The sequence below is a fragment of the Paramormyrops kingsleyae genome, chromosome 5, assembly GCF_048594095.1.
Source record: "Paramormyrops kingsleyae isolate MSU_618 chromosome 5, PKINGS_0.4, whole genome shotgun sequence".
In the NCBI taxonomy this organism is placed as follows: Eukaryota; Metazoa; Chordata; class Actinopteri; order Osteoglossiformes; family Mormyridae; genus Paramormyrops; species Paramormyrops kingsleyae.
Genome location: NC_132801.1, coordinates 5,462,231 through 5,533,022, shown reverse-complemented (window position 1 = coordinate 5,533,022; position 70,792 = coordinate 5,462,231). Strand labels below are relative to the sequence as shown.

Genomic DNA, 70,792 nt, shown 5'->3' with positions numbered 1-70,792 from the left:
AGGCCGAGCTGCTAACCTCTTCACCTTCTCCTCGCTGACGGGGGGGCGGGGGGGGGGGGGGATGGAGCACTCAGCCAGCTACTCATTTAATTTTATTCTATCTTTTCCTCCATATATTTCTCTCTTCTTCCTGTTCTCTCCTTTCTCCTACAAACACGTACTGGAGTCTGGGTGAAATTAAAAGGAGTAAAAAAAAAAAGGGACCTAAAGTATTAAAAAAATGGGGGGGGGGATTCATTCCGGCTGTTTTTTTTCTTCTCTTCATTTCCTGTCCCGCCCACCAGCACACTTTCGCGGATAATTGGAAACAGCAGGCCCTCGTGCTACCCCTCTGCTCGAAATGAGAGGCCTGTGGCTAAGCTTACCATACATCACAGACGCGTTGCGGGGCACACGGCGGCCATGGACCCGCCCCCCCCTCCGTCTCTCCCTTAAATCCCCTAACATGAGGGCGGGATTCACTCCGCATGCGGTCACCCGCCGCCTTAGATGTATATGCCCTCTTCAGCTCAAACGCTTCTGCACTCACAGCCAAAGTCTCCACAGAAGCGGCCCCTATTTATTTACATAACACAGCCAAAATGGGCACATACTTTTATTAATGCCGCCTTTTCTCACAGGTCATACCTTTAACCATAAGGAATGTGGTTAACACATCTTTACACATTCACGTATTTGTACAGCTGGATGCTTCAATGGAGCATTTAGCGTTAACTAGTCCAACCAAGAGCCGTTTGGGGATGGTCGGCACGGAGCGTGCCCAGATCAGCTTCTTGTACTCTTTTGAGATCTAGCATTGACTTTCAAGGGCAGTTCCCTTTCCATTTCAAGTCAAGTCAATGGGCTCTACAGTTATACCATCAGTGGTGGGCACAGCTAATCGAAAAGTTAGCTTCAATAACTGCTAATCCGCTAGCTTCAAAGTTTAATTTGATTTGATAAACCACAATAAATAAATAAATAAATTAGCAGAAGCTAATGATACATTAACTGCTAACGGCTAACTTTAATTGCATGAATTTAGCTTTCATTTTGTTTTGGGCTCTGAAACACTGAAAAACATACCAAGAGAGCCGAAAATTATTATCTGGGGATATTTAGAATAGATTTTCTTTCAGTGACATTCTGTTTGCGAGATATGAAGGTTTTTGTGGGCGGAGTCCTATTCTGCAACTGGCTCGTCAGACATTTTTCCCTGAGTGAAGGGACTACAAACATGGCGCCGTTTACCCAGAACCAGGAAGAAGGGTCTCAGTTCTTTACTGGTCTATAACTCTGTCAATTAGAACCTGAAAAATAAAGGAAAATAATCAGGGGCCAAAGAAGGATTTCTTGCTTAGTCAGATAACGTGTATTTATGGTAGTCTGGGCTAAAGGTAACTGAACAAAGATAATGTCCATTTAAACTAAGTTACCTGAAATCTTTGTTATACCGGAAAGCAAGAAATCCAGCTTTGTGATACAGACCCCAGTTCTCTGCTTAGTTCAGTGTACCCCAGTTTAAATAGACCTTATCTTAGTTTACTTAAATTTAGCCCAGACTACCATAAATATGACGTTATCGACTAATCATGTCTTGTGTTTACACAGCTCACTAAATAGACTGTTGCAGATATGCTCGCAAAAATACAGAATAAATATGTGTGACGTTAGGATCTGCAAATGTTTTCGACGGTTAAATTTTATTTACTTTACCTGTGATAAAATGCTTGCGGATCTACAGTTAGTGGGAGTTACATTTAGCGGAAGCTAACTGGTCCACTAACGCTTTTCAAAGTTAGCTGAAACACTAATCTGCTAATGAAAAAGTTTGCTTCATTAATTAGCGGTTAGTGGATTAGCAGAACTCCGGCCACCACTGCATACAGGTACAGTGGCATGAAATGACATTCCTCCAAGAACATGGTGTAGCATACAAATAGCATGTGATGATGCAAAACTGTCCGGCCACAATTAACAGGAGGCTGGGTAATGTCTTTCCAGAAACTTCAGAGGGTCACGGATACTGATAGGCTATCCCAGTCATACATTTATTTAGGCGAGACCATTGTCTTCAGTAGTGTTTCCTAAAATAACCCACGGGACCCCCGGCCGGTCCCTGTTAGACAGTTCACATTTTTGCTCTGCATGGGAGCAAAAATGTGGACTGTTTGGGGCTTCCCGAGGACCGGATTGAGAAACACTGGTCTACAGCAACAGACAAATGAGGATCAGAGCAGGGTCAGCCAGGGAGCTGAGGTGACATCATTCTGCCAGCTACAGGATTGGAGCCAGTAACTTTCTCACTATAAACACAGGATCCTAACCTACAAAGACACACCCCACCAATCCAACCCATATTGACTAGTTTCTCATGCGTGTCTCTTGCTGGGCAGATTCTGAGTGTGCTTAAAGCCACTGATATACGAACACAGCCGGAAAGTTCTGGAAGGTTCACCACAGAGCACCCAATGATATCTTTACAGGGTACCAAATATAACCTGCCTTTATTTTGTTACTGTCTTGTTACTGTACGGCTGCTATTGCTGAAAACCTTTCAATCAGGCTCCGCTATCCTGGCGCCGCGGCCTGTCAGCATGTTGGTAATTGCATGACGAAAGGGCTTCACGCCGGTGCTGTTTCCATGGTGACGTAGCTGAGAGCGAGACGCCAGCTTTCCTTTCTGACAACTGACACAGGTACAGACAGAGCGGCAGTGTTCACACTGCGTGCTAATTACACATTAGCGCGGATTATTTATTTCACGCTAAGCTGTTACTATGTTGCAGCTCTGGGGAAGACCACGGGCACAGAGAGATAAATGCCGACTTTCCAGAAAGTGCCGGCCATAGCGTAGGGTGTGGTGTTGCCCATTTGAGGTTGTATGAAAAGTTTTAATACTTATGGATGAGCTAAGAACTGCGGCACCTTGTACCTTTTCTTGCATTATTTGATTTGATGATTCCGCAGCAAAGGGACGGGCACAGCTTCCTGGTTATGTCACTGACATCTCTTCATGTTGCTGTATGCCGGAGCGAGTCGAGTTAAGTACTTTGGCTCGAGGGTACAGCTTTGAGCAGTACAGTGAACCAAGCAACTCTTTGGTCACTAGTTGAGCTATTTGCCTGACCGTCGACAGTCTGGCTGCGACTCCATTTAGCCTCACGTAGCCGGAGAGACATGAACACTGAATCTGGGACCTTTTGGACCAAGCACACAGACACACGAATGTGTGCAGATACAGACTTAGACACAGGCATAAACACGCACGCAAAAAAAGACCAGCACGTGATTGCATAAAGTACAATGTTGTGTTTAAATAATGCAAGTTTCAGGTCTTATTGACACGTCTTCGGAGGAATAGTGAAATTCTTGCACCGCAGTTGCAGGGTAGGGGACAGATGTGTGTTGGGGGGGGGGGGGGTGCAGGACAAACAGCAGTGCAATGCAGGACAAGACAGGACAAGTAATAAACAGGAAACATGGGGATGTGCAAATAGCACAGAAGTACAATGATGATTAAGTGCAGAAAAGTATCACGTTAACAGTAGTGTGCAGCACAATGGTCGAACAATTCCTGTGTGTGTCATTGATGCTTATTGATGTTTACAAGAGTTCTTTATGTGAGATGAAAAGTACCTTATATATGTGTATGCAGAATGCCATGCGCACACACACAGATACACACACACTCGCACAAATGCAGTCCCACACCTAAATGGCAGCAGTTCTTGGGCTTTTAGTCGGCCCACTATTCCCAGTCCACATCAGTGCCTGTATGCTTTGGCCTTCTTCTGTTTGTTTTCTATACATCAGCTGCTCTGGCTGCCTCTTCCCCAAGCTACAGATAAAATAATTAAACCTCACAGCAAACCGAAGCACTGGGATCGTGATCTACACTCCGCTTTCATGTGGGAATAGAGGAATGGCTTCCCCCTCGCTTTTCGGAGGACAAATATAGAGTGCAGGAGGAATGGCTTATCCAGAAGGGTTTTATGTGCCGTCTTCTGTCTTTCATTCTGGATAATCTTCCCACGGCCTCTACGAGAAGAGGATACGGTGTGTGGCCCAGCGGGTGAGGCGGCTGTGCCTGTGATCAGGACGTTGCTGGTTTGAATCCCAGGGTCAGCAGAGTGATTTCACCATTGGGCCCTTGAACAAGGCCCTTAACCCCAGCTGCTCCAGGGACTGTCTGCCCCTGCTTTTACAAACATATATCACTTTGGATTAAAGTGTCTGCTAAAAAAATTACATTTCTAAGGCAGGAAAAGGAAGATGGGTATACCCCTAGACATCCACGTGCCGGTCCTCACCCCACAGAGCTGAGTTCTCGCTCTCTCTGTCACATCCAGAGTCTCATGAATGGATGCCGCCACCCAATGCTGCAAAATCATTGCTGATAGGTTGTGAGGCCAACCACTCCAAACTGGGAGTAGCTGGTGCAATCAACTGGACATGGTCCACCTGCTCTCACAAGCTATTATTCCACAGTAAGGTTCACCGATAGACAGGCGAAGAACCGCCTAATATGAAGCGGAGTGTGTTTACAGTATACAATGCTCAGCCTGGAGTGTGTTGACCCGCGGTTAGCACACATCTGGCTTATGCGTTTGTACTTGAAGACGTTATATTCATGTTTACGAAATAAAAACATGCTTATTAGTACAACTACCTCTGCCAACGATTAAATATTTCCGTTCAGTTTCCGTTCGTTTTAATTATTGCTGAGGATGTGGCAAAATAAGCCTTAAATCCACCATTTCCTGCAGTGAGTAGAAAGCTTTTTGTAATTGATTCCAGGAGGTAGGTCTGTTGACACAGTGCTTCTTAATAACATGCTAATAGGTTTGTCATTTATCCCCCCCGGGACTCCAGTGCCGCATATAACGGCCTGAGCGTCACACTCAGCAGACTGACCTCCTGTTCCCCTTGTTCCCATTCAGTGTGGGCTGTGGTGACACAGGTTCAGTTCTGAGGTCACACGGTCCCTCACACGGTCCCTCACACCACCACTGGATCACTCTAGAGGGGGAACACTGTTTGTGCACCCAGACGCCTTGGGGGCTGAGTCTGCATTTCTCCTGACACAGGAGCTCCCCTATAATTAGCCACCCAATTCTCAGGCACCAGGTGTCTAACCATCCAAGTAATTACTCCAATTAAACAATTAGAACAACAGATAAGCCCTCTTTCCCACTGCCCCTGGGGCCCGCATGATGGGCCCCTCTCCCCCCACTGCCCCTGGGGCCCGCAGGATGGGCCCCTCTCCCCCCACTGCCCCTGGGGCCCGCAGGATGGGCCCCTCTCCCCCCATTGCTCCCCATTTTATCCCAGTGGTTTCGGTTACGGTGAATTTCACCATCAACTGCCCAGCAAGGCGACGTTTGGCCACGGTCCCTGGAAAAATTTCCCGACCACTAAAAATCGGTTCATCACAGGAAGCTCAGTGGTTTTTAACAAGCATGGAAAAACTGGGCATCCAGCTTCGACCTTTAACCTCTGACCTTTAAGCCAACATTCTCATCCAGTGGAGAATGTAGTTGTCAGGCTAACGGTAGTATAACCTCAACAGGACCAGCAGCACGCAGTATTTTACGGGATTGTCCTGTATTGAAAAACGGTAAGTTGTCCAAAATAAGTGCAATATTTCTTATGTAGCATGTACAACTGACACGGCAAACATCAAACGAGCCAAACAAACATCAAAGTGAACATAACCTAAGAAGTAAAAGTAACTGAAGAGTTTAGTCGAATGCTTGAGGTAAGAGCGACAGGCCAGTTAGAGCTGAAGGTATTTTCAAGGAACGTGGATTGACTTGAATTTAGGGAGTCCAGCCTGTCTGCTTCAAAAGGGCTGGGAAAATCCCTTCAGGCTCGTGTTCAGAAGATACAACCGACACAACCACTTCCTGTCATTGAATACAGGTAGGATAAATGCACACAGGCAGCCATGAAGAATGTTCTAGGAATATGGAGGTAAGAGGGAAAGTGCCTTGTGCAGTGACCGCAGCAGACCTCACTAACCCCCAGCTCGCACCCCCACCCTCCCTGGCGCTGGGCCGTCTCCCCTGACTGGACTTTCTCACTGGTGTTTCCTTTCAGCTCCCCTCTTCGCTCCAAACCGCAGCCTTCCTCAGCCTCCCGCTTCTCGCCCGGTCTGCCCAGAAAGCCGCCTTCGCGAGCCGCTGCGCACCGGCTGCCTGATTAAGCCGGAGAAACGCAAACAAACAAGGGGAAGTACGCAGGTCCTTCGGAATTGTTTGCGGCTGCTAATACCTGCGGCCGCCAGATCCCCGGCATGGGCATGGAACCAGGATCCCACCCACAGCAATGCGATGAGCACACAGGAAGCGGTTACAGAAGATGGATGGATGGATGGATGGATGGATACCCCTCATAGCCTTTGCCCTCAAAAAGCCCAGAATTTATTATTAACATTAGCTGGTTCACATGCTCAGTCAGACAGCATCTCCATGGGTTCCATCTGCAGTATTTAACATCATTCGAACCATGCATTTGTGTGGCACCCCTGAGGATTGGGAGCCCCCCCATTAGCCACAAACAGCCACTGCACTGTGGGGAAAGGGGCCCCAAAGTGGGGGCCCCGAAATGACAACCCGCCTCAAGAGTAGATAAATAACAGCAGCGGAGAGATAGACTTGTAAGATACATCTGCAGTGCTGATTTATAGACTGAATACAAGAATTATTAGGCAAGTACTATTTCCGGAGATAATTTTTGCAAAAGTTGGGCAGAAAATTCAGAAGTGATTTTTTTAAGAGATAAAATGTTACATTAGTCTGTTACAAATGCACATAAAAGAAAAACACTTGATTATCAGTGTGCAAAATTAAGTAAATCAGAAACTAACTGGATTTTAATCTCTTCGCCATCAACAGAAATAAATAAAAAAACAGCCTTAGTTATTCAGTCCATATAAGGAATAACAAACTACTGGGTGTTCTATACAGTCAGCCCACTTCACCAAGCTGAATGTCCTGTATAGGACACCTTTCTAACCAGTGACCTCCATCAGCCTGTCGTCCAATGAACCAGTCAGCCTTTTGATTTGGTGACGTCCCACATCGGCTGAGGCCTCCAGGAGACGTGCACTGGGCCACACTGGTAAATGTCACACCTCAGAAAGGCCCAGTAGTTCTCAATGGGAGCAGCTCATGATTCAATCACCTTCCAAGCCGTTCTTAGCCAATCTGTGGAATCCTTTGACGCATGGGAAGGAACATCGTGCTGCATGAACATCACAACCTTTTAGAAAGCTACTGACTTATTCCTGTACCAGTGTTTGAAGAAGGTATCATAAAGATATTGGCAGTAGATCTTGTAGTTTATTTTAACACCATAAGCAAGTTGGAAACATCTGACAAGTTCATCACTGATACCTGCAGCCCACATCATCATTCTACTGGCCCGTCCATCTTCTCCATCAAGAGTCACTCTAATCTCATCTGTCCACAAAACCTTCATAAAATAACAGGGTGTAAATTGCAGCCTTTGCCATGATACAATGTGATTTTGCAAGGCAGTGATTCGACATCTGGTGATATTTGAAATGTTACTGTGAATTCGATTTAGTGATACATGATCAATATTTTCAATACAGTGAAACATAAGTTGATATTAGCAAAATGTATTTGAATCAACGACGATTTAACAATAACAGTTTAATTTTTCATTTTAACGTCATGTTTTGAAAGCTTGGTATTTCCAGTTGTCTTGCATCCCTTTGACTGGCACTTAATTTTTTTTCTTCTGCTCTCTTTAAGGTCCATTGCGAGGCCCATCTTAATGGTAATAACAATTTGCATAGTAATTACACAGAAAAATAATGGTCTCCTGTTTTACTCCAAAAAGGAAGTACCAAACACTGATCATGCTGTATGGTTAAACGGTCCATTCTTAGTTGGAGATTAATCTGGGCTGAAACTGTTGGCTGGAAAATATAGATACGAGCAAAATCCACACTTGCCTAATAAATCTGCATGCAGAACACGCCCAATGAACCTCTGAATGTAACACAGCCCCCCCGTGCAGCTTCCAGCTCATTCACAATCGGTTTCCCAGCCACGTTGGACTGTGTTTTGCTGCAAGCCATTTCCAAACAACAGCGATGAACTTCACTGCACTCGCCTTTGCTGTAACACGTGTCACACTCGTTACAAATGGCTGGTTTAAGCAAACATTCATCTGGGTCCATAAAGCAAACTTGGTCCAAGAAATACATGCATTCAATGCAAACAATTTAAAAAAATGAAACAGTCAAATAGTGTGACCCCGCGATAGTACCCTCAACACGCTAAACTCTACCACAACTGGGCTGTGCCTTTGTCTCAGGTGGTGGGCGCTTAGGATTAAGTCGGCATGCGGTAAGCAGCTGTCTCACACGTTACGTTTCATCTCCAGGTGTCATGCAGATGTGTGTCGAATGTTAAAGCCATAACGTTAATTAGCTTTACAACCACCTCCAAACCAAACACACACACACCTCTACCCTATTTAATTTTTTCACCTCCTATTTTAACCCTAGGGACACATAACCATAGAAACACAAGAACCACAGAACATCATGTTACAAATCATATGCGGCCATTTGTACCAAAACATGCAGGATTGTCCTTAGCGGCTAAGTTCTGGTGATGAATAAAATTCTCAGACCTCGATCTGCTTTCCTGACAACCTCACCATTGTTTTTAACTCGATTGATTCGCCCTTGACCTCCTTCAACTTGTTGGCCTTTGTAAGGCATAGTCCTTAATGCAAAGTTGGTGATTTACAGCTTCAGGTTCAACATGAGTCCATGAGACTTCAAGTCTGCGCGCTTATCGATGTATCCGAGCAGCTTGTCTAATCAGGACACGGAAAATGTATTCCTCAGCCAGGCTGCTATTATATAGTTGGATTATGTGGCACTTGTTAAAATTCAAGGGTCTGCATCACAACCTAAAGGAACGACGACGATGTAGCGACATAAAAGAGGATGTAAAGAAAGTTAACACGTAAGTAAGGTTAACTGTTCTTGGAAAAAAACTGGAAAGTAAATGCAAAAAGTGTGTGTTTCTCTCTCTCTCTGTTTGTGTGTGTGTGTGTGTGTGTGTTTGGGGGGGGGGTAATTACAAAGCAAATTTGCGTTGTTCTCATAAACCTACAAGCAAAGGATCTGACCCTTTCCGTCGTTTTTCTCACGAAAATAAATGGAGGGGTAAAAGCTTAAGGTAAACAGCCCCAGTTCGTGTATGTGCAAGAAAACCAGCAGCGGTCCGGTCGGGGAAGGCGGGAGCGAGCCTTATCATTATCATCATTACAATATTCATTTAATATCAGAACGCACTCTCACCCCGATCACATAACAAGTGCAAGTCAAACAGAAGTCGGGAACTGTTTTAATTAAATATCATCAGTATTTTAGAACTGTGGGAAGCACAATAATTGAGACAATTTTGTGTTTTCTGCTTCGAGTATGAGTTTCGACATGGGCTATTGTTTTAGTTTCAAATGTCGGGGTTAAACGATGCGCGATAAACCTCACACGCCTTAAGACAGAAAAATACCCCCGGAAGAGGACGACCTGCCGGGTCTCCGAGGGTACGGCTTAAATTTATAACCCACTTTTGCGGGACCGCGTGTGGGGGAGGCTCTTGCTTAATGGCGCTTTGCATGAGGCGCCCTGGATGAACTCAGTAACAGCTTCGCTCCAAGATCCATAAATCTGTGTAACCGAGGCACAATGATAGCCTGTGTGTGTCTTTCATCAACACATCGGCGCTCTTTAATATAAGCGCGGGCATCTTTCATGGTGAAAACCACGGCCAAGTTCATCCCGTGGGGACCGACAGAGACATAAAAACACACGTGTGAATTCGACTGCATTTTTAAATTCGTCTCCTTGTCTACTTTGCTAAAAAAAAATCCCCTTGCGATTTTGCTGCATCTTCGTTGTTCACTTTGATGGAGCTATATTTGGAAGGGATTTGATTGACACACCCTGTTGGATATGACAGTAGATCCTGAGAGGACCGCAGCAGAAAGAATAAGCAGCGAATAGCAGGTTTATAGGGGAAAGTGTCCTTATATGAGTTTTTAAGAGGGAGCAGAAAGAGATGACAAAAAGTAAAGGTAAAAAAACATGCAAGGTTTGGTTTCGGTGGGAATGAAAAAAAAATAACTTTGGAGCTTGTCAAGTGGGATCAAAGAAAAAAAAATCAAACGGACTTGGTGGCTTGATTTTGGTTTGGGGAGGGGGGTGTTTAAAAAATTTTAATAATAAAAATTGTATTTAGAAACATAAGTTGTGAGTCCTCCATAGAATATTGTGAATAATGTTGATAATTGTGACTATCTCACCATACTTTTAGGACTTAAATGCTCAAATGCACAGCATGAAGTTGACTCAGTCAAGGGCAGCAGTTCAACTTGTGTTTTTTGGAAGTCTGTTTAAATGAAGGGAACTTTCATCATGCTACTGTTGCTTAAGCTCATGTTAGTTAGCAGACATGTATATTGAGATGGTTTTGCTTTTTGACATGAAGAAAAACAGACCAATACCCCTCCAGATGGACCCTAGAGAAGCTCGTTCCGTTTCCAGAGCAACAGCCTTTGAACTCGAACGTGCGCCAGCCTTTGCTCTCCATCTCCGGAAGGGCAACACTCCAGCTTACAGCATCGTCATGTGTTAAGCGGCATTGTCGACTTCCCCAGCCCGATTTGCAGTGCAGTGTTCAGCTGAAAGCCTCACTGCAGCTGCTGCGTTCCAACCTCTCACAGCTGTTTATTGCCCATGAGCCTTCCCAGATGAGGCCACTGTCATTTTCGCAAGCTATCTCTGACCGACAAACACCATCCTAGAGAACTAGTTTTGGCTGTGTTTATTATGGGGATAAAGATAGACCACGATGTTTAATTAGGGGAGGAGGGAGGTCAGGTCCATGACTGCATCCAAACACTCATGGGACATTTTTCCTACCTGGACATTCTCCAGGAAACTGTTGTCTACATCAGAGACTTGTGAAGTGGTTGTGTCAGAGCCCATGGGGTTTATAACATGAGAGTCCTCGAACCCTCAGTACCCACGAGGTAGCGGGATCACATGCGACCGGCCGTTCGCATATGTGTTTGCAACCATGACTGTGTGAGCCACCGCGGGGAGACAGAACGGACAAGCTGCTCTCATTACAAATGCGAAGATTCACATCTGGTAGCCATCTCGCACTGGCAGAGGACTCTATGTGCTCGCCGCAACGGAACCCGGAATGGGACCAAATAACCGAGCGTTCTAGAGCTGCCATGCTATTACGGAAACCATATTGTGTTTGATTTTTAACACACTGTGTAAATCTGTAAAGTCTATTGAAATAACTGAGCGAAACAAGCTCTTTTATTCGAATGATCTTCCTGGCAAGGGGAGAGGTGATTCTGGGTAAGATTCTCCACACCGCGCGATGGTAACATCACATGGACACAGATGCTATTGGCTCTTCTCCAGTTGTTAGAATTAGGAGGTAGAGGAGGAGGGCGAAGGCCTGGATCCATGTGTCATAGTCCCTGGCATTTGAAGACTCATGGAAACCCTATCGAAAAATCTTCTGTCTTTACCACCTTCCCACCCTATTTTCTCCCTACATTTCGACTACAACAAGTCCATTCATGCACAGCCTTTCGTGGGGTAATAAATAGTAGAAATGTCACCACATTCTGTCTATGACATCATCCGGCAGCCTTGCACACAATCATTCAGTCAGACACCCACTCGCACGTTAAAATGTAGCCGTCGGTTCGACCTACGTTATTTCATCACCAACGCCTCGACCTCACCTCGGCGCCCCGTCCAGGCTCCTGCCCCCCTCCCCTTTCCGTCGACCCGTCAGAAGTCTCCCTTCTTCGCTTCACACCCGTTCCCCTTGCCTGTCTGCTGGCCCCCTGACCCCTGACCATAAAGGCCGAGGCGTGCACCATCGCTCATGTTCACCAGGCCTTTTAATACACAATCCCATCATCCCTTTCTGCCAACCTGGGCTGGAAGCAAAGCTACCCCCCTCAGTGCTGCCCCTTTAGCATGTCCCTCCCCCCTCTGAATCTCTAATTCAAACCACAAACATAAATGTGCCAGATTCCTGGTTGTAGCCACTATGCTCCAATGCCACAATGGAAACCGTTTATTAGTACAGATATAGCATTTCTCATTAAAGGAATCAAACTCTGCATATTTACTGCCCTTATACTGAATTCACAGTTCAATGTACTTCTATATGTAGGTATTTACTAATCCACTTTACCTGAACGTAGTCATATTGGAAATGATTATCAGGAATTTGAATTAGCATATGTCTCACAAAATTGTATCCACCAACCTTGGAACACTGCACCATGTGTTAGGGTTCTGAGGTTCTACTGTGGTCAGCAGAGAACCCAGAGCTCAGTGCCACTGTTTCTGAGGTCTCATTTTTGGTGTATCGGGCATCTCCGTCGCTCACTGCGGAACCCGCGTTGAGTGTGGTTCTCGGAAGCGAAGGTCAGAAATGGCAGAGCAGTTCGGGGACACCTGAGGAACGTTTTCTAGATCCTCTGAATGGCAGAACATGAAACCAGAGTTTATCACAAAAGATAAAATAATCCGGATCCCAAAAGCGTTATGTGTTACTTTTTAATTAACTTTATGATGCTTTTTTGGCTAAACTCAAAATCAAAACTGCCTAGCAAGTAGGAACCACAAGATCAGTAAATTTTAATTGCTTCCCTGCCTTATATGCGCACTGGTTACACAGTAGGACATTATACTGTATATATCCGGCTACATTTTGCTAACAGATGACCTAGACAAACGGACAGCAGAGCGGCGAGAGTCCGGGAATAGGGAGTCACATGAGAGCGGAGGCCATGCCAATGCAGAGAGACTCGAGTGGAAAGGACCAGGCACTATGCTGGAATTTACAGAGGGAGCAGGAATATAACGTACAGGGTAATACAGGCACCCAGGTATACTCTGGGTAATACAGGCACCCAGGCATACTCTGGGTAATACAGGCACCCAGGCATACTCTGGGTAATACAGGCACCCAGGCATACTCTGGGTAATACAGGCACCCAGGCATATTCTGGGTAATACAGGCACCCAGGCATACTCTGGGTAATACAGGCACCCAGGCATACTCTGGGTAATACAGGCACCCAGGCATACTCTGAATGACTGCGTCCTGGAGCAGGTCCATCAGAGAGTCTCCAAGGGACCCAGCCCACAGAATCATGTCTCACTGCAACAGGGGACCCTTTGTTATGTTTAAATTGGTCACTTGCAATTAAAAAGCCAGCAAAGGTCTGGGTAGTTTTCTAAACCCCCCCCCCCCTCCACCGCCCCCAGTTGGATCTCTCTCAGCAGGCCCAAAGTCTAGCCAGCCCGTGGATGCCGGCTGATTAACGAGCAGGGATTCTGGGCCCCGAATCATCCCTGGTGCCGAACCGGAGAGCAGGGGAGGAGCGACCAAAATAGCTGACAGATGTAACACTTTCACAGACTTACCAGCGGAACATTTTTCCTTGGCGGAGCCAAATCCCTCCTTGGGGCCAGAACTCCACCACACCCCCACCCCAAGCAAAGCACAAACCTGGGGTCCACCTTGTGGCTTTCCTCCAATTACTTATTACCAGCCAGGCTCATAGACAGCTATTAAAATCATGGTTTGGACTCCCCCACCTCCCCGTCCCCCGTCCCCCGATCTCAAAATTCGTTTGAAACGCTGAACCCTCAGTTGACAAAATCAACCAAGGGAGGCCTATCAGGTTACCGGACACCCAGGAGAGTTTGTCTAGTCACTGGCCGGTTCATACTCATCTGCTTATACATCCATTCATTAGTTTGCTCTAAATAGCTACACAGTTTGATCTTTCTGCTTAATTATTTTTAAGCACCCTGCTTAAGAGCATGGCAGTAGTTACCATGGTGACCTCACTCATTTGATTTAGGTGGATAACCTTTTGGCCATAATCACAACACCCTAATGCAATTTCTTTCATTCAGAGTATTTATACACTGACACCAATCACCTGGGATCAAGGAAAATTGCATTTTAAATCAACCCAAACTATGCTCTGCTCTATCCTGAAACATTAGGGATACGGGATGTTTTCTTTACGTATCTGAACCACATGAAACAGATAATATTGGATAACAGATAATAACGTGAACTTGGTCACATGACTAATTGGATTTTAATAAAAATCTAGAGGCCTGCTATCCCATAACCAGAACCTGCAAATATTTAAAGGTTAATTTTAGCAGTGGACCCCAGCTCAGTGACCCCTGCTCGACCCCCGCTCCCCCGCTCACACCCCCGCTCAGACCTCTTGCATGTGGCAGTGATCAGGAGGCCCAATCAGTAGGGGCGGGCCGTGATAGGGGGAAATGTGGGGGGTGTAATAGAAAGCAGGCCATGGTCAGCGACGCCTGGTCCTTCATCATAAACATATGGATCTTGTTGGCCGCGGGCTGGGAGCCGCACTCGTACACGCTGCGCTAAAGCGGCTCACGGACACTCCGACTCTCGGAAACTCGGTTCTCCATCACGTTAACCAGCAAGCTGTTTACATAAGAGACTGTATCCACCCTGGCCTACAGAGTCCCAGTTTACCTACAGGCCTCTACGAATACTCCTACCTTTGTTTTGGACTTTCAGTAGTTTTGGGCAAAGCTGATTTACAGGTACATACACACCCCCCATCATGCAACATTTCCACCCTGACTAGTCACTTTATGTATAATTTACTGCCACTCTTTAGCGCCTAACGCTGACTGGTCCTGGGTGTCGGTGTGGTAGCCGCTCACCTCCAGGGCCACAGGTTCAGGGCCGCAGGTTCAGTTCCCGCCCTTGTCCTTTTATGTGTGGAGTTTACATGTCCAATCTGCTTACCAGGTTATTCCAGTTTCCTGGCACAATCCAAACACATGGGGTTAGGCTTCTCAGAATTGCCCAGAGCGTCTGTGCGTGTGTACACATTCCATAATGATCTGGTACAAGTGGTGTCAGTTTTCCTCCAGATTGTGCTGCTTTATTAAACGACGACCCGATGGATCCATAAAACAGTCCACTGCATTACTCTCCCTCTGACAAATTTAAAACAAGACAGAAACCGACTCTCCTCAGCTCCTCATGCGGCGACAGGGAAACGAGACTTAGACTGTTTAACGTTCAATGATTTTTTTATTGAACGAAATAAACCACACATTAATTCAGAACTTCTGTGCGAAACAGTTTGCGTTAGCGTCTTAGCCGGCAGCCAGCGAAGAACAAAACATTTTGAGTAAAAGTAAAAGCTTTAAAAATCAAAACTAGTAATTAAATCGGATGCATCTGATAAAACTAACATGACAAAGACTGGCTGTGAACTCCTTCTGACAACTACAAGGGTGAGAAAATAAAGAACATTTTGGAAATGAAAAGGGAAGATACTACTAAAATATAATGAAATATACTTTGCATTATATATTTAGACATTATAGTAGTACAAATTTTAATAGATGCCCGATTATCCATCCAATAATTTTTTTCCTGCCTCACTCATGCTGTACCAGTGCTTATGGAAAGCGAGTGAATGACTGAACCCTATCGTTACCGTACTTGGAGACCGTATCCACCACTCCATGTAAGGACCTGCACATTAATCCGTCCATCATGGTCATGGTCACAGAGGGGCCTAGAGTCTGTCCCAGGCAGCAAGTTCCGGTCCAGAAATCACAAATCCAGACTAAGGCTTTGTTTCAACCAACCAAACAACCAACCAACCACAGTGCTCTGTGACTCATTACACTAAACTGGGTGGTTGATACAAAGTCCAGACCAAGGTTTTTGTTTGTTCTGGACCTGAACTTTCCACCTCTGCCAGGCAGCACAGGGTGCAACGCAGGGGTGCCCCCCAGATGGGATGCCAGTCCATGACAGAGCACATTCACACACACACGGTAATACTATAGGGGGGGGGGGGGGCTTAGAAGCAAATTAGACTGGGGACTGGGTGGGAGTATGGGGAAGAAACCTGGGCAAGACAGGGAGAACATACAGACCCCACACAGACCCAGAAAGGGGGTGATGTTGCCATCCTCAGTGCCCCCCCAGCCAAGGGCGTACCGAAATCACACACATGCCATTATACTCCTTCAAAAATAAAAAACAAGCCCCAATCCCAAGTTAACGTGATGATTTCATCCCTGCAGGCTCTCTCCCTCACACACAATCAGGAGTTTCCATGGCTGCGGCTCGACACGAGGCCTGCCTTCCTCTCACATAAAACCGAGCGCCGGCCTCAGGCCGGGCGGGACGACAAACGAGGCGGTTTGACGTGACCGCAGAGGGGCTACATGTCAAACCAGGGCTCCTGGGACAGGAAGCTCCTTAAGTGGGACTTCAGGAATGGAGACGTGAGCCCAATACCATCAAGAGCTTCCCCTGTAGGACACGGGCTTGTCAACACAGAGCAGGACTTAGGACAAGTCAAGGAAAAACATTTTGAACACAAAGAACAAAACCACGCACAGGCATAGCTTGCAAATGTCCATGAAAACAGAGATGCAAGAAAATCCACAGGAGCCATTTAAGAGCAAAACCTAGACGTGGAGCATGTTCTTGTTGTTCTCCAGTCCCTCTGGGTCTGGCCTGCAGTCCAAAAACGTGCAGTTAGGAGAACTGGTATCTCTTCCCCCTAGCATGGCAGTATGCGCGCCCAGTGAGACCGGTATCTTGTCCAGGGTTCCCTCCTGCCGCACGCTTACTGAATCAGGCTCCCCCCATGTTAGCAGGAAGATCTCACATGTCGCCATCTCCTTTGAAAGGAACTGAGCTCTTTTCAAGCACAGAACAACAAACTTAAGGCTTATGTTTATTTTTGAGCACATTTGTTGGTCTGGAACAGGTTATATGACTTTCCTATAAGGTAATGGGTGGTGTGCCCATGATCAGAAGCTTGCCAGTTCAGATCCCGTTGTCAGCAGAGTGGTGTCACTGTCGGGCCCTTGAGTAAAGGGCCTTAGGCCCAGTCGCTCAGCCACCCTCCATCCCTGCTCTCTCAAATGCACATCGCGTTGCATAAAAGCATCTGATAAATAAATGCAAAGTGTTTCCGATCTGCTCTGACCTAAATTAGTAAATTGAGGGAGAGGTAATGATCCACATCTAACACAATTTATAGCACCAACTAGCATTTCACCCTAAGCCCCAGTTTAACGAGGATGGAGCTGGGAGGTCATCCATATTCAGCCAATTTACCAGAGAACTGGTTTCAGACCCTTGAGTCTGGCACCCTCTAGTGGCTGCAATACAGATTTGTCAAGGAGGACCAAACAATTGCTCCACAACTCTGAAATCTCCCAGGAGTCCATAACTACTGGACCACCGGATACCCTAAAATGAGGACTCAGGGATGGTTTCTGAGACATAGCAGACAAACCCTGCAGCTACTTAGACAAAATTCTCTCCCTGAGGTCTTTGGAGGCGGCCTCCCTGAGGTCTTTGGAGGCGGTCTCCCTGAGGTCTTTGGAGGTGGTCTCCAACAGGGAACTCAAACAAAGGGTGTTTGGTGCTGAGCAGTTTGTGCAACCTTAGCGATATAACAAAAGTACAGACCAGGTGACACGATTTAGGAGAAATTAATCTCACGTTTAATGGAGCGCTGATCTGCCCGGAAACACCGACACAGAACCATCAACACGCGGGCCGGGAAGCGGCACGACGACGACAGGGAAGTCCAGCGATAGCTTTGGTCCGGTATGGTTCAGTTCGTTTCGGGTCAAATGGCAGATGAACACAAAGACGAATGACGATTCCCAGCCAGTCCGAGCCCAGACGAGTGACTCCATGTGCAAAGATCCATTGTAAACCACCCCCACCCCATCATCTCTGTGCCCATGGAGCTGGGGGGGGGGGCAGGACAAGCTCTTCCTCTCGACTTTTGTCCTCATCAACTTAATTACCCGCAGATCTCTTTCCTGGAACAAAGCAAACGTCATCTTAGTCAGTTTGTATTTGCTGGGTGTGTTAAACTTCTTCTTTAGAATCTTAATATTAAAACATTTAGACACACCACAAGAAACTGGTTTCGAGAAAGGTTTCTCACACTTGGAGGTCAAAAATGAGACTGAGGGCAAAAAAGATGGAGTTTGGGGCTGATTTTTATCTGCAAGACTCTCAGCCAAAGGTGTTCAGGTATAACGTCACTCGCGGACAGCCACACAGCTAAACGGGCTGAGCACAACCAGTGCTGGAGACCAATCGGCTCATCCCGGGTCGTCTGGCCTGGCGTCCGAACACAGACAGCACCATTAAGGTCATAAAGGGGGCCTACCTTAGCCGGGGCTGTCAGCTAAACATTTTCTTTAACTTGGTGAGGAAGTCTTCTTCCTGTGTGTCCTGCCCTGCCTCAGAACGATGTGGCCTACTGCCCCCACCTGGACATAAATGGGTAATGCGTCAGCTGAGATCTGTGAAGCTCTGGGTGCATGCCAATTCGTTTTAATTAACCAATGGCAGGGGTAATTAAGAGCTAATAAACTTCTGAAAGCTTTTCCTTGTGGTGGGTCACATAAATGGCTGTGTACTGGGGTGTACATCCATTCACCCCGGCCCCTGCTTTACCTGCGGTCGTGGTGGTGACCCCATTTACCGTCCCGTCTATGTCCACCTCTTCCTCAGCGTAGCTCAAGAGCAGCGCCCTCTGCCTGTCGGTCAGCGTCCTGGAAGGGGTCAAGGGTGCAAGGGTTAAACAAACACGACTGCTATGGCCCATACAACAACAACAACAACAAACAGCTCTGCGTAGCATTTTTCAAAATCCAAAGACGCTAACAATATTCAATAAGGCAAAACAGAGAGGTAGAGAGGTAGGTACAGAGGGTTACAAGAAGCACACAAAAATGAACACGATGATGTGGAATACAGCCAGTAGAAGATGGGAAAAGCAAGCTGGGGAGGGGGGGGGGGAGGACATGGAGGGATCGAGGTGAAGAGGGCAGAGGGAGCTAGGAAGGTCAGGAGAAGGGAATATTCTGGGCCTCAACCGAAAAATGACAGACAGTGAGTGCAGGCCATCGGCAGACAGGCCAGACAGACAGTGAGTGCAGGCCATCGGCAGACAGGCCAGACAGACAGTGAGTGCAGGCCATCGGCAGACAGGCCAGACAGACAGTGAGTGCAGGCCATCGGCAGACAGGCCAGACAGACAGTGAGTGCAGGCCATCGGCAGACAGGCCAGACAGACAGTGAGTGCAGGCCATCGGCAGACAGGCCAGACAGACAGTGAGTGCAGGCCATCGGCAGACAGGCCAGACAGACAGTGAGTGCAGGCCATCGGCAGACAGGCCAGACAGACAGTGAGTGCAGGCCATCGGCAGACAGGCCAGACAGACAGTGAGTGCAGGCCATCGGCAGACAGGCCAGACAGACAGTGAGTGCAGGCCATCGGCAGACAGGCCAGACAGACAGTGAGTGCAGGCCATCGGCAGACAGGCCAGACAGACAGTGAGTGCAGGCCATCGGCAGACAGGCCAGACAGACAGTGAGTGCAGGCCATCGGCAGACAGGCCAGACAGACAGTGAGTGCAGGCCATCCACAGACAGGCCAGTGGGGTCTTACTTGGGCACCCGGAACTTGATGTGGATGTAATGGTCCCCGTAGCCGTAGCTGTGGACCCGTGGGATCCCCTTCCCCTCCAGACGGATCCGCTGGTCCGCCTGCATTCCGGCTGGGATCTACAAGCGGGGGACAGACACAGATGAGAGAACTTTTCAAAGCTACAAATGTGTCAAGCAGGAACATCCTGCGGGTTATCCTGAAGATAGTGGACACCATGATGGCCATAATGTAGCCGCTGGCAATGATTAAGCATTATATATGAAGCAGTGTTTCTTAATCCAGTTCTAAGGGAACCCCAGACAGTTCAGCTCCCAACAAACCTGTACCAGGTGTTCAGTCTTCTTGATTGGCTGGGAGCTGGGAGGGAGCAAAAATGTGTCCTGACTGGGGGTCCCTGAGGAGTGGGTGGACAAACACTGACTTAAAGACCGTCTTCAGTCATTCGCCTACTGTGATGGTGACGGTCTCATACAGCCCCTGGGCTCTGGCTGTGCCCCCCAGGATGGCCTGGGACACAGAGATGTGGACGTCCGAGTGAATGTCGGCCCCATCCCGCCGGAAAACCGCACTCTTCTGCACCTGTAGTTGGATGGATGGAGGATGAAAGGGGTTAGGCTCAATTAGCACAAGGTCCTGGAAATCACAGCAAACGAAAGTTGTCAAAAAAATAAAGCTAAACACTAACCAAACAAAGAGACACAAACAACCTGAAAAGGTCAAATACTAGCAGCCAATCACAGCCCAGTAAACTGAAAAAAACACAAACAACTACTCAGAAAATTAACCTATCCAAGTTAATACTGCACAGCACAAGCGTAATCAACCACACAGATTTGCAACGATTCCAGCTTTTTTCGAATGAATGATAATTAGTCTTGTGTTCGTTTGCAGCAGACTAGACCTCCACCTCACTCACCCGGAACGTGATGAAGATCTCCTTCCTTCCCACCGGCACCCTCACGGTCTGGCCATCCTCCACCCCTACAGCAGAGGGCGCCAATGTAACAAGAAGCAGTGCGGCCCGCCCAGATCTGCCCCCATTCCCAATGCACCCTACCTCCTCTGAGGCCTCACCTGCAGGCACGGGAACGGTGACAGCCTGCCGCTGCTTGGTCTCCCCCGCCCCCCGGCACACGATGCAGGGCGTGGTTACGATGGAGCCACGCCCTGAGCAGCGGCGGCACGACGACCGCATCACGAAGGGGCCAGTGTTTATCGTCTCCTGCAGGGGGAGACATACCTGTGAGTGTGGCAGCTCTGATATTCCAAAATGGGGAATTGTATTTATACCATTAAGCAAGAAAAGGGATTAAACAACAAAAGAACCACACATATTAAAACTGCGTTAAGGACTAATTTACTTCATATGGAGTTCAAATGGGGTCATGTTCCCATGGCGATAGCTGTAAATATCACTGTGGCGCACTGAGGGTGTGCATGTGCATGCGATGTTTTGTTGCCACGGCAACACGGAGCCCGGTTCCTCACCATGCCCGTCCCGTTGCAGTAGTGGCAGTGCTGGATCTTGGTGCCCGGCTCGTTGCCCTTGCCGTGGCACCTCTGGCAGGTGTCCTCCAGGTTGACGGAGATCTCCTTAGTGACGCCCTTCGCTGCCTGCATGAACGTCAGCTCCATGATGTACTGAAAGGGAGGAGGAGGAAGAGGGAGGGAGAGGAGTTAAGGTGAACGATCAGTCACACCCAGCTATAATAATCCATCCATCCATCAGCACTTGTGCAGTCCGACTTTACAGTGAAACTGTAAAGACACACCGTCACTCCGGGGAAAGTGGACCCACCAGTTCAGAAAACCAGAGATTAACAGATTCTTTTATCATTTTTTTAAACGGGCCAGATAATTAAGGGCCTCGGTCGAGGACCCAATGGTGACAAACTGCAGACACACTGGCTGATCCTGCTCTCTAACCCCGCAGTTTTTGTCACTTTCTCTGCTACACACATAAACGTAAATAAATAACCTTGGATCCTTCTAACGGCCGAGACTGACCTCCGGCGGCTGCTCAAACATGGAGCTGAAGTCTCCGAACCCCTTGCCACCAGAGAACTCCCCGAAGATTTTGCGGAAGAGCTCCTCGGGATCCACGCTGGCTCCGCCCCTCCAGTACTGCTGTCCCGCCCCAGCTTGCCGCGGGTCGAACCCAGCCGAGCCGTACGTGTCATATTGCTTCCTCTTTACCTCGTCGCTCAGAACCTACGAGGTAAGAATCAGAATGGTGGATAGTGAAAACCAGGACCAAAAAAATACCTCGTCTCTCCTTTAAAGTTACCATAGGATGCATTTTTGTTCAGCATTTTAAATTGTTCTCTGGTGTCGAAATAGAAGGTATGTGATCTTGGTTTGATGGAAACATGCCCAGGTCCACAGGGCTAGAAAGTGCGCTGAATGGTGCATGTTAATTTTGGGGGAGTAGTTCAGACTGTTACAGAACAGTCTAGGATTTCTGAATCAGAAATAGAGAACAACAGTGTTTGAGATTCACGGTATGTTAGTTCCATGTTCTGAACTCTCCTTATTCAGCTATGCCGAGGTAAAGTCACATTTTCATTCTCCGGCACCTTTCAGACACAGTCCTATAAAAACCATATACCAGCAGAATTTGATCTGTGCCTGCAGGAACGTCTGCTGCAGAATGATTTGAGTCAGTAGTACATCTTCCCAGGAGAAAGAAGACTCTCCCTTTGCATTTCAGACATTGTAAGACTAGGTGAGTAACTAGTGAGTAACTAGTCCCTTAACTGCTAGTTGCTAGATCAGTGGTACTCAAACTATGGTACGCAAGCTCCCTCTAGTGGTACACAGAGAAATCAGTGTATTTAAATTCCAGTCATGATGGTGGAAGGCCGAAAGAGAGTGGCCGTGGGTTGATCGCCCCCTTACCCATCAGAAACTTCAGCAATTGTAAGCAGAAAGTCTAATATTTTCTGAGGTGGTACGTGTTGTAAATTTGACAACCACTTTTCTAGATATTTCCCAGTGAGATTTCAACCGTTTGAAAACTTTATACCCTTGTTTACAGTAAGGATTGAAATCAGACTTTCCTAACAATGACACACTGGGATTACTCCATCACTGAGCTATGTAGCCGCAAATATCATCCTTGTTTATTACAGAAGTCCAGTCAGTTCACAAGAGAGCCAAGCACTCTTACTCAGTGACAAACTTGATTTCCCCACATACCTCATAGGCTTCTGCCAGCTTGGCGAATTTCTCTTTAGCCTGGGGGTCATCCTTATTGGTGTCAGGATGGTATTTTTTGGCCATCTGAGAGAAAGAAAAAAAAAAAAGGTTAACTCATCATCTGCCACAAAATCAGTGGTGCTGCATTTGGTACCTGGTACCAAGCAGAGTGACCGACTCGTGTAAAAGCTGCCTGAATCGAAGTGTTGAGCATAAAGTGCTGTTTACATTCATTTCGAATACAATACTATCATGTCATCCTCCGTATTTATCTATCCACCAGTTTGCCTTGGGTGCTTATCGCAGTTATCCTAGGGCAGGGTTCTTCAACTCTGGACCTCGATTCCAAATCCAGGCCGTGTTTTCAGTTCTCCCAGGTAGTTGTTTAATAATTACTGATTCTGATTGGTCAGAGGCTTCACACCTGACTGACAGGTAAAGGAAGGCTGGAAAACCAGCAGTGCTCGGACCTCGAGGACCGTGATTTGAATAACCCTGTCCTAGGGTATATCTCAGAAAGCACAGCACAGCACACAAGACATTGGGATGGAGAGATCATTGCACACATCAACACACACTGTCATACACTCCAGTTCACCTAAAGGCATATTTCTGGGGTGCAACAAGAAATTGGAGTCCTAGAGGTTACCCACATACAGATGTTCATAAACGCCGTCAAGCTGACTGAACTCATCTACAGCAAGTGCTGTGCCCTCAGGGAACAGGAATACAAAGGCGTGAGTACACATGGCAATCACTTACTTGATAATAGGCTTTCTTTATCTCCTTCTGAGAGGCAGAGCGAGGCACCCCAAGCACCTGATAGAAGTCATCCTTGTTGGTGACAGGGGTGCTAGTGTGGAAGGACAATGCGCTGATGGCATGAGGCCTCTGCAGGACTGTCAGAATGCAGACACCATAACACCAGCGCTGTATACTCACAGCACCGCAAACTCTTTAAGGAAACGTTTCATGTCCGATAAAGAACATATTCGTCTATTTGGGGTTAATCACAACACTAGAGCAGGGAACACAAATCGACAGCCACAACGGGCACTAAATCATAAAGTATTATCAATACATAACAAGACGTATAGCAATGAAGAGATACTTGCAAATAAAGACAAATAATGTCTTTATGTCTGTCTCATATTATTCGCAGATTTAAAATGAGGCTGGAATATACTGATCTAGCAAAACTCCAGCATTTAAAAGCGTTTGCTTCTGTTTAAACTGAGATTAGTTATTGGTGACGACCATCAAGGGCAGACTATGACCCGGAAGTGAAATCCCGTGTTCGAGCTGCATTAAAACCCGCCCCCAAAACGACATTGCAGAAAGCACGCATTCCGAGATTCAGAGGTTAACCATTTCATATTAGATCCAGGTATGAGGCCGTGGCACGATTAGGGAAAAACTGCCGTTGAGCGCATGTAATTCTCTGTCTCTCACCTCTCAGCCCCTTCAATGTCAGCGCACTGCCGGCTCCTTCGGGTATAACGCCGCCAGCCGGCCTGTAGTGGAGGGCTCTTTGTCCTGATAGCCGGACTCCTTCGACGTGAGGCGAGGCAAGCCCGGGGCAGACCTGCCGCCGAGCGCAGGACGTGGCGACTGACGCCCGTCTTGCTAAACGACGAGCAACAGAAAACGCCATCGCGGTAACAGCAGCTAGCGTGGCTGCGAGAGGCGCGTGTCAGACCGGTCGCGCAACTGCGCATGCACCAACAGACCAAACACACCCCCCTTGTTTTTATTTGGTTTAGTTACCATCTCTCCATGGCAAAAGCAGGATGGCGGGGATATTATCGCCATCAAAATACTGTAATATTATCAGACAAAAAACGAAATAAGATCGAAAATCCATACAACAAATTAAAATTCGAACACTAAAAGTAAAAGTAGTAAAAAAAAGTAGTAAACTAGTACAAGTAGCAAATAGTAAAATTAAATAGTGAATTAAGGTGCAAAGTACACAGTATTTAGTGTTTGAAAGTACTTATAAAGACTGCAGTACGAGTGTAGTATGCACACATATATATATATATCTGTTATATAGTGCACACTACTGTGTATGTACAAAAGGTAAGCTTAATTTAAAGGGGGGACACTCACCACCCTTGTTCATTAACTCATACAGAGCCTGTGTTGAAAAGCTTCAGAAAATCGCAAGAAGCGCTGTTAGATGTCAGACTGCTTAACACATCGATAATGCTGCCCATCTTTTCCACAGTGCATTGGCACAGAACAAATCTGCTGTAAACAGTGCTGTATGTATCTATGGCTATTTCCTGTTTACAAGTGATCTTGTGAAATTCAATTCAGCAATTTTTAATGCATACTGCTATCTGTAGTACTGTAGTCCCCCTTTATCCTTGGTTTCATTAACTGCAGTTTCGGTTATCCGTGTTTTCACGTGGTAAAAAATAATTAAATGTGTAACTATGTTTTCCCCTTGTTCCTGTGTCCTTTGAGGGGTCTAAACAGCATGATTTCATTGCTCTCATCCATAGAATTTAGATAAATTATATTTTTTCATTGCTCTATCATGTTGAGAATTGGGCTACAATGTAAGGATCCCTTCATTCAAGAGGCCATACAGTACGGTATAATAAGGATCAATGTACTTGTTAGAAATGTCTTTCTGTGCCTGATTTGCCAATTATCATATGTAGGTACACAAATCACACTGTGTATGGGGTCCACGGGTAGTTTGCTATTGGCAATTTTAGCCATGCGCAGTAGGTCTTGGATCGTATCAACCGAAGATGGGGGGGGGGGGGTTACTGTACATATTGTAGAGTGATTTGGGTGTCCTGAGAAGCTCAATATATATGTAACATCAATCAGTTGATTAATATTTCATACTAACCATCTGTTTATGGAAACCAGACTATAAGCTAAAAAGGCATGTAATGAAACATTCAAGCTGCCTTAATTGGGAGTATTCCAGTCTCAAAAAGAAAATGCATACTTTACTCTCTTTCAATTCCTTTATTTGTTTCTGAAGTCCATTATCTACAGCTGATGGTGATATTCAATGCAAGTACAAGCACCGTAAACCTTTGCCTCTGGACCTCCTCCATGTCCTTCAGTACCTGTAATTTGATAGTTACTGGTACCATGTGATTCGTCCTTTAGTTTGACAAAACCTGAATTCTCGGGGTTTACCTGATTTTTAAGCTTAGCTCCTCAATATGGAGGCATCAGGGCCTTTAGTGTCAGGATTCCTGCAGAATAACACATATTTGACATTACATATGCATCAAGTGGTACAGCCAACAGTCTTTTAATAGTGTAGCATAAAATACAAAGCATTCAATCTTATATTTCGGACAGTGACGTGCTGCAATGAGGCATGTAACTACGTGAGTAGGGGAAAGGTGTCCGCTGTCTGCATTTGGCTGCTGGGTGTAACAGAGTGTATTGTGTTTCTCTGGTTACCTGCTGGCTGTAAAACAGCACATAATCACTGGTGGCCCTCTTTTTCAGCACCGATGCCTCATCTGACCGCTTCACCTTATGGTCGTTAAATAACAGCCAGCCCATTTCCTCCTCGTGAAAGGCACTGCTGACATAGTGACCTACAGGAAAGACAGGTAGGACACCCTATATATATACACTCACCTAAAGGATTATTAGGAACACCATACTAATACGGTGTTTGACCCCCTTTCGCCTTCAGAACTACCTTAATTCTACGTGGCATTGATTCAACAAGGTGCTGAAAGCATTCTTTAGAAATGTTGGCCCATATTGATAGGATAGCATCTTGCAGTTGATGGAGATTTGTGGGATGCACATCCAGGGCACGAAGCTCCCGTTCCACCACATCCCAAAGATGCTCTATTGGATTGAGATCTGGTGACTGTGGGGGCCATTGTAGTACAGTGAACTCATTGTCATGTTCAAGAAACCAATTTGAAATGATTCGAGCTTTGTGACATGGTGCATTATCCTGCTGGAAGTAGCCATCAGAGGATGGGTACATGGTGGTCATAAAGGGATGCACATGGTCAGAAACAATGCTCAGGGAGGCCGTGGCATTTAAACGATGCCCAATTGGCACTAAGGGGCCTAAAGTGTGCCAAGAAAACATCCCCCACACCATTACACCACCACCACCAGCCTGCACAGTGGTAACAAGGCATGATGGATCCATGTTCTCATTCTGTTTACGCCAAATTCTGACTCTACCATTTGAATGTCTCAACAGAAATCGAGACTCATCAGACCAGGCAACATTTTTCCAGTCTTCAACTGTCCAATTTTGGTGAGCTCGTGCAAATTGTAGCCTCTTTTTCCTATTTGTAGTGGAGATGAGTGGTACCCGGTGGGGTCTTCTGCTGTTGTAGCCCATCCGCCTCAAGGTTGTGCGCGTTGTGGCTTCACAAATGCTTTGCTGCATACCTCGGTTGTAACGAGTGATTATTTCAGTCAAAGTTGCTCTTCTATCAGCTTGAATCAGTCGGCCCATTCTCCTCTGACCTCTAACATCAACAAGGCATTTTCGCCCACAGGACTGCCGCATACTGGATGTTTTTCCCTTTGCACACCATTCTTTGTAAACCCTAGAAATGGTTGTGCGTGAAAATCCCAGTAACTGAGCAGATTGTGAAATACTCAGACCGGCCCATCTGGCACCAACAACCATGCCACGCTCAAAATTGCTTAGATCACCTTTCTTTCCCATTCTGACATTCAGTTTGGAGTTCAGGAGATTGTCTTGACCAGGACCACACCCCTAAATGCATTGAAGCAACTGCCATGTGATTGGTTGATTAGATAATTGCATTAATGAGAAATTGAACAGGTGTTCCTAATAATCCTTTAGGTGAGTGTATATATATATATATTTTTAATATTTCTTCTGGGTCACATGACTTTAGCATCTTAAGTATACACATTTTCGAGCAGCTACTCTCATAAGCATTTTCCCTACCTGACTGTTGCTACACAAATGTGTATGACAGTAGTGGGTGACATTACAGCACTCGCATGTGATTCTTTGCAGTGAGTCTGTGTGAGCGTACATGCATCTTACCATAGGTGGCGCTGGAGCCTAGGTGGCTCAGAACGGAGACGAGCCGATAAACCTGAGCAGCAGGCTGTGTCTCTGTTCCTCTCTGAAGAGAAAAGTCATCGTCAACTTCACCTCCCTCTAAGGAAGCTCCACCACTCTGCTTCTCCAGTCTCTCTGACTGTCTTTTCTTACTCTGCTTCATTAATATTCTAACGTCACTCTCTCTCCCTCACATATCTTCCTCTATCTCTCCCTACCCTCAGCAGTGCAGCTGTACGCTGCTCTGTCACTGTCTCTGCTCTGTCACTGTCTCTGCTCTGTCACTGTCTCTGCTCTGTCACTGTCTCTGCTCTGTCTGTTTAAGGGGGACGGGAATCATAGGAGAAACCAAACACAATCACATGAGAGGTGAAATGACATTTGCTCCTGTAGCCATAGATAAAATAAGTGGTCTAACCAAAATAACGGAGCGTTGCTGGGCAACATTCTCTTGCCCAGAGACCCTGGACTGTCCAGGACCATCCCACTGTTGTGGGGATTTAATCCACTCTTGCTGGTTTCACCACTATTAATTTCAAATTCTTTGAACGGTAGTAAATCCCTCTCTTTAATTTGCTGTATAATACACTATGTCATGGTTACATATAATGGAAAAATGCCCTAAAGTACTTATTCGCTTTCCCGCGATGGTGTTTATCAGTGCATCTGCCACAACAATCCATAATGTTAAAATACAGGAGCCTGTTATGTGTGTCAGCCCAGTCATTTCCCCAGGTGTACCTGAAGGGGGCGGTGACTCCACTTTCGACGCGCTCATGCAGAGTGTAACACTCTCCTCCGCCACAGGAGCTGCCCCATCCCCGCCGAGCATCCTCAGAGAGTCTTCTGGTACGTCCGCCGTCTGGTCCTGCGTTTTTGGGGGCTCGATTCTCCCGTCGCTAAACCTGACGGCTGAACCCCGATGATCCCCGTGCTTTATTCCTCCAGCTGACCTGCAGGAGATCCATGCAATCAGACTATTGTTCATACAAGTACAAATGTCTTTATAAATACTGTTGATCTATATAATCCCATTGTTTGTAAGAACTGACAATGTATATGATTGTGTCTGCTCTAATTTTGGCATTTACTGTAAGTCTCTATGCAGATGCAGACTTACAGATGTGCCTCCTCTGTCTGGGGAGTCACCGTCAGCTGGGAGATCTCCATGCTGAGGTGGGGGAGCAAGGTGACCTCCCGACAGAGGAGAACTGGGTCCTGCACTTTCTTCACCGGATTTTGTGGCGTGAAACTGAATCTTTGTAAGTAAAGGGAGAGTCAGTGAGAGAGAAAGAGGAATAGTATTGAACACACACACCAAATGAATCACATACAGGTTAACACAACAACAACAAACCATCCATCCATCCATCATCTGCCGTTTGTCCGGGGTTCAGGTCGCGGGGGCAGCAGCTTCAGGAGAGGCACCCAGACCTCCCTCTCCCCAGCTACCTCCACCAGCTCCTCGGGGGGGACACCGAGGCGTTCCTAGGCCAGCCGAGAGATATAATCCCTCCAGCGAGTCCTGGGCCTGCCCCGGGGCCTCCTCCCTGTAGGACATGCACGGAAAACCTCTCCGGGTAGCCGCCCAGGAGGCATCCGCACCAGATGTCCAAACCACCTCAACTGGCTCCTTTCGACGTGAAGAAGCAGCGGTTCTACTCTGAGGCCCTCCCGGATATCCGAACTTCTCACCCTATCCCTAAGGGAGAGCCCAGACACCCTGCGGAGAAACCTCATTTCGGCCGCTTGTATTTGCGATCTCGTTCTTTCGGTCATTACCCATAGCTCATGACCATGAACAACAACAACAACAAATTTATTTTTGTATAGCGCATTATCACAACATTACATCGTCTCAAAGCGCTTTTACAGCATCCCCACCCAAAGCCCCCAGTGAGTAAGCGATAGGCGACAAAAATATCCATTTGGCACACTGTGCACTTTACTGAACAACATGCATGAATTGTATGTATCTGTTGTTGATTTCACTGGAAAGGTGTCCAACTCACCGAAGCAGTGTGACGAATGCCCACGAGAGCACAGCCTGGCTCCCCCCGCAGGCGGCACACGTGGACTCGACCTCCGTATCCTATAACAGCACACAGCAGTACTCAGTGATGAGCGCCTTTCACCAGGACCATTACAACACAACATTGTCGGTCCAAGCTAGTATAGGGTGGGGTAGTTCAAGTCTGCGTGTCTCTCTGGCATGCAGCTAGCTGTGAGTGATCCTGTGTGTGTGGAAATGGTGCTTCAAGAGGTCTTGCACAGACCGACAGGAAAGGACGTCTAAGGACAGATTATTAAATTCCTCTGTTCTGGAATTCTGTGCTCCACAGCTGCCGAAAACCAAGAAGGAGGAAAGCGATATGAAGAAACTGAATTTCAAATATACCGAATCAATAACATCTGGACCTTCAATAAGAACTGGATCCCTAATGCAGGTCTATCAATAGTTTATGTCTTTGTGGCAGCAGCACGCAAGGCATTCAGACAGGTGTGTAAAACCAGTGAAACCTGCAGCGTTTACCTGGTACAGGTCTTCCAACAGAGCATCTCAAAGGCCAGGTTTGCCTCAACTGGGCAGAGGTACGTAGCCGTACTCTCCCTGGCCTGAACTGATATTCCCAGGTCACTCAACTGGGAAATCAAAAAAGTGAGGAATTCCTGGGCGTCCTAGATGACAGGAGATAAGCAGAAAATGTTTGCAATAATTCCGAAAGACAACAATCAGAATAGCTTAGTGATTCTTTATTCATGTATAGAAGTATTTTCTTACACTCTGCTCGTCTTCAGTGAACTGGCCTGAAAACCTGCCCATCAAATTCCTCAGTAGCTGCTTCTTCTGCTTCACACCTGACTCAAGTGAAGTCAGAAGATCAGTGAAATGTCTGCAGATCAAGAGAGACAGCGAGTGAGAGCTGGTATCTCCACTTCCACTCAGATCATTATGATTATTGTGATTAGGTCAGTAACACGTGGACAATGCCAGTGAAAAATCACACGTATGGAATTCTGTATGGGGGGGGGGGGGGATGCTCCTGCTGGGTACCTCATCAGGTCCGTAGACGGGACCAGCCCCCAGTGTTCCTTCTGCTTAGTGATGTCCTGGCAGAAGGACGGTAGATGAAACAGGCACTGCAGGGTGGCATTCATGAAACAGGTCTGCCCCAGGTTTGGTAGCCTGAAAGACAGAGAAAGAGATGTGCCTTAAAACCTCGCCCACCCACGTCATTGGTGCTGATTGTAACAGTCGGAAAACCCTGCCTTGGGAGGTTCACGGGAGCTTAGCACTTACCCGAGGCAGACCAGCCGCTGGCGTCCTCCCTCTGCAGCATCACCCCTGTCCTTCTTGGGGGACCTGGGAGTGGAGATGATCACGGGGTCCCAGGATCCGGTTTAAACTTGTCAATGAACGATTGTCACACCTGTACAATCTTTCAGTTGTTGGGTTTGTATTCTTATGTACAGCCTTGACTATGGGTGTGGTTTTATTATATGTACGCTGTACATACACTGTGCCTTCACAGGGGAAATCACAGGGGTCAGCACAGCCACAGTGTAATGGCTGGGCCTCATGCTGGTGAACCACCTTCGTTACCATGGTATCTCCCCTGCCAGGTAGGTATAATGTATGAGTAAATTGTTACTCAAACCATATATAGGCACAGGGTAGTGACTGAAATGGGGGGCAAAGGTATGTTTATTATCTGTTGATCTTTAACGCCACTAAAATGATCACTATTTCAGAGCCCTGGTATCCTGAAGTCTGTGTTAAATTCCTTAGCACTAAGTCAAAATCCAGGTGTGCCTAATATTTTGAGGATTGGTGTTTTACTGAAAAATAATAGGATAACATATAAACCCATCCATCCATCCATTTCTGTACCTGCTTGCTCCACTCAGGTTGCAGGGGGTCTACGGAGGCTACAGGCACAAGGCAGGGAACAACCCACAATGGGGCACCAACCCATCGCAGGGCACACTCACACACCATTCACTCACACATGCACACCTATGGGCAATTTACTAACTCCACTTAACATCAATCAATATGAAATATATGTAGGCAAATAACGTTTACTTGGTTGAGGTGGTTTGGACATCTGGTGCGGCAGCTACCCGGAGAGGTTTTCCGTGCATGTCCTACAGGGAGGAGGCCCCGGGGCAGGCCCAGGACTCGCTGGAGGGATTATATCTCTCGGCTGGCCTGGGAACGCCTCGGTGTCCCCCCCGAGGAGCTGGGGAGAGGGAGGTCTGGGTGCCTCTCCTGAAGCTGTTGCCCCCGCGACCCGAACCCCGGACAAGCGGCAGATGATGATGATGATGGTTCTCTCCCCTTTTTGAAACCTTTAAACTTAAAAATTTTAAAACATGTGACAATGACCATTTTATTCTTCCATGTTCCTTTCATGTTCTATGCTGTTCACACACTCATGGACCATTTTGAGGTATGACACCGCAAATCATACCAGAACCTGGCTTGCTTTCACATTCTTTTCTGCTTCTGTTTATGTTACGAGCCCCAGTCTAGGGTTGGGGCATAACAAAGTGAAAGGGGAATAACAGGGTGTGGTGGACAAGTGAACACACGTGGACAAAGGGGTATTCTTAAATTTTTTTCTGTTTTTTATTTACACGGACATAGAACAAATAAACCCGGTGCAAAAGGACTCAGGAGTGACTATAGCCAAAACAATAAACAAAACCCAGCTTCTGAAGGCAACCCAAAGCTAACTTACCTAAGTGCAAAGAAATCAAAAACAAAACGACAAATACTATGCCTCACTCCCTATCCAAACAGCATACAACATTATGTCGCAAACAAAAATGGCAATCACTCCCTACGCACCTGACACACACACACAGAATATACACAGAGAAAAGCGACAGAAGTCCGAGGGGTGCGCAAAGACGTAAACCAAAAACCGGGCGAGATCAAGATCAGAGGAAATAACCCAAAGCTAAAGTACAGACAGGGGCAAGGCAAAAAAAAAAAATCAGAAATCCAATAAACCAAAAAAACTGTCATACACAATAAATTGAAGAAATCAAACCAATAATAGCAAATAATGAGCAGAGCTCCTGAGGTGTATTGCTGAAGGGACAGTACAAAAACAAGACATCAAGAAGCCTCAGAAAAAGAAATTTAAGTTTGGGTGCAAGTTACCATGGCTCAAACATACCAAGTGCACAGCCAAGGAGGTAGTACCCAGGTTTTCTATATACCATTATCAGTCACTCTTTCTCTCACACCTGAACACTCTACTCACTGTAGCGGTTCTGGCTCTTTTAGCAGAGGATGAAGAACAGAAGTCAGCTGACTGCATGGACTCTGGGGACAGTAACGGTGTCGCCAACAGCCAGAGTCCCTGCCTAGTCACTGTCGACTCGGAGGTACACAGAAGGCATATACACTTTATCTATGTCTTTATATTCAGTGCTCATTTCCTTACACTGACTCATCTTCTGTAAACTGCAGCGTGACACTGGCGCTGCTGAAGGGGCAGTCCACAACGAGGTTAGCAAGAAGCCCCAGAAAAGGAGGTTTAAGTTTAGTCTCAAGTTCCCATGGATAAAACGCAGCAAGCACACAGTGAAGGAGAGGTAGTACCCAGGTTTTCTATATACCATTATCAGTCATTTCTCTCACGCCTGAACTCTCTACTCACTGTAGCGGTTCTGGCTCTTTTAGCAGAGAGGAGGATGGACGGAAGTCAGCTGACTGCATGGACTCTGGGGACAGTAACGCTGTCACCAACAGCCAGAGTCCCTGCCTAGTCACTGTCGACTCTGAGGTACACAGATCAGAAATATTACCAGTGTGATTTCAAAATTCAGTGGTGCCCTTGTATCCCTTTCTGAAACAGAATGTGTTCTTGTTTCCTCCAAGTCACTGACATCAAGCACCTCCTCTACTCAGAGTAATGTAGAGGAGCACCAGTCCCCTCCGGTGGTGACAGGAAACACCACGTCAGATGGAGGACCTTCCAGCTTCCTGAAAAGGTAACCAGTATATGTGATCACAGTGGTATATCTGTAATTAACTCTATTAAGATGTTTGATAAGCTTATCATTTCATTTTCTTTCTCTCCTGCATCATCTCCACTCCCAGGTCCCCCAAGAAGGACAGGGGTGATGCTGCAGAGGGAGGACGCCAGCGGCTGGTCTGCCTCGGGTAAGTGCTAAGCTCCCGTGAACCTCCCAAGGCAGGGTTTTCCGACTGTTACAATCAGCACCAATGACGTGGGTGGGCGAGGTTTTAAGGCACATCTCTTTCTCTGTCTTTCAGGCTACCAAACCTGGGGCAGACCTGTTTCATGAACGCCACCCTGCAGTGCCTGTTTCACCTAACGTCCTTCTGCCAGGACATCACTAGGCAGAAGGAACACTGGGGGCTGGTCCCGTCTACGGACCTGATGAGGTACCCAGCAGGAGCATCCCCACCCCCATACAGAACTCTATACGTGTGATTTTTTACTTGAATTGTCCACGTGTTACTGACCTAATCACAATAATCATAATGATGAGTGGAAATGGAGATACCAGCTCTCACTCTCTGTCTCTCTTGATCTGCAGACATTTCACTGATCTTCTGACTTCACTTGAGTCAAGTGTGAAGCAGAAGAAGCAGCTACTGAGAAATTTGATGGGCAGGTTTTCAGGCCAGTTCACTGAAGACGAGCAGAGTGTAAGAAAATACTTCTATACATGAATAAAGAATCACTAAGCTATTCTGATTGTTGTCTTTCGGAATTATTGCAAACATTTTCTGCTTATCTCCTGTCATCTAGGACGCCCAGGAATTCCTCACTTTTTTGATTTCCCAGTTGAGTGACCTGGGAATATCAGTTCAGGCCAGGGAGAGTACGGCTACGTACCTCTGCCCAGTTGAGGCAAACCTGGCCTTTGAGATGCTCTGTCGGAAGACCTGTACCAGGTAAACGCTGCAGGTTTAACTGGTTTTACACACCTGTCTGAATGCCTTGCGTGCTGCTGCCACAAACACCTAAACTATTGATAGACCTGCATTAGGGATCCAGTTCTTATTGAAGGTCCAGATGTTACTGATTCGGTATATTTGAAATATTCAGTTTCTTTGTATCTCTTTCCTCCTTCTTGGTTTTCGGCAGCTGTGGAGCACAGACCTCCAAGACAGAGGGATTTAATAATCTGTCCTTAGACGTCCTTTCCTGTCGGTCTGTGCAAGACCTCCTCCAGAACTACTTCAAGGTATCTGTGGCTCTGCACAAACAGGATCACTCACAGCTAGCTGCATGCCACAGAGAAACACACACACTTGTACAACTACCCCACCCTATACTAGCTGGGACGACAACACAAAAGTGTTGTGTTGTAATGGTCCTGGTGAAAGGCGCTCATCACGGAGTACTGCTGTGTGCTGTTATAGGATACGGAGGTCGAGTCCACGTGTGCCGCCTGCGGGGGGAGCCAGGCTGTGCTCTCGTGGGCATTTGTCACACTGCCTCGGTAAGTTGGATACTTTTCCAGTGAAATCAACGACAGCTGATGAACAGGCACACACGCAGGGATCCATATACGCACGCTCTCTCTCTCTCTCTCATTCCGTCGTGCGCGCGATTTTCTCAAGTGCGCGATGGACACGTTACTGTCTCGCGCGCATGCTCTTGTGTGCTTGCTCTAGTTTCCGGGACATTTTATTCAATTTGTGGGCATCAGGGAGCCGCTATCAATATGCGGGAGACTCCCGGAACTTCCGGGAGACTTGGGATGTCTGTTAATTATGGGGCCGGCTCAGTGTTGCGTTTGCAAGATGTTTGCCCTTCTGGACGTTAGTGTCCAGTCGGACTTCATCTGCGAGCGATGTAAGCTAGTGGACTCACTCATGGTCAAGGTTCGCGAACTTGAGGAGCAACTGGCTCTCATCCAATGCAACAGTGAGTTAGATGAGCTAGTTGATACGCCGTTTAGGGAGATGGTGTGTACGCCACTAGCGGGGGGGAGGGAGAATGAAGAGCAGAGAGGTCGAGAGAGCTGGGTGACCGTAGGTCGTAGACGCAGGAAAAGGCGTACACATGTTACAGAGGCGGCATCACCTGAGGTGTCTGTGTCTAACAGGTTTCAGGTGCTTCCAGCTTTAGAGCCGGAAGGGACTGGGGAAGCAGGCGGGCCCTTGGGCACTGAGGAGCCCCCTCCCCCCAGAAAAAGGGAGGTTGTGGTAGTGGGGGATTCAATTATTAGGGGAGTAGACAGTTATGTGTGCACGCGTGATAGAGGGTCCCGTACGGTGTCTTGCCTGCCTGGTGCCCAGGTAGGAGACCTTCCAGATCGTGTGGACAAGCTTTTGGCCCCAGCTGGGGTGGATCCAGTTGTCGTGGTGCATGTTGGCACCAACGACATAGGCAAGGGTAGAAGGGCTGTTCTGCAGGATAAATTTATAGAAGTCGCCAATAAGCTTAGAAGCAGAACGTCCATGGTGGTATTTTCTGAAATACTCCCCGTGCCACGCGCAAGTCAGGCTAAGTTAGCTGAGATAAGGAGATTAAATGCGTGGCTAAAAGGATGATGTAGGAAAGAGGGGTTTAGGTTTATGGGGCACTGGAGGACCTTCTGGAACAGGTGGGACCTGTTCGAACCGGATGGGTTGCATCTGAACCGGAGGGGAACCAGTGTACTGGGAAGGCGTATTTGTAGAGTAGTTGAGGAATGTTTAAACTAGGGACTGGGGGGGCAGGGAGGTTAGTTAAGTATGTAACTGGGGGGAAACGGAAAGCCCCAAAAAATCATATTATAAGTAGGCGCTGTAATAGGCCTACCCTTTGTTGTCTGTATTTAAACGCCAGGAGTATTAGGAATAAAATTCATGATTTAGAGGCTCTTATCTCATCAGACTCTTATGATATTATAGCAATAACTGAAACGTGGTTGAGTGATAAGGATGGACAAGAATATAATATGGATGGTTACACATTGTTCCGTAAAGACCGTATAGGTAAGAAGGGAGGTGGTGTTGCAGTATATGTAAAGGAGAACTTGCAGGCAAGGGAGCTTACTGATATAAGTAAAAGTACGGAAGCTATATGGGTAAAATTAGATGCTACAAACTCAAATAGCCTAATTGTCGGTGTTTGTTACAGAGCACCCAATGTAGCTGCTGAAGAAAGCAGATTGTTATACGGTGATATTAGGATTATGAGCAATAAAAATGATGTGGTAGTTATGGGTGATTTTAATCTACCGGGGATGCAGTGGGACATTGTTGCTGGCTCTTCTGAAAATGAACTTGAGATGGTGGAATTAGTACAGGATTGTTTTTTTACTCAGTTTGTTAACACCCCTACCAGGGGAGATGCCATTCTTGATCTTGTTTTGTCTAATAACCAGGACAGGATTGGTAAATTAGACGTTTTAGAACCACTTGACAGTAGCGATCATAACATGGTTAAATTTGAGGTTAAGTTTAGTGCCCGAAGAGCAAAATCCAAATCAAAAATATATAATGTTAGGAAGGCTAACTTCAATTGTATGAGATTAAAACTAGAAACTGTGAACTGGATGGAGTTAAATAACAAAACTGTTGAGGAGGCATGGGAATTTTTTAAAAGCACATTATTGCAAGTGCAAGAGGACTTCATACCTGTTTCCAGCAAGAATAAATCTAGGAAATTGCAACCTAGGTGGTTTAATAGGGAAATAAAGTATAAATTAAGGGGGAAAAGGGCTTTGTTCCAGAGATGGAAAATAACTGATGATGACATAATAAAGCAAGAGTATCTAAATCTACAGGCTGAATTAAAAAATGACATTAGACGAGCTAAAAGGAATGTCGAAAGGAAGATCGCATTGGAGGCTAAGGATGACGTTAAAAGTTTCTTCCAGTATTTTAACTCTAAAAGAGCTCTAAAAGCTGAAATTACTAATCTGCAGGATAGTAAGGGTCTTATAATTGAAAACGACATTGACATAGTAAATGAGTTCAATGATAGTTTTGCACGGGTATTCACTGTTGAGGACACTAGTAACTTACCAGTTCTTATTACTAATCCAACATCGTCTATAACTAATATATATATAACTGAAGCTGATGTTTTGCAAAGCCTAGCTAAGCTCAAAATAAATAAATCACAGGGCCCTGATGGCATCTTACCTATAGTGTTAAAAGAGATGAGGGATATTATTTGCCGACCCTTAACATTACTGTTTCAAAAATCCTTATCTGAAGGTGTGGTACCTTCTGATTGGAAGCATGCCAACATAACGCCCATTTTCAAAAAAGGGGATAGAAGTAATTTGTCAAACTATAGGCCAATCAGTCTAACTTGTATAACTGGTAAAGTTATGGAGGCTATAATCAAAGAGAAAATGGTAGATTACCTGGACTCAAATAACATTTTGAGGGATAGCCAGCATGGATTTAGGAGAGGTAGATCCTGTTTAACAAATCTGTTGGAGTTTTTTGAGGAAGCTACTCAGGAAGTTGATGATAAGAAGGCCTATGATGTCATCTACTTAGATTTCCAAAAGGCTTTTGATGTTGTTCCCCACAAGAGGCTCTCACTTAAACTCAAAGCGACAGGTATTTTAGGTACTGTAGCGACCTGGATTGATAACTGGTTAACGGATAGGAAGCAGCGAGTAGTTATAAGAGGCTCAATGTCACAGTGGGCCTGCGTTCATAGTGGGGTACCGCAGGGTTCAATTTTAGGACCACTTTTGTTCCTAATTTACATAAATGATATAGACACCAACATATACAGGAAACTGGTGAAATTTGCAGATGACACCAAGGTGGGTGGTGTAGCAGATACTGAACTAGCGGCTCAGCAGCTACAGCGGGATCTTAATTTAATTAGTGACTGGGCTGACACCTGGCAGATGAAATTTAACATAGACAAATGTAAGGTACTCCATGTAGGGAGCAGAAATATAAAGTACAGGTATTTTATGGGACCTACTGAAATAAAGGTAGCTGATTATGAGAAAGACCTTGGTGTGTATGTTGATGCTTCCATGTCTCATTCTCGCCAGTGCGGGGAAGCAATAAAAAAGGCCAATAGGATGTTGGGGTATATCTCCAGGTGTGTGGAGTTTAAGTCAAGGGAGGTAATGCTAAGATTATACAATTCCTTGGTGAGACCTCACCTAGAATATTGTGTACAGGTTTGGTCACCATATCTTAAAAAGGACATAGCGGCCTTAGAAAAGGTGCAGCGTAGGGCCACAAGAATGATTCCTGGTCTTAGAGGAATGTCATACGAGGAAAGGTTATTTGAGCTAAATCTGTTCAGCCTCAAGCAAAGGAGACTGAGGGGGGACATGATCCAGGTCTATAAGATTCTAACAGGTTTGGATGCTGTTCAACCGAATAGTTACTTCAGCATTAGTTCCAATACAAGAACTCGTGGCCATAGGTGGAAATTAGCGGGAGAACATTTCAAACTGGATTTAAGGAAGCACTTCTTTACACAGCGTGTAGTCAGAGTATGGAATAGTCTTCCTGATAACGTAGTGCAAGCTGAATCCTTGGGTTCCTTTAAATCAGAGCTAGATAAGATTTTAACAACTCTGAGCTATTAGTTAAGTTCTCCCCAAGCGAGCTCGATGGGCCGAATGGCCTCCTCTCGTTTGTATAGTTCTTATGTTCTTATGTTCTAATATATGCATGTTGTTCAGTAAAGTGCACAGTGGGCCAAATGGATATTTTTGTGTTAACCTGTATGTGATTCATTTGGTGTGTGTGTTCAATACTAATCCTCTTTCTCTCTCACTGACTCTCCCTTTACTTCTGCAGAGTCCTGGTCCTGCACTTAAAAAGATTCAGTTTCACGCCACAATACAAGCTGAAGAAAGTGCAGGACCCGGTTCTCCTCTGTCGGGAGGTCACCTTGCTCCCCCACCTCAGTGAGGAGATCGCTCAGCTGACGGTGACTCCCCAGACAGAGGAACCTCCACTGGAAGAGGCACATCTGTAAGTCTGCATCTGCATAGAGACTTACAGTAAATGCCAAAATTAGAGCAGACACATAATCATGCGCATTGTCAGTTCATAAAAACAATGGGATTAAATAGACCAACAGTACTTATACACATTTGTACTTGCATGAGCAATAGTCTGATTGCATGGATCTCCTGCAGGTCAGCTGAAGGACTAGAGCAAGGGGATCATCGGGGTTCAGCCGTCAGGTTGAGTAACGGGGAAATTGAGCCCCCAAAAACACAGAACCTGACGGCGGACGTCCCAGATGATGCCCTGAGGATGCTCGGCGGGGATGGGGCAGCTCCTGTGGGGAAGGAGAGTGTTACACTCTGCAGGAGCGCGTCGAAAGTGGAGTCACCGCCCCCTTCAGGTACACCTGGGCAAATGACTGGGCTCAGACACATAACAGGCTCCTGTATTTTAACATTATGGATTGTTGTGGCAGATGCACTGATAAACACCATCACAGAGAAGTGAATAAGCACTTTAGGGCATGCTTCCATTATACGTAACCGTAACATTCTGGGGATTGAGTCATGGCAACTGGACATCTCTCTGAAAGGTAGAAACGTTTCACAGTGACTCAAGAAGCTGCTTGGATGAGCTGTGAAACGTTTCACCTTTCAGAGAGAAGTCCAGTTGCCATGACCACCAGACAGTTTCACCTGGATGACTGAGAATCTTCACAGACATAACCATAACATCTGTATTACACAGCAAATTATATAGAGGAATTTACCGTTATTTTGGTTAAACCACTTATTTTATCTATGGCTACAGGAGCAAATGTCATTTCACCTCTCATGTGATTGTGTTTGGTTTCTCCTATGATTCCCATCCCCCTTAAACAGACAGAGCAGAGACTTTGACAGAGCAGCGTACACCTGCACTGCTAAGGGTAGGGAGAGATAGAGGAAGATACGTGAGGGAGAGAGAAAGAGAGAATGACGTTAGAATATTAGTGAAGCAGAGTAAGACAAGAGAGTCAGAGAGACTGGAGATGCAGAGTGGTGGAGCTTCCTTAGAGGGAGGTGAAGTTGACGATGACTTTTCTCTTCAGAGAGGAACAGAGACACAGCCTGCTGCTCAGGATTATCGGCTCGTCTCCGTTCTGAGCCACCTAGGCTCCAGCGCCACCTATGGTAAGATGCATGTACGCTCACACAGACCTCAGACAGGTTCTGTTTTTTAAGACGACCTTTATTCACTGCAAAGAATCACATGCGAGTGCTGTAATGTCACCCACTACTGTCATACACATTTGCGTAGCAACAGTCAGGTAGGGAAAATGCTTATATGAGAGTAGCTGCGCGAAAATGTGTATACTTAAGATGCTAAAGTCACGTGACCCAAAAGAAATATTTTAAAACATATAATCAGAGTGTGGCCAAAGGAGGAATCACAATGGTACCAGTAACTGTCATACATCTCTTTCCTGTAGGTCACTATGTCAGCAACGCCTTTCATGAGGAAGAAAAAGGCTGGCTGTTATTTAACGACCATAAGGTGAAGCGGTCAAACGAGGCATCGGTGCTGAAAAAGAGGGCCAGCAGTGCATATGTGCTGTTTTACAGCCAGCAGGTAACCAGAGAAACACAATACACTCTGTTACACCCAGCAGCCAAATGCAGACAGCGGACACCTTTCCCCTAATCACGTACAGTTACATGCCTCATTGCAGCACGTCACTGTCCGAAATATAAGATTGAATGCTTTGTATTTTATGCTACACTATTAAAAGACTGTTGGCTGTACCACTTGATGCATATGTAATGTCAAATATGTGTTATTCTGCAGGAATCCTGACACTAAAGGCCCTGATGCCTCCATATTGAGGAGCTAAGCTTAAAAATCAGGTAAACCCCGAGAATTCAGGTTTTGTCAAACCAAAGGAGGAATCACATGGTACCAGTAACTATCAAATTACAGGTACTGAAGGACATGGAGGAGGTCCAGAGGAGGAGGTCCAGAGGCAGAGGTTTACTGGTGCTTATACCTGCACTAAATATCACCATCAGCTGGAGATAATGGACTTCAGTAATACTATAATACTCAGGAATGGACTTCAGTAATACTATAATACTCAGTAATGGACTTCAGTAATACAAAATACTATCCTGATGGGAAACATCTCCACCTGGTTTGTGAACAGCACAATGCAGGACAGACATGCTCTCCAGAGAGTGGTGCGATCAGCCGCGCGCATCGTTATTAGAGAGCTTCCTCGCCTGTAGTCTGTCTACATCAAACGGTGCTGAACCAGGAAGATCATGGACGACCTCAGCCACCCCAACAATGGAGTCTTCTCCCTGCTGAGGTCAAGGAAGTGATTTCGTTCCCTAAAGGCCAACACAGAGAGAATGAGGAAAAGCCTCTTCCCTCAAGCTATTCGGTGTCTGAACCAGGACAATACGCAGGATGCGAGAGAGTGACAGTGATGGAGTGACATCATCAACCCTTCACTCTCCTCCCCTTGGAGATGTTGCAATAAACATTTCACTGTAGGTTGTACTATGTACGATGATGCATGTGACAAATAAAATTTGAATTTGATTTATCAAAGGAAATAAATAAAGGAATTGAATGACAAAGAATGAAGTATGGCTTTTCTTATTAAAGCTGAAATACTCCCAGTTTGGGTAACTTTTGAGGCTTCGTCCTCGTCACAGTGTGACAATGTCTCAGACAGACAGAGCTGCTCTTTCTTCCCAGCCTGCCTTGACCAAGGACTGTGCCTGTTGGCCAATCCCCACTGTTGCAGGAAAATATGTCACATGACAACCAGCTAATGTTTATGAAGCTTCCCGCCAAAATATATAGGTGATATTTCTCATGATGTTGTCGGCTCCGTTCAAATACAGTTGAGTCATTTCGAGTCAAGCTCACCTGAGTTGCATCTCGAAATCCAAGATCTCACCCTATGTGGATGCATGGTCTCTCTGTTTCCTTTAACTGATTCATCATGCTGCAGTCAGTGGACCCCAAACAGACTCATTTGCTGTGTTTCAAAATCCATTATTGGAAATTGCTGTTCACTGTCCTCAACAGTAGAGGATGATGTTTAATTTCTGTGGTGCTTTTTGCCTTATGATTTCAGAGATATGTATGCTGTATTCATGCACCGACTGCCACCATCCACATGGTGTTAATTTCCTCAAAAATGTTGACGATACGTTTTCGTTGACAAACTTTTTTTTTCATGACTAAATTCTAACGACAGCTCAAATGAAAAAATGGTTGACAATGAAAATCTCTGTTCGTTATGCTCTGATGAGTAAGGACAAGATGAATTTGCTGGCTATCTTTGGGCAGGCAATCTAAACCAGTAATTAACGCTAAGGTCACTGCACGGTTTTAGCCCCAAGTTCGCCGACAGTTTTGGGAAATTGCCGACAAACCCCAAGATCGGAGGCCAATGGATGCTGGCAATTCAGCGCTTGATCACAGTGTGTGGATGCGTTGCAGACGTCTCAGATATCCATCCATCCATCTATCACCACCCGCTTCTCCGGGATCCGAGTTGCGGGGGTAGCAACTTCAGGAAAGATACCCAGAACTCCCTCTCCCCAGCCACCTCTTCGGGGGGATGCTGAGGAGTTCCCAGGCCAGCAGAGATATATAATCCCTCCAGCATGTCCTGGGTCTTTCCCGGGGCCTCCTCCCTGTAGGACATGCACGGAAAACCTCTCCAGGTAACCGCCCAGGAGGCATTCACGCCAGGTGTCCAAACACCTCAACTGGCTCCTTTCGACGTGAAGGAGCAGTGGTTCTACTCTGAGACTCTCCTGGAGATCCGAACTTCTCACCCTAGAATAGTACAGAATAGAATAGAATAGAATCAGGCTCAGTTCTTTTTTGGCTACGACGAACCAGTTAAGCGCCTGTAAAACTGCAGACGCTGCTCCTATCCGTATAGCCAGCTCTCGATCTCTTCTACCATCACTCATGAATGAGACTCCGAGATACTTGAACTCCTCCACTTGAGGCAGTACCTCCTCCCTGACCTGAAGAGGGCAATCCACCCGCTTCCGGCTGAGAACCATGGTCTCAGACTTGGAGGTGCTAATTCTCATCCCCACTGCTTCGCACTCAGCTACGAACCGCCCCAGAGCACGCTGGAGATTCCAGATGAAGCCAACAGGACCACATCATCCGCAAAGAGCAGTGAGGCAATCCTGAGGCCACCAAACTGGACACCCTCAACACCCTGGCTGTGCCTAGAAATCCTGTCCATAAATATAAATAACAGGACCGATGACAAAAGGCAGCCCTGGCGGAGCCCAACCCGCACTGGGAACACGTCTGACTTATTACCGGCAATGCGGACCAAGCTTCTGCTCCGTTCATATAGGGATTGAATCGGCCGCAGAAGCGAGTCCCGAGTACCATACTCCCGAAACACCCCCCACAGAGCTCCTTGGGGAACCTGGAAGTAAGCCTTCTCCAAATCCACAAAACACATGTAGACTGGATGAGCAAACTCCCAGGCTCCCTCCATTACCATCGCTAGGGCATAAAGCTGGTCCAGTGTTCCACGGCCAGGAGGAAAACCGCATCGTTCCTCCTGAATCTGAGATTTGACTATTGATCTCACTCTCCTCTCCAGTACCCCGGAATAGACTTTCCCAGGAAGGCTGAGAAGTGTGATGCCCCTGTAGTTGGAACACACTCTCACACTCATGGTCCCCTTTCTTATATAAGGGGACCATCACCCCGGTCTGCCAATCCAGTGGCACTGTCCCTGACCTTGAGAAGGCGTGTCAGCCATGACAGCCCCACAACATCCAGAGCCTTCAGGTACCTCGGACAAATCTTGTCCATCCCTGAGGCCCAGCTGCCAAGGCACTGTTTAACCACCCTGGCAACCTCAGCCTCAGTGATGGGCAAGTCTGCCCCAGCCCCCTCTGGCCCCATGCCCTCTGATGTCTCGAAGGCGGTGTGCGTAGATTAATCTGAGGCAGGGTTGAGGAGGTCCTCAAAGTATTCCATCCACCTCTGGGTGATGTCCCCAGGTAAGGTCAACAGCAGCTCCTCCCCACTGTAAACAGTAGAAACCAGGAGCTGCTTCCCCCTCCTGATATTCCGGACAGTTTGCCAGAACCTTTTTGAGGCTGACCGAAAGTCACTTTCCATGGCCTCACCAAACACCTCCCACGCCCGGGTTTTTGCTTCCACAACCGCCCGAGCCGCATACCGCCTGGCCTGCTGGTACCCATCAGCTGCCTCTGGAGACCACCGGGCTAATAATTCCCGGTAGGCCTCCTTTTTCAGCTTGATAGCCCCCTCACCTCTGATGTCCATCATTGGGTACGGGGGGTATCCTCCACGACTGGCACCGACCACCTTGCAACCACAGCTCTACACGACCGCTTCCACAATGGTGGTTTAGAACAATGTCCCTTCAGACTCAATGTCCCCAACATCCCCTGGTACATAGATAGAGCTCTGCCGGAGGTGCGAACAGGATCTGGCAAACTGGAGCCTCTGCCAGGCGTTCCCAGCAGACCATCACTATGCGGTTGGGCCTGCCAGACCTGACCGGCTTCCTCCCCTGCCATCTGAGCCAACTCACTACCATGTGGTGATCAGCTGACAGCTCTGCCCCTCTCTTGACCCGACTGTCCAAGACAGAAGACCGCAGATCAGCTGATATGATTATAAAATTGATCATCGACCTGTAGCCCTGGGCATGTTCGTACCATGTCCACTTATGGACACCCTTATGCTTGAACATGGTGTCTGTTATGGACAAACCATGTATTGCACAGAGGTCCAACAACAGAACACCACTCGGGTTCAGATCAGGGAGTCCGTTCCTCCCAAACACCCCCCTCCAGGCCACACTGTCGTTGCCCACGTGAGCGTTTAGTCCCGCAGCAAAACATTAACAATGGAATGCCCTCATGGTGTGCTAACCAGCACACCACTCAGGGAGTCCAATAAGGCTGGGTACTCTGAACTGTCATTCGGCGCATAGGCACAAATGACAGTTAGAGACCTCTCCACGACCCGAAGAAGCAGGGAGACTGTCCTCTCGTTCACCGGGGTAAACGCCGATGTTAATGCACCGAGCTGTGGGGCCACCAGTAGCCCCATCCTAGCCTGGCGACCCTTACCTGCTGCAACTCCAGAAGAAAAGAGCATACAGCCCCTCTCCAGGAGATTGGTTCCAGACCCCATGCTATGTGTTGAGGTGAACCCGACTATACCTAGCCGGTATCTCTCAACCTCATGCACAAGCTCAGGCTCCTTCCCCACCAGAGAGGTGACATTCCATGTCCCGAAAGCCAGTTTAGTCAACTGGGGATTGGTCCACCAGGGTCTCCCTTGGCTGCCTCCTGATCCACATTGCACTGAACCCATGACATTCCCCTTGCGAGTGGTGGGCCCACCTGGGGACGGTCCCATGCACCTCTTTCGGGCTAGTCCCGGCTGGGCCCCATGGGCCAAAGCCCGGCCACCAGGCGCTTGCCAACGGGCCCCTCCCCCAGGCCTGGCTCCAGGGTGGGGCCCCCGGTGACCCTAGTCCGGGCGAGAGTAACGAGACCTTGCTGTAATACCTTTTCATCATTATTTGGATTGCTCTTTGTCTGGCCCCTCACCTGGGACCTTTTTGCCTTGAGAGACCATACCAGGGGCAATTGCCCCAAACACCATAGTCCCCAGGGTCACTGAAGCATGCAAACCCATCCACCACGATAATGGTGGAAATCCAAGGAGAAGCCCTCAGATATCTAACATGCTAATTATCTGGACCTGTCAGCAACTCCAAATCCTGTCGGTGTAAAAGGTGCTGTGACTGGCAAAGAGTGCAGCACAGGCCCAGTTCTAGACTGCATTCAATGGGGGGGCAGTAAGTGATGTTGGTGCGTCATTTTGACCACACACCCATAATACAAACACCCAGTGTTTTTTTATTTAGGAAAAGGGGTGTCATCATTTCTCATCTGCCTCAGAGCCTGTAGAAATGCACTGACTACTTCACCAGCAAGGCAGAGGTCAACAGGAGGAGCCTGTAAAATAGCATTTGCAGGCTTCAAGGCGCCAAGCACTTTCAGAAGGAATCTGCCTCTTTCAAAGAAATTATGTTTTCTCAGCATCATCAACAAACCTGCCTCTGTGCAAATACTCACATCTGCTACACTGTTCTCTGAAATCTCTGAAAGGAAACTAAGGATAGCAGCCTGATTTTCCACAAGACACTTTGCCACATCGTGGTGACTTGTCCACCGAATCTCCAGCAGGTGTTTTTTTTTTTGTGACACGTAATGACGATGGAACAAGGACTGTAGTGATCTTGATAGCTCAAAAAATGTTTTTGCACATGGCTCTGCTTCCACTGCATGAACCACTGCTAAGTGCAGCTGGAGATTATAGCAGTGGATATAGGAAATATATTTATCTATCTTGTTTTGAATGACGACCTGGACCCCAGCCCTGATCCCACTCATAACTGAGGCCCCATCGTAGCACTGACTAATAATTTGGTCAGCACTGTCATTTGAGTCAGGAAGATGATTTACTGTTTCACTTGTGGCACTGATAGTTCAGTTCAGTGCTTGAAGTGGGCCGGAACGCAGCGGAACGCATTTCCGGAACTTCTGTATTTTCGTCTTTTGGGTTCCGCCACTTTTTTCTGCGTTCCGGTACTTACTGAAACTGATCCGACGAAGCGACAGTGGCCCGAGAAAATTAGAGTTCCTGCACTTATTTTTTCCCACTTCAAGCACTGGTTCAGTTCATACAAAGCCATGGAGAATGGAGAATGATAAACATAAAACTATTTTTATCATTGCTAAGTGTTACCCACAAGAAATTACAAGGATTGACGCAGCAACTGACTAGTCGGGAAACAGTACGCTGTACAGTATAGTGCAATTTTTAAAAAAACAAACAAACCACAAACGGTCTATTCCAAATAATTTCAAAGTAACAGAAATATGTAACTATACCAACCTATGAACGTCAAACTTCTTAAATCCTAAATTTTATATAGTACATTCGCCCGTCAAGTTTATGCCTACTAAAAAACTGCTTATCCAGCACGTTAGTTTCCAGGGGGTGTCTGCTACATTAGCCACCTTCTATACAGTCGATCAATAATTAAACGAGGACAGCGACTGGATGGACGTCGATTTGAGTACCGACTGGAGCTTGGCATACATCCAGGGAGTTTCCTACACAGAGGTTTATGTAGTCAGAAGAGAGCGTCTGCAAATAATAATTAAAAACTAAATATGTGCATTTATTTATTGTCTTTTTCAATGCTTCCCTTTTTCTTATAAGGCCACTTAAAATTAATAAATTGTTTTACATGGCCGCACGCCTCAATTTTTTGGTGCCGCCTCGATTTTTTTAATATTTTATATTTTTCAAAAAATCCGTTTTTTTCACCTCAAAAATTGTCAGAGATCGTCAATACGCACGCGCGCCATCTACCGTTAGTTTAACAACTAACGGTGGTCGTTTGAAATCATCGCGTGTGTTTCTTTCAAAATGGCCGCCGTGGGTGAAAAATCTTGAATGTCAGCCTCGGATTTTTCAATTTGACGCTTCTCGGACAATGGTTTTTATCGTTTGTCAGATTGTGTGTGGGCCCACGGTATTAAAATCTTGGCAGGGCATCAATATACCGAGTAATGTTACCCTTCGCGAGCTGTTTGAGAACTTTTCTAGTTTTAGTATATCTATGTTGCCGTTCGTCTTTTCGCTAAAAATATAAAATCCCCTACTCACCAATATTTTAGAAGTTTGAGTCATGTAAAACAATTTATTAATTTTAAGTGGCCTAATGGCCGTCAATAGAGAGGAAAACGCTTAATATAAGTACGGTAAATCAGTAACACATTCCCAGCCTAGATAACTAAGCATCATATGGTATGCTTATGTATAAGCTATAAGGTATGCTTACTTCTCAAGAGAATTTATACAGCCAGGAGAAATATCCTTCAGCAAAATCCATTTCAGTATCATTAACTTGTCTGAGAAAATTCTGACTAAAAAGCTAGGAGACTAAAGTTAGATTAAAATTAAACCTGAGTTCCACTGACTATATCTTAACTAAAACGAAAACAAAAGATTAAAATGTGACTTTAATCCAACTGCAATTTTCAGACTTAAACTAAATTTAAAATTCTTGCCAAAATTAACACTGCATCCACATCCTCAGCCAAATGTAGTAGACTGATTAACACAAACTGGCACGCGCACGACCGTCCGCAGCCCTGTAGAAAAATCGTCATTTGAATTTTCCGTTTAAAACCAAAAAACAGTGACGTTTCTTGGCTTTACTGTTTTAAAACCATAACGGGAAAAAGTAATATCATGAAAAGAAAACAAAAGGCTTTATGTTTTGTATTTATGTTTTAAAACCAAATTGTGAAATTACGTTATTTTTTCGTTTTTGTGATATTTACGGCAAATAATAATTGCCGGATAATATGACATATAATATAAAACACTATTTTAATATTATATTATATCGTACAGTGCCCTCCACAATTATTGTGACCCCTTATAAACATTTGTAAAATGGGTTAGAAAAAATCCACCTTTTTGCTGAAAAAATAAGAAAAATTCAACCTTTCATTGAAATAAATTTTATCAAAGAAATTAAATCTATCATCAAGAAATAATTATTTTCAGCAAAAACACATGTGCCACAATTATTGGCACCCCAGCATTTAATACTTTGTACGACCTCCCTTTGCCAGTATAACACAATGGAGTCTTCTCTTCTAACCTTCTATAAGGTTGAAGAATAGAGAGCAGGGCATCCCAGACCATTCCTCTGTACAGAATCTCTCCAGGTCACCCAGGGTCCTCGGCCCTCTCTTGTGCTCTCTGCTCTTCAGCTCAGCCCACAGGTTTTCAGTGGGGTTCAGGTCAGGGGACTGAGATGACCATGGCAGAAGCTTGATTCTGTGGTCAGCTAACTGTTTTTATGTTGATTTGGACATGTACTTAGGATCACTGTCCTGCTGGAAGATCCAGTGAAGGCCCAGTTTTAGTTTCTTGGCAGAGGCAGCCAAATGTTGATAAAATGTCCTGGTATTTCATGGAGTCCATAGTACCATGTACCCTAATGAGGTTTCCAGGGTTTTTGGAGGATAAACAGCCCCACAACATCACAGAACCTCCACCTTGTTTTACAGTTGGGAAAGGTTCATGTCATTATAGCCATCCTTCTTTTTATGTTTTTGTTTCATCAGACCATAGAACATGGTTCCAGTAAAAGTTGTAGTAGCTTGTTCAAAAGTAATCTGATCGGATTTTGGATGATGGATTGGATCAAATCTTGAAAATGGGTTGTTCTGAAACTGGATTCTATCACGTAATCCAGTCTTGGTTTTAACCTGGATCAAACCCAGAGTTTGTGTTGTTCAGAACTTTATAGTAGGATTGTGACAACTTAGATCCAACAAATCAGGATTATTCTGGTCCCAGCCTTAGGGTGGATTCAGGGTGTATTTCAGGAACAAAATGTAATAAAACTTCAAAACTGGTCAAAAAAATACAACATTATCATGAAGTTCTATATAAATTTATATATATTGCTCTCGAGCCGTTAAGGTGATAAAGTAGACATGAGCCACACATTTTTTTCCCATAAAATATTCCCCCAATCAGCCAACACTTTCAAAGGAATCTAATGTTTCATTGGAAGTTTCATTCATCACTGCATGTTAATAACAATGACACAAGCATCAGAGAAGAACCGCTCAGAAGTAGTATAAGATTACACTGTTTCTTATTGTACAATTGGACATTTAGCCTTTTTATGATTTAAAACATGTGTTAAAAATATTCACAATGCATTTGTGAATAATGTATATTTGTATTTATTTATTTGTTGCTGGTCAGGTGAGGGGGTCTGAATTTTTATAAAAACTGGAAAATACAATGGGATGTTTATATTATTTTATTGTGCCATTTTATGTCTATTCAAATAACAGCACTTAAAGTGACCCCACATTCGTTGTTTTACCTCATGGTCTTTACATAGCTAGTAGCCTACATTGAGATATGAAGCCAGATTTGAAACACTGGTAATCCAGATTTAGTAATCTTGAAAACTTTGTATCTGGATCAGCATTTTTCAATCCAATTTTGCTTTGAAAAACCAGGACAAAAGTAGACTGGATTATGTGATCCTTGATGCCAAATCAAGGGATCTCAAAATCTGGATCATTGTGATCCAGATTAAACTTTTTGAACAACCGTGCCCAGGCACTTACATTTCTGGTTAATTGACAGAAATGGCTTTTTTTCAGGCATGCCTTCCAGATAATTTGTTAGCATGAAGGTGATTTTGCAGACACGATAATCACAAGACTTTACTTTGCCTTGCAATTCACCAACAGTCATCATTGGGGATTTCTTTTTGCCTCTCTTATGATCCTCGTCACATGGGGGCAAAATAAACTTGGGTCCTCTTCCAGGCAGGTTTGTGACAGTTCCAGTTGTTGTCCACTTTTTTTTATTATTATTGCCCTAACAGTAGAAATGGGCATTTTCAGGCAAGTAGCTATTTTTTTTAATACCCATTCCCTGACATATGAAGGTCAACACACTTCTCCCTCATTTGGTTTGTATGTTCTCTTATCTTTCCCATGTTGATGGATGACTGAGGGAATTTGGGCTCTGTCGCCTCATGTTTGTTCCCCAGTTAATCAGGAAGTCAAAGATTACAGCTTGAATGTTCATACACACTCCAATCAACTCAAAGATGTACAATTTACATGGGAAACATGCTTCAGTTACACTGTGTCAACTATCATTTCCAGGGGCTCAATAATTGTGATACATGTGTTTTTGCTTTGCTGAAAATAATTATTTCTTGATGAAGGATTTGTTTTTCTTTGAATACATTTATTTCAATGAAATATTATCTCATTTTTTTCAGTGTGAGATGAAGCTACTTCACCAAACGGTGGATTTTTTCTAACCCTTTTTACAAATCTTTACAAGAGGTGCCAATAATTGTGGAGGGCACTATATTATATAATATTAAAATCATGTTTTATATTTTTATATTATATAATATGTTACATTGTCCGGCATCCCATGGATTTGCCGTAAATATCACAAAACCGATAAAAACGTGACTTTACCGTTTTCCCCGTCTGGATTTAAAACAGAAAAACAAAACATGAAGCCTGATTTTCCCTGTTTTTCTTTTTCCGGTTCTAACTTCAAAACAGTAAAACCAAAAAAAACATCGTTTTTGTTTGTTTTTCCGATTCCTGTTTGAAACGGAAAAATCGGAAAACGAACAACGCGGATTTACATGGACTTTTGACAATCCCTGCTGTTGCTGCTGCTGCTGCAAAAAAAGAACACTTACGCGCCGCCAAGACCCTATTTTCACCCAACACTAGATGGCGCTACCTGCACGGCCTGTCGCACACATGCTAGTTAACGCAAAATGCGTGCTAGTCTTTAAGACCCTGTGGTACCATTTCAGCTGGGACTGGCTTAAAATGCGCAGGTGAAAGGTTACAACCCATTAATGACAACACGTTTTTATGATTGGAAAAAGAAGCCTCACTTAAATCTCATTGCTAGTTCGGTCATTTTCCTCAGTTCTACAGTAATAAATAGCTCTGGTGTAACGTACAGTACAGACATGGCAAGTGACATTTATCCGGCGATTTACCGTAATTCGAATTAATTTTTGTTTAAATTGCAATACTGTAGGCCAAATTTAATAGAATCATGACTTTTAATTTTAAATAAGATTACTCTCACACATGCAAACACTGAGCTTATGAATGTTTAGGAGAGTTCTTTTGACAGCAGACACAAAATGTGCATTCGTGTCATTCACACATTCATTCTCTAAGGGCCCAGTTGTTCAAAAGTAATCCAGTGGGATTTCAGATAACGGATTGGATTGAATCTTGTTCAAAGGGAAAAGTGGGATTCTGAAATCAGATCAGATCAGATCACCTAATCCAATCTCGGCATTAATCTGGATCAAACCTTCAGTTTGTGTTGTTCAAAAGTTTGTGTTTGGATTGGGATACATGTGATCCAAAAAATCCCAACACAAGGGTGGATTTCTGGCACAAAATTAAATAATCACAAAAGCAATGTTTGCTGATGATATATACACTCACCTAAAGGATTATTATGAACACCATACTAATACGGTGTTTGACCCCCTTTCGCCTTCAGAACTGCCTTAATTCTACGTGGCATTGATTCAACAAGGTGCTGAAAGCATTCTTTAGAAATGTTGGTCCATATTGATAGGATAGCATCTTGCAGTTGATGGAGATTTGTGGGATGCACATCCAGGGCACGAAGCTCCCGTTCCACCACATCCCAAAGATGCTCTATTGGGTTGAGATCTGGTGACTGTGGGGGCCATTGTAGTACAGTGAACTCATTGTCATGTTCAAGAAACCAATTTGAAATGATTCGAGCTTTGTGACATGGTGCATTATCCTGCTGGAAGTAGCCATCAGAGGATGGGTACATGGTGGTCATAAAGGGATGGACATGGTCAGAAACAATGCTCAGGTAGGCCGTGGCATTTAAACGATGCCCAATTGGCACTAAGGGGCCTAAAGTGTGCCAAGAAAACATCCCCCACACCATTACACCACCACCACCAGCCTGCACAGTGGTAACAAGGCATGATGGATCCATGTTCATGCGTCCCTGACCACAGGTCCAGTCCGTCCCTCATTTGGAGAGAACATTGGAGGTTGCTCTGGTTTATTGTGGTGTTTTCTGTTTGTTCAAATTAAAAAACATAATGGCTGTGTGTGGCCACTGGTATTTTTGGTCTACCTGTTGTTCTTGACAAAGCCAGTACGCTACACTGTTGGTTCCATTTAATGCACTAGTAAACTGGATTCGGGATCCTGAAAATTCTGTATTTGGATAACAGTGATCCAATCCAGTGTTGCTTTGAAAAACCAGCATAAAAGTAAAATAGATTACCAAACCCTGGATAGCAAAACAAGGGATTTCAAAATCTGGATTACTTTGATCTGGATTAAATTGTTTGAACAACTGGGCCCAGTCCACCTGAGCTCAGGGGTCTTTAAGCTGCAGGGGCGTAGCCAGACCAAATGATTTTACTGGGATGGCATTGGGGTAATATTTCGCCAACTGGGACGATTAGTGTGCAAGCAGCAGATCTGAGCTGCACGATGCGCGCGCTAATCACGGGAGTTTGAATCCCGCTTCCGCTCTGCATCTGTGGAGTTCTCATATCTTCATATTCTTCCAATATTCTCGGACAAATCGTGCTACTTTTCTCTCAGTCCAAAAACGAGCAGCCTGTCCGCAGTGCACCCCTGCCTAGTGCCCTGTGCTGTCTGCAGGTTGGGCTGCTAAGCTCCAGACGTTCCCTGTCCATCAGATGTAGATGGAAGGAGAATAAATGGAAGGATGGATCGATGGGTTTTATGTAATTAACTGACACACTATCATGCTTTTGTTATATATTTATTTCTTTTACAGCAATCAAGGAATAAATTATATTGACCAACCTGAATCATTTCGAGTAACTGTAGGCCTATATAGGTCTCTCCCTTTCTGTTCCTGGTCTCCATTCTCTCCTACACACAGACTTCTTCCATTATACGAGCTGTGACAGGTAAATGACACTCACCTACTCCCAGAGCTCCCTAAGTGGGGCGTGACTGAGACCAGCGGCTGAGTGTGTCCCATTACGAGCTGCGGGTCTGTGAGCCGATTAATTAATGTGCCCAGTGACCGCTGACGCACGCAAACACACACTGCATCAGCAGAGTCGCCTATTCGGCTTCTTACTGGCGACAATTTTAAAAGTGTGAGTTTTTTTTCCCCCCACGTTGCGCTGTTTTGCCTAGTCTCTGCCTCGAAGAAGAGTTACACCATCATTCATTAGCATGTGGAATCGCGTCAGCGATTGCATAGCAAACAATATTATTCATATAGATGTAAATCCAGAGCATGATGTCCGTTTATACAGAGTAAAACAAGCCACCCTCGTTGCCTTTAACCACTGTGCTACCTAATGTACTACAAACATTTATTTGTGTCTCACAGAATTTCAAGTTGATTTCAAGGTTTGCGAAAGCTAAAGTGTCGTTAGTGCTTGTAGTTAAATTTCCGACTACCAGCAGCTAAGCTTTGGGAGGTGATTAAACGTGAGGCCCCCTAGTGGCCGCACTCCGAAAGCAAAATAAATAAATAAATGTAAGCGTTGGCACCTGAATACAGTCTGATGGGGTGACTGGGTTCTCAGGTAACCGGGGCCAGCTTAGCTGGTCCATTTTGGGGCCATCTGTCATCCTGACCATCCCCCATTCCCAGCATGCCCCTGGCGCCATTTGCACTGGTGCAGTGATCCTGCACTGTAATACACAATATAATAAAGCTCTCACCCCATCCTCCTGCCTGCTAAATCTATATCTTCCTACACCCCCCCCCCCCACGCCCAGTCTCTCTCCTTTCATCATTCTATCTTTTTCCCTGTCGCTCCATTACACTTCTCCCCAGCTTTCACTGGTGCCATTCTCTCTTCAGTGCATCATCTCTTTTATTATCCTTTCTTTTGCCTAGTCCTTCTGATCCCTCTCTTTTCTCCTTGACTCTCCTTTTTCATTTATCTGATGATTTCTGTTTGATAATAACCCCTCTGACTCCATGTAGTTATTTCCCCTTCCACCCCATTATCAGCCCCCATCTCCATTTCTTTCTTGCATCTTCACAGTCCTTACTCCACTCGTTCTGATTTTCATTATCCCGCCACTGCCACCTCGTTTGGCCATATCACTCCTCCCCGTTTCTTTACTCGTCCGTGCGAGCGCAAGCTCCAGGCCTCCATTCCTGCCGCTCTGAATTTTCTCCGAACCCCTGGTCCGGTATCCGCCCCCCCTCAAGCGGTCCGGGTTAGTTACTCTTCACATGAAGAGGAAGATACGAATCCCCTGATTCCCATTTTGGTGACTCCGTGCCGAAGCTGCCGCTGCCAACGCCTCTGAATCCGCTGACGTTCCGGTGAATATGCGTGTGATTCTCCAGACCTCGTTTGTCGCTAGACATCGGAGCACCTCGAAGACACCGCGGGACTATGCGGGACCGTCTCCTGCGAGTTGCGAGGCGACGCATTGCCAGCAGGTGGCGCCCCCCATCAGGAGGTGTTCCGTGACTCCTAAACCCGCTGAGCAGGGTTAGGTGAGCAGGCCTCCGTGTGCCTCCGTGTGCCTCCGGGCTTCGGGGTTTCCCTGATCGCACCAGATGACGTAACCCATTGTCAAACGCGCATTCTCCCACAGATTCAACCCCTTCACGTTTAACCACACGACCGCTGCTGTTTTTTTAACCTTCACTGTTACATTTACTGTTTCTAAAATGAATTTACGTTCACACTACTGCACCTATATTGTATATATTCCTAGGGGTCCAAGCAACATAGCTGCTGAGCACTATTATTATTAGTAGTAGTAGTAGTAGTAGTAATAGTAGTAGTACTATTTAATTAATTTTCATAAATTCATTAGTATGTAACATACGAAAGCATGCAGTTTAATGCAGTATAATGACAATAAATAATTCTATTCTATAGTCTATTTCACTTATACACACAGATGCACAGTCCTCCGGACATCACATACAGTAGATTCAGTGCTCAGAGCAGCATATTTTAAACAATATCTCCGTTTAATAATTAATTTCCGCCCAGGATTTCTCAGTGTATGTATGCAAACTCCGGGATTCTGCGGTCCAGTAATTCATTTACATTTTAAAATATCTACTGAAATGAACGGCTCCTGCAAACAAAGCACCGGTGAGATATATTCTGGCAGAATTAGATGACATCTATGTTTCTAATAATTAAGTTTAATGCTCTGTTCTGTTAATTTGAACTTAAAGCAGCCTTTAAAGCGAGAGGCCAGCTTTCAGGGCACAACATAAATGAAAACAGCTGAGCTTAAAATATCATTTAAAACCACTTACTTTAAAGCTGATTCAAAGTTGGCAGTTTTTAGTTAGTGACTTGAAGGGTAGGAAACCGTAATGAGCTAACAGAAGCCAACAGAAGCGGGTGGCTCAGCCCCAGGTGGCGATTGGGGGCACAATGGTGACACTGACACTGGGAACTGAACTGACAACCTTCTGATCACAGGCATGGTGTCCAAACCCACTGAGCTGCATTCTTCTTGGAAGCATGTGTCATACAATATGTCAGCCATGTGTCCGTGCATCTGTACCTGCTCAGCAGATCAGTTCCCGGGAGCCTGGGGCAGCCGATTGTCATTTCCGCGTGGCTGTCTAGCAGGCATACACCTGCCGGGGATCTACTCGCTCAGCGGGACGTTAATATCCTCCCGTCTCAGTGAAACAGCAGCGTCTGCGCTGGTGAATGACGCCACCCTCCAGGTGCTCAATGGGGCGAGAAAACGAAATAGAAAAAAACAGACCAAGGGGGAGACAGCCACTAAACGGTTAACGCAGCCCGTCCTCTCTCCCGCCTGTCATCTCCCTCTGTCTCTCCCTCCTCTGCTTCTCTCTCTGGCATCACACTCTAACAGCAGCCAATCCGGTGCTTAGACCCACCCCCTTCCCCTAGCTTTGGCTCCTCCCCCGCCCTTCGGCTGCTTATATCTCCTCTGCCGCTGTGTTCCGACACCAGAGCGTACCATGATCCTTTGGAGGGAAGCGGGCCTCTCTGAGCAGAGCAGCGTGACACAGAGGAGGGAGAGAAAGTGAGTGGCTCGCCACAGACTCATCGTCTCTCCTCCCCCGCCTCCCCCTAGCTGAAGCTGAAGCGTGGCTGATTCTTTTCATGCTTCTTCCATCCAGGCCAATGTTGGATTCTGACAGCAGCAGCATCGTCAGCAGCAACGGGAACGGAGGCAAGTTCGCGCACCCCCCAGCTTGGCAGCAGCCCCCCAGCCCACCTGTGTGACATGGGCGGCACCACAGGCCAAGCACCCTGCCGGCCACCGGCACCGCCACTGCCGGCCTCCGACCAGGAGGGGGCGCCAGAGGATGGCCCGCCCAAAGGCCCTGAGACCACCTCTACGCTGGATCGGCTGGCACAGGCCACGGGAGGCACAGAGAAGTCCTGGTACCGCTGCGTCTTCCCCTTCGGGGTGATATCGCTGGTGATCGGTGTGGCAGGCACGGGCGTCACCTTCACCTTCAACAACCTGCCGCAGACCAAGGTGGTGTCGGTGGTCCTGCTGGGTGTGGGGCTGGTCCTGGTTCTGACCGCCGCCGTCTGTTGGAGGGTCCATAAGATGAAGCGGGAGAAGAAGAAGGAAGGGGAGTTCAGCTCTGAGCAGTGTCCCCTGTGAGGGGGGTGCAGGGGGGCGGATGGATGCACAGGCGCGGCACTGGAGGGTGAGGACAGAAGCTGCGGAGTGGGACAGCCGCCTCATTTGCTTCTGGGGAGGGGGGGAGGGGGCTTTTTTGGGCCTGATCAATGGATGGTGCTTAGCCCAGCTGGAGTGTCTGAGAGACGCCCCACTCTCACGCCCACACGCATAGTACCTTTGAGTGCAGTGGCGTGAAGGTTATCTGGAGCTCTGCTGACTCCCGTGCCGCCCTGGGATTATCTGCCACGTCATTCCCCTTCCTGTTTTGACTAGTGACAGCGTGGGATCGCCCCCAGGGGGTTGGCCGGCGTTTACGCCCGAGCCCTGTCTCACCCTCGGGCACCAGTCCTCTGCACGTGTGAGATGGCGGAGAGGATCACTTCCTTGGTTTGGTTGGGGGTAAATCTGTGGTGGAAACTGAAGAGTGGGCGTTGGGGGTTTGCATGTGGGGGCGAGAGACAGCGAGCAGGTTGGTGGATGAGCTGGGGGCGGTCGATCTATCAAGGGGAAGTGAGACAATGTATAGATAGCATGCTGAGGTCAAGGCTGGTGTCAAGCAGGGTGTAAATGAAGGTTGGCAAAGTTTTAGTGCTTGTGTCAGTGTTCCGGTGTCAGTGTTGTTCTGAGTGCTGATGTAAGTGTTGATGTCGGTGTTGCCCTGAGTTCTGGTGTCAGTGCTGGTCAAAGTGTCCATCAGGGTCTCAGTTTGCAACTGGCAAACCTGGAAGTGTTGCACCTGGAACCTGAGCAGACAAACCATGCACTCTGTGAGTGTGTTTGTGTGTCTGTAAGAGAAGCGGATAATTCATGCCAGGCTTTGATCTGCATCCAGGTGGGTGTGTTTGTAAAATCAGTACAATCACATTGTGCAGCACGTTCCAGTTCAGTGTGACCCCTCTCAGCACATCACCCCCAGTAGGGGGGCGACTCCTCATTCCCGTCATTACTGAAGTACATATTACTGTTTGTGTGCATTAAACCTTCATCGCCTGTGCATCAGAGCCTTCCTGCCCCATCTGCATTTCAGAAGAATGAGTGAGGCACCCAGCCATCGAGAGGCGCCCTCGTGCCTAGCTGCCCCATCTCCCGCGTGTTCCATGGTGCGTGTGGCATCAGCTGACCCTAAATGTGTTTAGGCTGTTTTTGTACTTCCAACTGTAGGGGAATGCATGTGCGATGTTGCTTTGGTCACGTGGGTCTTGAAGCCAACGCGGTCTATAAGGAAATTTCCTGTTAAGTGCCTGTTAACCTCAGCGCACTTGGATCAGAGGGGCGAGGTGCTTTGAGAACATCTTACATAAACCGATTATTTTATTATGTTTTTTTGCTTTTAAGGTAACGCTGGATTTCTTTTCCAGGGGTCCAAACACAGCGGTGCTGGATCCCTCTTGTTTTTGTACTGATTATTTAAATTAATATTTCTTTTTGTTTGTTATTATTCATATTTTTCTACAGAAATGAAAGAGAATAGACAATGTTCCTTATTTTTGCCCACTTGTAGCAAAAGTACGAGCTGTGATATGTGTGGGAGGGATGCATTGTGTATATTCTGACCAATGTGGATAGCGGGTGGCCAATCAAGAGGCTACGTGAATTGTGATGTGACGACACCTCGGCCAATCAGAATGCACGTTTCATTCCTCAGCCCTTTACACCTGCTGCAGGCACCGAAGGGGTGTGTTGGCTGTGCTCTCCACTTTCTTCCCCTCTGCGCTCATTCAAGAGAGGGCGGGGGAGGGGGAGGAGAGGTGTGGGCGGTGGGGGGGGGGGGGAGCTCCGCGGATTCATTGAGAAAAAAGGGGACCAGAAGCGAGGGACGTGCCAGGAATGCAGAAACTGCCCGACAGCTGCGGTGCAGCTCCAGGCAGACGGAGGACGGCAGGCAGGTGCCCCGGCTGCCCCGGCTGCTCTGCCTGCCCAGGCCTGCTCCCCTTCCCCACCCAGTCCTGATTACCACGGACATCCGACGTCAGATTTATGCCAAAAAATGCCAGCATGGCGTCAAGAAACTGATGTTGGCTTTGTCACGGAAACATGAGCATCGTGCTTTTCCCAGGAAGGGCGCCTCGTGATTCCCGGTCCACGTCCCAGGAGGCCTTCGGAAGCTTCGTCCTCAGCTCGACTGGAAACTGAAACACTGGAACGCTGCTGCCGATCGCGGTCTGCCAGCGACATGGACCCAGAATGCACGAGTCCTGCTTGCCGGTCTGTCCCGCACAGAGCTGAACGTACACGCCGCAGTGTCCCCCGGACCACACCTGTGTGTAATGTACCTGTCTCGTAAAAAATATTTTTAAAAGCTGTATTAAACATGAAAGCATATGATGAATGACAATGCGTTGGTTATTTTTTTGAGCCCCGATCGACAGTACACCAGGCGGTCCAAATGGCGTGAGATGGGTCAATGCCCGGCTGCGTGCCGCCCCCCCCTGTGTGCGGTTATCTGTGTGGAGTGAGGCGAAAATCAGCGAGGCATCGTCAGGCGCTATGACTCACACCCCCTCTGGAACTGAGCACACGACTTCATGGGTCTCTCTAGCCCCCCCCCAGTACACTGAAAATACCTCTGTCCTGGGAGAGACAGAAGCACGGCAGGAGAGCGAGCGAGAGGCAGAAAGGCACGCAGAAAGAGACTTTTAAATGAATGATTATTTTTAGACTCCCTGTTTTTTCCCCCGTGCCGGCGGCGGCCGCTGACTCATTTTGGCGAGCTTGTTCGGCATGTCTCCTTTAATAGAGTACCTCGTTTAGCTCCCAGGGTCAGCTGACAAGGCCACGGCAACGCCGGCTACAGTCGTTTCCACGCGATGGTCATAAATACCTATAGATATGTGCGAAATAAACCGATGATGAGAAGACACCAGAAGCATGAAAATGCTGATTATATCAGCCTACATATTTGAACAGCAGAGAGTGTGGTGCTAAATGACACGTAAGCTGTGTGTTTGTGGTTCAAATCCCAAATAGGGGCCAATCTACAATAACGATATCCAGATTGTACCTAAATTAATGGCAATGTGGGTGATCCGTTTGGAAGCTTCACATAAGCTAATGAATATTATGTGGCTGTTTATAACTGTCACTCGTGTTTACAATGTGTTTCGTTCATTTTCGGATTTACCAATTATCTCACATTCGCTAGCCGTCTCCGCGGGGGCAGGTTGCAGTTACCTCGCGGAGGCCGCTGATGGTGTGATGTGTAAGTGGACGCTCACTCACGAGTCAGGAAAGCAAAGCCATCCGAAATCGCCGTCAGACACTCGGACACAGATATAAACACACCCGTAAGGCTGCTGGGTCCCTCACCAGCCACTGTTTTCCAGCACTCCTGCATGGCTCTTACTGGTAAATAGTGGAACAGCTGAATGATAACATGAAAGGTACACTGGGCTTTAAAATGCCTATTTCACAGAGCCGATGAGGAACCTACTGCCCATTTCTTTACCCAGGTGTCCAGAGCACCACCTGCTGGATACCCGGTGAATCGCAGAGCCAGTCCCACTGTTCACGTACTGTATGACTCACTCATTTAAATGGCCCCTTGGGTGCGTGACTTTTCTTCTTTATTGGCAAACAGTCTCTAATATTATCGCATACTTAATAATCGCGCCATAACATCCTCATGTCCTTCAGTTTTCCCTTCTTCACATCAAACGAATTTTTAAATTACAAAATAAAAACAAAAAGCAGACGAATAATGATCTTCTTATCGTAAATTAATAAAATGTCCAGTTGACACAAAGGAGGAAAAATTAAGGAATTTAATTAATTAGATTTTTAGAAAGGTTAAAAACCTTAATATAAACAGGAAAACTGAGTGACTTGGAGCATAATAACCGTTTGCTGCATTATAAAGGGACCGTTAAAGTAGCATATTTAACTCATCCAAAGAAACTTATTTTTTATACATTTACTTGAAGTATTTAACTGCGCCTTTCTCTGTGCATTATGCGCCTGAAACGCAACATAATTAGGCAATGTTCTTAATCAGTACATTAGACCGACTTGCCACTTGAATATATGAAATATGGGAATGAATATCAGAATACGAAAATATTTCCCACTATAATGTCTAGAACGGCTATGAAAGACCCAGGTCTTAACATTTCAATACACAAACAGACACGCAGCTCTCGTTCTCACGACGAGGCCACCCACATGGACCCCAGATGCACAGATCGTCACCTCCAGGACCTGCTAAGCACATGTCTCTGTCTCCAAGACCCTTTATGAGAGGGAGGGAGAGCAGATGCCACTGTTTACCACACAGGAGAGGCAGTTATCAGGTTTCCCCTTCAGTTTTTATGCTGTATACGCGCAGACGGGACCATTCCAGTGTAACTAAGCGCATGTCCTGCTGTAACTCAATAATCGATCCTTCGTGGTGCAAAACAAAACACGACGCCGACGCCACGTTATTAAGATTGTCATTGTGAGGACGGACACCTGTGCAATTCGAGCAAATATGAGTCATCAGGGAGAAATTGCACTGCAACACTCATCGCCGGTGCAGACACAAGTAACCGTCTTTTTACTCAGTTCACCTTCGTCCATCTAAAAAAGGTCACGCAGGCTTTCTGGAGCAGTGTAGAGCAGAAAGGGAAGCATTATGAGACCAGAGAGAGGAAAGTGCGGGCCGAGGAATATCGCGAATGAAATAGGAACCCGGCTGGTTATAGTAGCGTGATCAGCAGTGAGAATGAATCCGAGCCTGAATCACCAGAACAACTCAGTGGGCATAAATGTATAAATGCGCAATATTAGGCTTTGCAAACAGCTTTCAGACACCAACACGAGGGTCGCGTATGTGCACCGGATGTCGCGTTGCTTGCATACGGAGCTGAGCATAAGCACCTGCTGGTGGGAGACACCGTCTCTGCAGCCAGATCGAGAGGCTGAAATCGGCAACACGGTGCTTGAAAATAATGAGATGGGAGAATGAGATAATGAAACGTGACTGAAAGCACAGGGGAGCTGACTGGCCAGGGAGGGAGTCACATGACTGCTTGGCTCTGCACTTTCCTCCCACCTGAGTCTTATTTTGTTCTGGTATATATGGCCGTATCTTTTTACCTCTCTCTCGAGATGTCACCCATTTTGTTCACTTGTTTCAATTACTGTAGCTTTTTTATATGATCTAGCTAATCTTTTCCTGAAAAGGGGATACAACCACAATATATCCAGTGTCCACCTTCCCCACCTCCTTGTGCAAAGTCAAAGTCAAGTTTTCTGTAATTTGGAAGTGTGGGGGAAAAACTATTCAAATGCAAATTATACACTGACTTTGCTGCCATGTCATTGGTTGTCATGATCACATGACAGGAAGTAGAACTAGTACATAGCATGGAATTGCTGCAGTACAACACACCTTTCCCATTACCTAATCCCTGTTTAAAACTTTTCTTCATTAAGGCAAAATATGGCACAAGCAAGTAGTGCAGGCAGCAAGCTAAAAAGTAACCTGTCAATGAAGTCACCTATCCACACTTAACGGCAGTGTGTGGCTCAGAGACTTCAGGATTGAGCTGTAATTCCTCATTACATCAGTGTCTTCAACAGAATCCAACCGCCAATTACAAAGATTTCCCATCCTCCGTGATCCATTACGTTACCCTTCTAGCAGGAGGAATGCAAATTAATTCAGTTCAGTTAGTTTATATATATATATATATATATATATATATATATATATATATATATATATATAACACACACACACACACACATATATATTTTATATAGCATATATATATATAAAATATATATGTGTGTGTGTGGTGATTTTAACCAGGACCATCATCACAGAGCATTGGAGTCCCAAGCTTGAGGTCCCCAGTGAATAAATCTGAGCCAATGGTGCCCATGAAAAGAGGAAGAAATGCTGATATGAAGCGGATTCCAGGGGAAGCCCGTCGTGCTTCGGCCAGCACCATGGAAGCACAAGTTTACATGACTAGCGCCAGACAGATCTGAGGGTGCGAGACATGCAATGGAAAAACTGTTGGACTTGTGATTACAAGCAGCAGCTGCTGCCGCTCTGTTACTGAGAACATCAGCGGTTGCCGCACACAGACAAGTGGGCCGTCGGCCGGAAATTACAGTCTGATGAGTAAAAGACGTCACAACAACTTGATCCTCAGAGCACCAGTTCCAGAAAGTTCTTGGGGGAAGTGTTTGCATAGCCTTCTGATAATCCATCGATTGTGATTACCACGGCATTAATGATGATGACCGTCATTATGACATTTTCAACATGAGTAACTGTCTTCCTGTGTGGCTGCACATGACACGCCTAACACACATGAACAGGAATCAAACCAGCATCTTGTGTCCTGCTATTGAATTTCTCCTCGACGGCTAAGGTCAGAAACATATTTTTTGTTACAGTTATGACATCATTGAGATGTTTTTCTCCTTGAATAGCTTAATTTCCTGCAGGTCTTCAGCTCATCAGCTGTGAGCTCAGCTAAACTCTCCCCCTCCCACAAATCAGATTGCAGGCAAATCTAATTTCAGCCCTAAAAATCAGTACTCTGAACTGCCCACGCACTGAGACTCCCACATAGTGATAGTGTGGAGCTCCAACTGGAAGAAGGAAGGAGCTCCTGCGACAGACAATTCTGAATCCTCGGGTCTCCAGGGATGTGCTGGAATCCCCCAGACCCCGCCTCTCCTGTTTGTAATCTGGATGCGATATCCTTTTGCCTGGGGGCAGCAAGTGGCTCAGCAGGTTAAGTCCCTGTGCCTGTGATCAGAAGTTTGTTGGTTTGAGCCCCAGTAGAACAGTCACATGTCTGTGGGGCCTTAAGCAAGGCCCTTAACCCCCCCAGCACCAGGAGGGCTGTACAGTGGCTGATCCTGCACTGTGATCCCCAAGCTATGGAGAGCACGAGGGGGTGGGCAAATAGAAGGATTCCAGTGTAGTTGTGCACATGGCAAATGAAAAAGCATGTTTGTTTTCCACTGTGCCATCCCTGGACTGTAGAACACACAGTGGCTATTTCCCCATAACCGTACCAGTCCATCCCAATCACAAACCCAGCAAAGTGAACCATACCTTAAAAGTCCTACAGTTGTACAGATCGACAAGCTTGCTGAGCAGAACTTGTATGATGCATGTAATGATTTCGCTAAGCTAAGCGGGCATTTCTCCTCAATGATTTGCATTTAATGCCAGTGCAGCTCTCGGGCACCTATGAATAAAATCCCGCCGCCGCATGCGTTTACCCTCTACAAGACCGGCTTGGGAGTGGCTGCATTTTCCAGACATGCCCTGCACATTCTCCACTCGTGACGTGGGTCCAGACGAGCTCATGTGTATCTCCATTGGTCAGTGAGGCGACTTTAAATTCTGCAGAAAATGTTGGTAGTAACAGTATCACACAAAACAAATGACAAGCTATAAGAACCCCCCAGGCAGAACCCCCCAGGCAGAACCCCCCAGGCAGAACCCCCCAGGCAGCATTAAAGGCAGTTTGTTTATACTCCTCGGACTTGCTTTGGGGATCTCTGCTACGTCTTATTTGGGTTTTCTGGCTTTTTGTCCCTCATGAAATCCCAACCTTCACAATCAGTTCATGCACTGGGCTTAGGAGTCATTTAATCTCATGCAGGAAGTGAGTGGCTGCAGGGCCTTTTAGGAAACGGAATATTCTGCACCTAATCGTCTATGAAAAATGTGAGAATTACACTGCATTTATTCCAGCAAGTGAGAAAAAACAGTTGTGCAACATTCGAGTCTGGCGTCAGGTCGCTGGAATCCATCCACGAGGAAGAACACACTGAGTCCCACATTCGGCCCAGAGGAAGAAACAGGGAAATAAATCAGATATTGATACGTTTTCACCCTCATCTTGTGCTTCATGAGACACATATGCAAGCAAGAATAAGGTTGGGGGCCACAGCACAGGGTCAGCCAGCATGCGGTGCCCCTGGAGCTGGGGGTTAAGGGCCTCGCTTAGGGGCCCAACGGCAGCATCAGTCTTCCAGCCCTGGGCTTTGAACCAGCAACCTTGCGATTATAGGCACAGCATCTGCTGAACAACACACCACACTGGTATATGCCCCCCCCCCGCCCAGAGACCAACAAGTCTGCCCTCACTCCACACCCCTCACACTGTACCATTCCTATTCCTGTGTTTAAACTGGATCTTGAAGACGTCACACACTTACTGCATAATGGCTAAGATCTGAGCACGTGACTGAATGTTGTTTCCATGCTGTTGGCTCCTGGTTGGTTTCCTTTACATACAGCGCTCACAGTGTTGGCACACTTGCTCAGTTCTGTAATAATGTTGCAAATCTCCTGGTGCGATAACAAAAGTTCATTGACAAGCAACGTTTAACATATTTGCACATATCTTCCGCTCAGACGTTTTCTTTTTATTAAGTGTCATAATTTTTTTGACTGACTCATTCAGTTCTGTTCTTGCCATTTCACAATTAATTGCAGTTGTAGTCACTGCTTCCCAAAGGGATACTAAACACAAATGTTTGGTGTCTTATGTTATTATGAAGGTGATACTAAATAAAAACACCCAAATGAGACTGCTTGTCAATGAAATTTTTAACACAGAACAGCTCTTTTTGGGTTTCAATTGATTAGTACTTGAAATTAATTTTTACTTTAAAACTTTCAGTTGTTTCTAACATGTCATGTATTTTTTGTAGTCGAATGAAATTATGATTTTTGTTATGCAAGCAATAAATTAGTGATATTTCTACTGAATTAATCAAGTGTGCACTGTTTACAGCGACAAGAGCAGGAACACAGCAAACCTCAGCACAGCAGGACTCCAAGAGGAACATGGGGATGGGTTACAGTCACACACCCTCACAGACTCCAGCATCCGAGAAACTCATTTTGGGGGTCTTTGTCCCTTTAAATTCTTTTTTTTTTTTTTAGGTTGTTTTGAACTTCGATTGCTGATGTCACACAGGTATTTGCTGCGGGGTGAGTCCATGCTGAGTTACTATGGAAACCATTCGAATCCAATGGGAACAGAGGAGACGCAGGTAACTTTCAGTTTTGGGTCATTCATCTCTGTCTTGCTTTTATGTTTTTTCCCCCATCCTGCCTCCGGTTCCCTCTGGATGCTCAGTGCTTGTGTCTCCTGCTAATGAAGATCCATAGGAGCAATGTTTAGCTAATATTAAAATAAATATGTCCACTGATTGACTATGTGAGATACTCTTTTCATATTACAGTGAATAAATAAGCATGTAATTTTTCTGTATCAGCTGTGAAATAGTAAAATGTCTGCATGCAGGAATTGACAATGGACCTTGAATATAAGTGATGGCAGACAAAAGTTGTTCAGTATTGTGGGTCTGGGAGTTAGGGGCACAAAACCCACCCACAAAGCCTCACTTCCAGCCGGTCTCCATGGAGACCACAGCTGACTGGTCAGCTGCCATTCTAAATGAAGTGAGGGGGGGGTGAAGAAAACTTCCAAAACTGCATCTTATTTGGGGGCAAATGGTAGACTAGGGGTGTTTTCCTTGTATTTTGTCACCTATGGGACTCCGTTTGTCGTGATTAACAATATGGGCAGTATTTTCGAGGAGTAGGGTCCAGTCTATGTAACAATATGGGCAGTATTTTCGAGGAGTAGGGTCCAGTCTATGTAACAATATGGGCAGTATTTTCGAGGAGTAGGGTCCAGTCTATGTAACAATATGGGCAGTATTTTCGAGGAGTAGGGTCCAGTCTATGTAACAATATGGGCAGTATTTTCGAGGAGTAGGGTCCAGTCTATGTAACAATATGGGCAGTATTTTCGAGGAGTAGGGTCCAGTCTATGTAACAATATGGGCAGTATTTTCGAGGAGTAGGGTCCAGTCTATGTAACAATATGGGCAGTATTTTCGAGGAGTAGGGTCCAGTCTATGTAACAATATGGGCAGTATTTTCGAGGAGTAGGGTCCAGTCTATGTAACAATATGGGCAGTATTTTCGAGGAGTAGGGTCCAGTCTATGTAACAATATGGGCAGTATTTTCGAGGAGTAGGGTCCAGTCTATGTAACAATATGAGCAGTATTTTCGAGTAGTAGGGTCCTGTCTATGTAACAATATGGGCAGTATTTTCGAGGAGTAGGGTCCAGTCTATGTAACAATATGGGCAGTATTTTCGAGGAGTAGGGTCCAGTCTATGTAACACAGCACCTAAGATTGGGTGTTTTCTGAAGCATAGACCGCCTCATTATCAGAACATGCAGCAGTAATGGCTGCCATTTTACACAAATGATCATTCATTGATAAAATCCTACAGCTAGGCTACAAAAATAGACACAGAGCAGATATAAAAAGGCCTGCCTACCCACACAGAGACGGGCTCTTTTCACTGCCGGCCTTAAGGGGCTCACCCTTCTCGTTCCTCAGCAGCTATGCACAATATCCCTTCATTACCCCATCGCTAACGGGGAATCAGCCACAGCTACATGGTTTGGTGTCAGTCCTGCAGACTACAAGCCAAAGATGTGTGATGCAAATTTAAGCATATCATTAAATCACAATGTACTGACTTGGACAAATAGATGCATAATTCCACTGCCAAGACAAAGCAAATAAACAACATTAAGTACATTTAGTTCTGGGAAATCCTGGCATCCAGTCCAGGGATGTCCCCTGCCTCGTGCCCTGTGATGGACTGGCATCCCTTCCAGGGTGTCCTCTGCCTCGTGCCCTGTGATAGATTGGCATCCCATCCAGGGTGTCCCCTGCCTCGTGCCCTGTGATGGACTGGCATCCCTTCCAGGGTGTCCTCTGCCTCGTGCCCTGTGATAGATTGGCATCCCATCCAGGGTGTCCCCTGCCTCGTGCCCTGTGATAGATTGGCATCCCATCCAGGGTGTCCCCTGCCTCGTGCCCTGTGATGGACTGGTATCCCATCCAGGGTGTCCCCTGCCTTGTGCCCTGTGATGGACTGGCATCCCATCCAGGGTGTCCCTTGCCTTGTGTACTGTGCTTCCTGGGATAGATTCCAGGGTGTTGGTGACCCTGTACTGGATAAGCGGTTGGTTGATGGATGGTAATACATTGAGATTAGCTGGAACAATGCAGCATTTAAATTAATTACTGAATCAATTACTGTTTTGACACTCTTGTCGAGAATGACTTTTATTCAGCACCAGACAGGTGAGTCATCTCAACAGAGACATCCACAACGGCGTAAACCATATCAGCGCTTGTCGCATTTACAAACGTATGCTAAAATGAAATGGCATCGAGTATCGCCGAGTATTGCTGAGTATTGCTGAGTATTGCTAAGGGACAGGAATACAGTTCAGGCTGCTTTTTCTTTGCCCTTTACATGGAATTTTCTGCACTGCTCTTGGTACAGTGGCATCCTCTCCAGGCTCTCATCACCTGCCTCTCAGTCATATTCCAAAGCAGTCCTGGGGTTCAGGGACGGTCATTAAAAGCCCGCCTGGCGGTACCATATTTCCCGTAATTGCGGGTCTCGTCTGCAGGTGTCCTCGTGAAGGAGGGCGGGCAGCGTGGCTGGGTAACTCCAGCCGGCTTCTCCTGCTTCGCGTGCTCAGGCAGAGTGGCCTCCCGCCATTCATGGGAGCTGCGTTGTGAGTATTTGCAGACTTTATTACCCATTGTGACAACAGTGAGGAAATTTTTTGTGGTCAGAGACCAGGACCGGCGAGAGTCCCTGGATGAGCTGGGGTGATGAGCCTCGCTCAGGAGCCCTGTGGTGATATTAATGCTCTGTCTTAATCCGGATTGGAAAGCATGCCTTTTGGGACCCAGGCACAGCTGTGCTCATGTGCGTAAATTATGGGGGGTGATGTGAAGGTTGTAACCCCTCCCCCCAGTACTCAAAACCAGCCAATATAACTCCCTGGACCCCCTTCAATGGGTGGATACTTCAACTCCCCTAATGCTCAACCAAAGTAATGTCCTTGGTTCTGCAAGCACAGGCATATTCAACCATTTAATTCATAAAAAATTTTTCTCTGCTTTTGTCAACAAAAAACACAGTATAATATTAGAGAGTGGGTGTGAATCTACCGAGGCGCAGTGAAGCTAGGTGACAAGGCCCTTGGCCACGCCCACCAGCCCCCGCCCACCAGGCCACGCCCACCAGGCCCCGCCCACCAGGCCTCGCCCACACACTCAGTCCCCCGTCACCAACAGCCAGACATTATTAATTTTCAGTTTTTTTGTCAGCATTCTTTCCCTCAGTCCCTGTGTCATGGATTGTGCAAAATGCGCAAAGAATTACTATTGCAATTATCATGTTACATTTAATAGGCAGATGCTTTTTTCCAGAGTGACATATGTTTTTTTAGAGAGAAAGCAGAGTCAGACAGTCCCTCGGGTAGGTGGGGGTTAAGGGCCTTGCTCAGGGGCCCGACGATGACATCACTCTGCTGACTACTGGGCCACACCCCCTCAGATGAATCGCACCCAGCCACTTACTTTCAGAGCAAACCTCCTTGGCTGATTCCTCCATGCCTTTTGTAATTTGCACCTGCTCTCCTGAACAGTGACTCCTTGTCTCCCCAATAGATTTTCCATCCCCTTCACATAAAGCCTGAAGCACAGGTGCTTCCATCCAGAGCGTCGACCCTGATACACCAATACATCACTAAAAAGCACCGGAATGGAACGGATGGCCCAGGGCCTG

At 46.2% G+C, this 70,792-nt stretch overlaps 4 protein-coding genes and 1 long non-coding RNA gene across 6 annotated transcripts; 2 read left to right on the top strand and 3 right to left on the bottom strand.

Annotated features, from left to right (window-relative positions):
• Positions 1-17,607: 17,607 nt before the first annotated feature.
• Positions 17,608-24,528, bottom strand: LOC111860588 (dnaJ homolog subfamily A member 3, mitochondrial-like). Of its 2 annotated transcripts, XM_023844420.2 has the most exons (12): positions 24,256-24,528; positions 23,566-23,702; positions 22,804-22,887; positions 21,613-21,816; positions 21,094-21,246; positions 20,680-20,827; positions 20,522-20,586; positions 20,056-20,184; positions 19,606-19,721; positions 18,609-18,706; positions 18,319-18,421; positions 17,608-17,962 (listed from the first exon to the last, which is right to left on the bottom strand). In XM_023844420.2, exons 1-11 carry the CDS (start codon positions 24,455-24,457, stop codon positions 18,333-18,335), a joined length of 1,425 nt encoding a protein of 474 aa, XP_023700188.2. In that variant the 5' UTR covers positions 24,458-24,528; the 3' UTR covers positions 17,608-17,962; positions 18,319-18,332. The 2 variants fall into 2 exon arrangements, with proteins under 2 accessions (XP_023700188.2, XP_023700189.1); XM_023844421.2 differs by lacking the exon at positions 18,319-18,421.
• A 1,252-nt stretch (positions 24,529-25,780) lies between these two features.
• Positions 25,781-31,469, bottom strand: LOC111860590 (ubiquitin carboxyl-terminal hydrolase 37-like). The gene is made up of 12 exons (XM_072712780.1): positions 31,381-31,469; positions 31,164-31,226; positions 30,918-31,049; positions 30,645-30,756; positions 30,396-30,541; positions 29,875-29,954; positions 28,983-29,120; positions 28,604-28,815; positions 27,845-27,926; positions 26,245-26,384; positions 25,972-26,030; positions 25,781-25,898 (listed from the first exon to the last, which is right to left on the bottom strand). The coding sequence occupies exons 1-7, from the start codon at positions 31,467-31,469 to the stop codon at positions 29,092-29,094; spliced, it is 651 nt and encodes a 216-aa protein (XP_072568881.1). The 3' UTR covers positions 25,781-25,898; positions 25,972-26,030; positions 26,245-26,384; positions 27,845-27,926; positions 28,604-28,815; positions 28,983-29,091.
• Positions 31,470-32,471: 1,002 nt separating this feature from the next.
• On the bottom strand, positions 32,472-34,498 carry LOC111860572 (uncharacterized). Its single transcript, XR_011991676.1, has 2 exons — positions 34,371-34,498; positions 32,472-33,863 (listed from the first exon to the last, which is right to left on the bottom strand). It is a non-coding gene; the product is annotated as an uncharacterized lncRNA (long non-coding RNA).
• Positions 33,442-42,418, top strand: LOC111860609 (ubiquitin carboxyl-terminal hydrolase 37-like). Its single transcript, XM_072711955.1, has 16 exons — positions 33,442-33,472; positions 33,561-33,663; positions 33,759-33,871; positions 33,981-34,043; positions 34,158-34,289; positions 34,445-34,556; positions 34,660-34,805; positions 34,999-35,098; positions 35,277-35,356; positions 39,639-39,815; positions 39,983-40,194; positions 40,676-40,722; positions 40,885-40,966; positions 41,266-41,405; positions 41,622-41,680; positions 41,754-42,418. Exons 2-15 carry the CDS (start codon positions 33,595-33,597, stop codon positions 41,628-41,630), a joined length of 1,482 nt encoding a protein of 493 aa, XP_072568056.1. The 5' UTR covers positions 33,442-33,472; positions 33,561-33,594; the 3' UTR covers positions 41,631-41,680; positions 41,754-42,418.
• Positions 42,419-57,466: 15,048 nt separating this feature from the next.
• Positions 57,467-59,885, top strand: LOC111860600 (transmembrane protein 100-like). Its single transcript, XM_023844433.2, has 2 exons — positions 57,467-57,535; positions 57,633-59,885. The coding sequence occupies exon 2, from the start codon at positions 57,740-57,742 to the stop codon at positions 58,127-58,129; it is 390 nt and encodes a 129-aa protein (XP_023700201.1). The 5' UTR covers positions 57,467-57,535; positions 57,633-57,739; the 3' UTR covers positions 58,130-59,885.
• The last annotated feature ends 10,907 nt before the right edge of the window (positions 59,886-70,792 follow it).

Coding starts and splice junctions, on each gene's coding strand:
- LOC111860590 (XM_072712780.1), bottom strand. CDS start 31,469: ATGGTAACGAAGGTGGTTCACCAGCATGAGGCCCAGCCATTACACTGT. Junction 31,050..31,163: donor CAGCGGCTGGTCTGCCTCGG/GTAAGTGCTAAG, acceptor TCTGTCTTTCAG/GCTACCAAACCTGGGGCAGA. Junction 30,542..30,644: donor TCACTGAAGACGAGCAGAGT/GTAAGAAAATAC, acceptor CCTGTCATCTAG/GACGCCCAGGAATTCCTCAC.
- LOC111860588 (XM_023844420.2), bottom strand. CDS start 24,457: ATGGCGTTTTCTGTTGCTCGTCGTTTAGCAAGACGGGCGTCAGTCGCC. Junction 21,817..22,803: donor AGCTGGCAGAAGCCTATGAG/GTATGTGGGGAA, acceptor CTTACCTCGTAG/GTTCTGAGCGACGAGGTAAA. Junction 19,722..20,055: donor ATGAGACCGTCACCATCACA/GTAGGCGAATGA, acceptor CCCCGCTTGTAG/ATCCCAGCCGGAATGCAGGC.
- LOC111860600 (XM_023844433.2), top strand. CDS start 57,740: ATGGGCGGCACCACAGGCCAAGCACCCTGCCGGCCACCGGCACCGCCA.
- LOC111860609 (XM_072711955.1), top strand. CDS start 33,595: ATGGACTCTGGGGACAGTAACGCTGTCACCAACAGCCAGAGTCCCTGC. Junction 34,806..34,998: donor TGTCGGAAGACCTGTACCAG/GTAAACGCTGCA, acceptor GGTTTTCGGCAG/CTGTGGAGCACAGACCTCCA. Junction 35,357..39,638: donor GCATTTGTCACACTGCCTCG/GTAAGTTGGATA, acceptor TTACTTCTGCAG/AGTCCTGGTCCTGCACTTAA.